The 72,089-nt window shown below is 37.8% G+C and overlaps 2 protein-coding genes and 2 long non-coding RNA genes across 4 annotated transcripts; 1 reads left to right on the top strand and 3 right to left on the bottom strand.

The window, feature by feature from the left end:
* Nucleotides 1–14,029: 14,029 nt before the first annotated feature.
* Nucleotides 14,030–39,555, bottom strand: LOC140148110 (development-specific protein LVN1.2-like). Its single transcript, XM_072169965.1, has 6 exons — nt 39,336–39,555; nt 22,906–23,090; nt 21,481–21,571; nt 20,076–20,252; nt 19,019–19,113; nt 14,030–16,053 (listed from the first exon to the last, which is right to left on the bottom strand). Exons 1-6 carry the CDS (start codon nt 39,469–39,471, stop codon nt 15,970–15,972), a joined length of 768 nt encoding a protein of 255 aa, XP_072026066.1. The 5' UTR covers nt 39,472–39,555; the 3' UTR covers nt 14,030–15,969.
* A 2,662-nt stretch (nt 39,556–42,217) lies between these two features.
* LOC140148109 (uncharacterized) lies at nt 42,218–45,430 on the top strand. Its single transcript, XR_011858445.1, has 2 exons — nt 42,218–42,447; nt 44,139–45,430. It is a non-coding gene; the product is annotated as an uncharacterized lncRNA (long non-coding RNA).
* Nucleotides 45,431–46,414: 984 nt separating this feature from the next.
* LOC140148108 (uncharacterized) lies at nt 46,415–49,876 on the bottom strand. The gene is made up of 3 exons (XR_011858444.1): nt 49,533–49,876; nt 48,433–48,551; nt 46,415–47,026 (listed from the first exon to the last, which is right to left on the bottom strand). It is a non-coding gene; the product is annotated as an uncharacterized lncRNA (long non-coding RNA).
* Nucleotides 49,877–58,136: 8,260 nt separating this feature from the next.
* Nucleotides 58,137–66,872, bottom strand: LOC140147809 (development-specific protein LVN1.2-like). The gene is made up of 6 exons (XM_072169556.1): nt 66,830–66,872; nt 63,853–64,037; nt 60,699–60,789; nt 59,689–59,877; nt 58,697–58,788; nt 58,137–58,211 (listed from the first exon to the last, which is right to left on the bottom strand). The coding sequence occupies exons 1-6, from the start codon at nt 66,870–66,872 to the stop codon at nt 58,137–58,139; spliced, it is 675 nt and encodes a 224-aa protein (XP_072025657.1).
* Nucleotides 66,873–72,089: the final 5,217 nt, after the last annotated feature.

Here is a 72,089-nt window from a genome sequence, read left to right as displayed (position 1 = left end):
ATTTGCATAATTAATTACTTTTTGTGTATTTTTTGTTATCAATTGAAAGAACTTTGTATACATATGTGTGCAAAAAAACCCGCACCTTTATATCATGTACGGTTTTCTATTGGCATCAATTTTGCATATTAATTAGCTGAACTTAGTCATTTTTTGAGATTTAATTTGTCTGCAGATTGGCCGAAATTGCTAAAATAGTATATTTGGTTAATTTGTTATAATTATTCAATGATAGATTTCTTAATTTTGTTTTCTTTAACGAAGTCAGGAAAGATAGGCATTTAACATGTGATATTTAAATTAACGCTGCTTTTTCAAGCAAGCGTCCAAATAAACCTTCAAAATCTCGAAATGTGCCAATTTTGTCATTACAGCCATTTGTGGCAGGATTTCATTCCATCTACGAGCATCTTTAAATTGACACTACATCACAATGCATTGACCGATTTCAATTCTGTTTTTTGATTTTTGATGCTTTAATAAATTTCAATAATGTAGGAACATTAAAAAACGTGTTTCTGCTGCGATTATTTTTGAGGTGATATACCTAATATGAATGAATATTTTATTCCTTGGATTATTTTTGTTGGGACAAAATAATGATATAATTTGACGCTTTGAAATACAGTTATGTTAACCATAATAAAGTTACAAAATTAAAAAATAATATCGAAATATTGTAAAATCAAACTTTTCCCCTCATAAGTTGTATCAAAACAACATATTGAGGAAATTGATATGACAGATTTTTAAACTTTGATATCGAAAGATACCCCAGAAAATGTTTTAAATAACTATTATCTACAAAAGTTTTATAACAATGTTTTATATAAAATGTTAACATAAAATGTCTTCTGTTATGATGTGAAGGGTTAATATAAAAACAGGGAAAATCTGTTCCAAATGACCAGCAAAGAACAAAGGATAAGCAATAGATAAGATTAAAATCAGGGAAAATATGACACAACCTCCAATGGGGGAATAACAAACGTATAAACGTATAAAATTAAAAACTCTTTTAACTTTGTTTATACATTACGTTTTGTGTTATTCCCCATTGGAAATCGATGTTGTGTCATATTTTCCCTGTTTTTAATTGTGAACTTGACTTACTCATTCTTTCATTTCTCTTGACAATTTTTCATTTGCCCGCCCTATTCCTTTTAAAGGAATTTTTATTCACATTTCCGCCAGGGCTCCTCCAAGTCCACAGTCTGCGAGGGTGCTGCTGACAAAACTCTTCCAAACTGTCTTCACGATCGTTTCTTTCTCCTAATCCAAACTTTCCAATTAACCTTGATTTGATGTCACACTTGCCAACTTTTGCATTCCAGTCTCCCAAGATGATTGATAAGCATATCTTTGCTTGGAATCTTATCCAGGACATCTTGGAGCTGACCATAAAAGTTTTCCATCGCTTCATCAGATGCAGTGGATGTTGGTGCATAACCTGGATGATTCTGTCGCTGATTGGGTTGAAGCCCAGGAAGGATCTTGCTGTATTCCTGTCCAAGATGAAACCAACTCCAAACCAAAACCAACTTGCAAAAATTACAACATTTTTTTTTAAAACTCAGACTCTAGACTGGGAATCAAATTCAATTGCGAGCGCACGACTTTACATAGTGGCCTGCACTAACATGTCAAATCTGGTAGACAGCATTTAGGTGTCATTAAATCCCAGAATGATGTGTAGGCCTAAACTAGGTCGTCTTACCACTCCGACCAGAATGAATGAAGTATAGCTATCTGCTGCTGATAAGGGTATTCGTATTACTGAAGTAGTTATCCACTGCTGATTATGATATCAGTAGTAGGCTACCGGGTGGCAGATGAAGCCGCTACTGCAGTTGGGTATGAAGTAGCTATCTAAACACAGAGGTTGTTTAAATGTAAGCCCAGAATACATTGCAGCCACTGACAGCATGTTCAGAAAACATCACACTGGGCTCCTGCTGTGCATGGTCAAGGTTGTTATATAACAAGATAAGCTATATGCGTCTGCATCAAGGGGGTGACACTAAATTCACGGTTGTTCTATTAGCAACGCAAAATCTATGAAAAATTCAGCTGGTTTACTAGCGAGAAAGTGAGGCCAGTTATCGATCCGTTATAGCTCGTTATGAATAATTCATGTTCGACCCCTTGGATCATGTTAATTGAGTTTGGCAAATAACAACGTTGTTAGTTTTGCGAACTTTACCTGTTCAATGAGAGTATAGCGCGCCCCCAATACATCTGGGCACAAACCAGGCGAAAACGATCCAGTTTAATGGAAGGGCGGACGGGTATTCCCATCAGGCACCAGTGATATGTTTTTTCAAAGAAAGTCTACTAATTTGATATGAAATGACATTTTGCAATAGCAAAGTCAAAATTAGGACTTGCTGTCAATAATATGAAGGAAATATGTGACAGAGGCAAGGTGGGAAATACAAGTAGTATTTAAGTTATAATAACCTTTGATACCCGACCTGACCTTCCAGCATGGCGCCTTATTCGTCTTATGTATTTCTATTATGCTCTCAAGTAAAATAAAATACCAATCTGCACTGAGCAGACAATGTTACTTGGCTCCCAGCATGAATTATTGATTTTATACAGAGGTAAAGAAATGCACAGTGTATGTGCATGATGTGCAAGCATACTCCAAATATTTACGGTAAATCTGAATAGTGGTCACATGTTGACATATCATGTGTTCGGGAAATCACGTGGCAACATTTTAAGATTTCAGGCTTGTTTACTAGTTAATTGCTATTTGTACTCTTTATTATTTATCTTTCTCGTTCACCCTCGGGATACTGGCCACCCTGGCCCTGATATTCAAGATTTATAGGCATTTTTGTTCACTTTTTAACCCATTTTGACACTTTTCGTCAAATGTTCCCCCCCCCCCAACTTGAAGGTTGCCTTCCTTCTTTCCCCGGGTCCCCCTCCCCTCTGAAAAAATGTCCTGGCTATGCCACTGTTGATACATGTTTATATCGCGCGCATATCAATAAACAAGGTGTTCAAGGAGCAATACAAAATATGAAACCAAATTACAAACGAAAAATAATAAGGAAGGCCTATACATGCATCCCGACATGCATACTGAAAACAAATACCATGAATACAGTCATGATTATATACAACTTTAACTGCCCAAAACACTATAGTTATTTGGTATGATACCTTTTGTGTTTGTCACTAAAACACCATTTGAATGCTATTTCAGAGTTACGTAGCGGCCATCTTGAGTATCTCGGATTGCCCAAGGGTGACGATTTTACATCCCACAGAATATTTCTCTACACCACTCAAACAAACTTTAACTGCCACAGAGCGTCATCATCCCTATATCTTCGTGTCAAAAATTGCCGTGATAGTACGGCCAATCCTCGCGTTTTTCAATAGCTACGCATGGCGATTTTGTTTGAGATAGGCCGAGCGACTCAGGCTAAGCATACCATTTACACCATATACGACTATCATATGAGATACCACCAAGTTTCTATTCTATACATTATTACGATTTGCGCATGCTCTAGTACCCCATATGATGTTGCTATTACAAGAAAATTCGATTTGTTTTCAGGTAAAACCCAGATTTTGTTTTTAATACACTAACTTGAAATGCAATACACTAATTAGCGGCCATTGCTGTTTGCTCTGGATATATTTTAGTGCTTTTTATGCGTAACGATTTTTAAATCGTAAATCAAAATTGTGATATATTTAATTTTGAGAATTACAATTATATAAAGGAACACATTTAGCCCATTCACCTAAGATCCAGGTGCTTGTATAGAATATTCAATCACAATTAGTCTATAACACAATGCATATGTAAACTTCCTTTATCTGTGTCAATAATAGAATATTGATTTCGATAGAATTGAATACATTTTGAGTTTGTACTTAACCACTGAGCGATCAAGCGATCGATTTATAGCCAATCAGATAGGACTCCTTTTCTTGCGTTCGGTGAAATACCAATCGCCCGTCGCTCACCAATGGAGTATGGAGCTGTATGGAAAAAATATTTATAATATAGGGTGTTGACACTGTGTGCCAAAATCATCTAATCCCCAAAATATGGTGTTTGCAGGCGGACTATGTTCAGCTATAGCCAAAACACATCAATTGAGTGTATAGGTAGTACACATCAGGGCTGGTGTAACCTTTTCAAAAGCATCAACAATTGTGGGGGAATATATTGATTTGCTCATCAGGAACTGAATTTTAGATTTCGAAATAAAATGTCTGGATTTTGGTTCATAGAGTGATCGCGAATTACGTGCTGGATTCTAAATTTTTTGAGGGTCTATGTTTTCATTCATTATACATACATTGTTGTGCGTTATACATTTATAATAATTAAAATGAAAAGTATTTATCTAAACGTGATTTAGAAATGCTGGCATGGTACATGCATAGACTCGTTGGAGCAAAATGCCCCTAATGGTTTTCGTCATTCCGCCCTCTATCGTTTTCAAGTTTAGTCGCTTACGACGCTTTCTATTATTCACCTGACCACCTGGCCGTTTGTGCAAAGGTGTACATGAATAATGCTTGTTACAGAGATTAATACAAACTTTTAATCAGAACCTTCGAGAGATGGCGCAATCCAAGAGTCATCGTCGACGTCGGTCGGTCAAGGAGGAACCGGGCCAAGATATCATATTTTTTTTTTAATAAATCACAAAATTTTCACAAATAATAAACTTGAGGTAACTTGCCGTATGTTTATGAAGCAATATTTTGTCATAATTATTTAACAGTCCTCGAAGTAAACTTTCTAAATCCAATGATTATTATGTAGGCCTTAATTCATATTGAAGATATGGACTTTTTTTTATAAAAAAGAAATATTTTAAGTTGTTTACTTCAAGGTGGAGCGCGTACGCGTAAGTGACAGCGCGTATCGCGGAAATATTGCACACGTAACCAAGCGTAATGCTGTGCGTAGAATGTGTTACGGCGCTTGACCCATTATTGCAGAATAATGGGCTCTCATGTGACGTATTTTAACAAATTACAGTGCGCGATTTTGAATAATGGGTCGTGGAGGTAATAGAATAATAAACAAAGTACAAATAACTTAATGATTTACATCATCATAGAATTGATAGATTGTGTTAAAAATATACACTTTTAGCATTATTTTTGAAAATAGGTAAGGTCCTAGATTTTTGATTCTATTACCCCCACGACCCATTATTCAAAATCGCGCACTGTGATTTGTTGAAACGCGTCACGTGACAGACCATTAATTAGCGATAAAGTGTCAAGGGCAACGAACTTTATGTTCTTCTATCATCACAGCGCACAGCAAAGCGTACAGCACACCTGCTTATGTAGGGGAGAATGGAATGCCAGGGGTGTGTTATTGTATGTGCAAAGCTGCTTATAGGGGAGAATGGAATGTTAGGTTGTGTCAGTTGTGTTATTGGAATGTGCATACGCTTTGGATACGCGTAGGCGCTCCACCTTGAGGTAAACAGCTTGAAATATTTGGGCAAAAAATGTGATATTTTCTCTTTAAATCGCACTATTTTGTGGTAATAGAATAGAAATAAAGGGTGCAGCATTATCCGGCAGTATAAACGTTTAAATAATGGGTGAGGCTGCGCCTCACCCATTATTTACGTTTTTACTGCCTCGAACATTATTTTCGTAAAGGATCATGCATTACCCTTTATTTCTTAATTCTATTACCCCACGACCCATTATTCAAAATCGCGCACTGTGATTTGTTGAAACGCGTCACGTGACAGACCATTAATTAGCGATAAAGTGTCAAGGGCAACGAACTTTATGTTCTATCATCACAGCGCACAGCAAAGCGCACAGCACACCTGCTTATGTAGGGGAGAATGGAATGCCAGGTGTGTGTTATTGTATGTGCATACCTGCTTATAGGGGAGAATGGAATGTTAGGTTGTGTTATTGGAATGTGCATACGCTTTGGATACGCGTAGGCGCTCCACCTTGAGGTAAACAACTTGAAATATTTGGGCAAAAATGTGATATTTTCTCTTTAAATCGCACTATTTTGTGGTAATAGAATAGAAATAAAGGGTGCAGCATTATCCTTTACACGCAAATAATGTGTCCTCGGCAGTAAAATCGTTTAAATAATGGGTTCGGCTGCGCCTCACCCATTATTTACGTTTTTACTGCCTCGGACACATTATTTTCGTGTAAAGGATCATGCATTACCCTTTATTTCTTAAGTATATAGGCCTATACCACAAACCGAAAACGAGTCGAAAACTTTCCAATAAATTAAGTGAGGCGGCGCAGAGCGGTGAGATAGTATTAGGCCTACTTTACAAAGGTGTTGTCCTGCACAGGTTCAATTCTTTTCGGCTAAATGACATTCCCGTTGGTTTGATTAGCCTTATATAACCGTTTTAATCGCCGCTTTTACAATGTTTGTGCAGAAAACAATGATAGCATCATTTTGTGACGTAATGTTTAATAATCGAGATTTGTTACATCATAATGTGGTACAACAACAAAGTGGACTTGCACTAAACTACTAATGATAAAGGTCACTAGGGCCAATATGCTTATACTCTACACACGGCCAAATGGGCCAAGGATCAGGGGTTACGGGGGTTATGGGTTAGGGTTAGGGTTAGGGTTAGGGTAAGGGTAAGGGTATAGGGTTAGCAACCCCTGACCCTAATTAGCATATCGTGATGGTCTTTCTAGACATTTACCAGAAAGTTACTTGTAAACCCGGCGTGGCCTTGACTTTTGAAAATTGCAGGCTAGCCTTTCAGTGTGACGGGGAAAAACCAAATTGTCGTCCCCATTTATCAATTTGAGGTCCCGTTTTCAGCCATTTTATGATACTTTACTCTTTCCCCATTTACATCCCTAAAATTTTCGGTGGGGCAGTTCGTCCCCCCCCCCTCCTCATGCCGCGGGAGAGGGTATTTCAATGTGAAATGGATATATAGGTGTATAGGGCTGACACTTTCAGAGCAAAGGGCATGCGGTGAGAGCAATAAATATTAAAAAAATATGGGTTCATTGGATGAGAGCATGATTTTTGGGTAGATGTGGCATTTAAGACATGCAGAGACAGCACCATAAGCTATAGGGTTAGGATTTAGAGGTTATGGTTAGGGTTAGAGTCAGGGTTAGGGTTAAGGGTTTTGGGTCATTTGTCTTAAATGCTACATTTACCGATTTTGGCATTCAGTGAGAACAGAATGTAACAAATTATGGAGTTTTTGGGTGAGCGATGGACCGTTTGGACATATCTATACTACTAAAATAATAGCCGTTGTGTGTCTGTGTGTCCGGCTATGCGTTCCGCCGCGCTTCGACGCATCGTTCCGATATTTCACACATAGATGGGTATCGGGCGTGCGCTGTTTACCGGGTAGTTTTGAAGGTCATCGGAGGTCAAGGTCAAAGGTCAAAATTTCAAACTTTGTCCGATCGGGCCCAAACTTGGTGGGTGGGATCCTTGATACGAGGGGAATATATGCCCAAAATAAAATCGAGGTCAACCGAGGTCAAAGGTCATTACGGAGGGGTCAAATTTCAAACTTTGTCCGATCGGGCTCAAACTTGGTGGGTGGGATCCTTGATGGGAGTGGAATATATGCCCGAAATAAAATCGAGGTCAACCGAGGTCAAAGGTCATTACGGAGGGGTCAAATTTCAAACTTTGTCCGATCGGGCTCAAACTTGGTGGGTGGGATCCTTGATGGGAGGGGAATATATGCCCGAAATAAAATCGAGGTCAACCGAGGTCAAAGGTCATTACGGAGGGGGTCAAATTTCAAACTTTGTCCAATCAGGCTCAAACTTGGTGGGTCGAAACCTTCGTATGAGGGGAGCATGAAAAACATTATATGGAGGTCATCCGAGGTCAAAGGTCAAAGGTCATGGATTTCAAACTTTGTCCTATCGGGCTCATAATAGGTGGGTGGAATCCTTGATGCGAGGGGAATATATGCGCAAAATAAAATTGAGGTCAACCAAGGTCAAAGGTCATGTAGGGGCTAAATTTAAACTTTGCCCTATTGGGCTTAAACTTGATAGGTGGAATCCTTTGTATGAGGGGGCATGAAAAAAATTACACCAAGGTCATCTGGGGTCAAACAGAAATGCTATCATGCCAGTGCTCTCACAGCATCAGGGCTCTCACAGCTGCAGGTGCACTAGTTTATATTGTATATTATAGCGGGCATTGGGTGAGAGATGGACCGTCTGGACCTATATTTATAGAGGCATTGGGTAAGAACATGACCTATATTTAAAATGAGATCTTTGGGTGAGAGCAAAAACGATCCCATGAAGCCTCGAACATTTAATTTTTAGTTCTAAATGGCTTCAACTTATATGGCTTCAACTTATAATGATGTATATTCAACTTGTTTTAAAATAAGTAACAAATTCAGTGATATAAAATTAAAGTTGCTGTTCAAATGGAAAAATAAGGACCTTTGAGTGACATTTTACATCATTCTCCTTCGGACTTTAATACAAGGAGAGCTTTTAGCCATCAGATCAGAAGGCCGCTCATCATGGAAAGATTTACAAAAGGCCCACCTTTTCGCTTGGAGACGCAAAAAAAATGGCTTTTTAGTGCAGTAAGGGATGAAATCAAAACTCGACCGGCGATTGACCGTTGGTTCCTCCGCCCGGTTCCATCCGATTTCCATTGTTTAGAACAAAACAAACCATACGGAACCAGCGGTCAACTTTTCATTTCACCCTATGTAGGCTGTGGATAGGCTCCTAGTGATCATGGTGATATTATTATTAACATGATTAAGGAGTATTAGGCAAATAACATGGCAGGTAAATTACTTTCGCACACAAAATCTATTAAAAAAAATAGCAACACTAGGGCCTATACTTTGATCAGCTCGTAATCGACGGGCCTTATAAACATCGCGGATTAATATCAAAATATTTAATTTTGAGAATTGTCTTTTGACATCTTGCCATGCAGAAGCATCACAGATTATTAATTATTATCATCTAATAGCACTCTGATGAACGTGGGTCTACTTTTCGGCGTAGTGGTAAAATCCAAACATTTTCCGCCTATTACGAACTGATCAAACTATAAAAAATTCCTTTTCTATAATATATAGCCTATAAACTAATAAATAGAAATATTCTTCCAATGTTTTGGGTTATGTGAAAAAGGGGGGAAAGGATACAATGGGGTTTTGTATTGCACATCCATGTAATAGGTGCATGTTATAGATTAAATAGCTTTAGCTTTTGGCGATTTTCGCTTTGCCATCATGTTTGTGCACAACGGACTGCATTGTCCATTGTTCTATTGTGTCTTATTAGAGCGCTGACATATTGGAAAATGTTGCCAATCAATATTCATGAGAGTGTACATTCAACGTCCAGTTTTTGAAATTGGGTGACTTGTGCTTGGCAGGTGCGAAATACATCTGACTGGGCTCTTTAATTACGTAACGCACAACGGCATTGATGTCATCGAATGGCTGCTTAGTGCTGTTATGTGTTTAAGTTTCTATAATAATTATTATTACATTAATTTTCCTTTCTTTTCTTTATCTGTACTTATTCTTTACTAGGCCTACACTAACTCTCTCTTCCCTTCTGTCATTCCAATAATATGTCCTTATCTTTCTATTATGTTATTTCTTTCTCTTCATTTTCCTCTTTCTCCCTTCCTGTAGACCCCCCCCCGTTCTCCATACCTCCTACCCTCTTCCTCCCTCATCCCCTTTCAAGACTTCTCACCGGGAGAAGCTGCCGGCCCCTACCCCACCCCCTTTGGGTACGCCGATATTTCTATGCCAATCTCCTTCTTAAAATAAAATTAAATGGACATGTGAAAAAAACCTTTATAGACCTATACTTATATTTACACGTATACGCAGCGATTACCATTATAGAGTACTATAGAAATGTGGACCCGGCAGCCTTCACATTCTGATGTATAATCGATCAGCTGGAGCATTCAATTTATTTAAATGAAGCGCATGAAGTCATGTGCATACTGCAGTTACTGTCCGTTTTCCTATACACAATACACAGTGCTCTCACATTCTGATGTATAATCGATCAGCTGGAGCATTCAATTTATTTAAATGAAGCGCATGAAGTCATGTGCATACTGCAGTTACTGTCCGTTTTCCTATACACAATTCAGCATCGAAGTGGTTACGTAATTCTCTTGGTTACCGGATCACGCTATTTTGATATCCTTCGAGTACCATATACTTTGTGTGGTGATTGTTTCGATCATAGTTCATTACTCTGGCACGTGATCCCGTTGGCATAGTAACATTACGTAACTTCGATACTGAATACACAGTGCTCTCACCATTGACGCGTGACCCCTACAAATGATCTACGTTGGAAGAATGGGCACTTGCCTAGTTAACATCACTGTGTGAAAAATAACCAGCCAATATGTTAGCTATTCTCCAAACTTCTAGCAAATATATTTCTCTAACATGACCTAAAATTACAGCTAGGTTAGATGTTCAGAAATAGTCGCACTTTTGTAAAATATGAGTGAGGGCAAGGCATAGCTAGCCAACTCCCCGTGTTAATTGAATGGAGATTTGACCGAAAATATTGGTATCGGACCGCTCACTTCTGAAGGATGCCACAAAAAAACGGTACAAGCTACATTTTAACTATTCTCTGGCAATCATCATGATGAGTTTCTTATATAATATGCCGAAATTGGGTACTGTAGGTGATTGACAAATGGTCGCACTTTTCTGATAAATAAGTGACAGTGAACATGAAATATCAGCGCCCATAAACCCAAGTTAGTAGCTAGTTAGTGGAGGCCGTCACGGACGGGACTGATTATTGATTATTGAAGTGCCTTATTAATAGATACGCACGATTTAGGGCAAGAAAAACAAACCGGGACACTTTTGGAGACATCATCATCATCATCATCATCATCATCATCATCATCATCATCATCATCATCATCATCATCATCATCATCGACATCATCATCATCATCACTTTCTACATTTTTTCTAAACAACATAGGGCCTACCGTTTTAATAAGATTTTTTTCTTGAAATGCATGTAGGCCTAACTATAATTATTGTTTAGAGCGTGATGAAATAAAACATCACGATTTTCATCACAAAACAAATATAATGCATAAGAAATCGTTTGTTTTAGAGCGTGATGATGAAATAAAACATCACGATTTTCATCCCGAAACAAAGTAATACATAAGAAATCAATTTTTCGTGAGTGATGAAATAAAACATCAAAATTGTCATCACGAAACAAAGTAATACATGAGAAATCGTTTGTTTTAAAGCGTGATGAAATAAAACATCACAATTTTCATCACAAAACAAAGTAATAGGCCTACAAAAGAAATACATTTTTCAAGAGTGATTGAATAAAACATCACGATTTTCATCACGGAACAAAGTAATACATAAGACATCGTTTGTTTGATTGCAATCAACCGCGACAGTTCGTCTCACACACATAACAATGCACTGCGATCAAATAGGTTGATGACAACATTTGATTGAATGGACTGCACTGCGCCATGATTACGTGCACCGGTTCAAATCCTTTGTTTGGAGCCAATCAATAATTTCACGTACAGCCTCTATGCAAATTAGAGTTTACACACGCTGCAGCTGGGGTAATCGACCGAAGCTTGTTGCCGTTAGTGATCGAATGCATTGCTTTACTGAATCGATTTACTGGATTAATTTCCTGTTAACTGGGTTTAATGCCACAAAGGTCGAATCGCCTTTGCCATGGACCATGACTGCATCATGGGGTGATAAAAAAGATTATATCGACAACTTAAGCCTCCTTTATAGACATCAGGTCCGCACAAGCGCACATTTGGGATACGTGAGTACAATGGTACCACTTTACACATGACTGCCCTTACACATGACTGTATTGTGGTCACTTATTGATACTCGCCTGCTGTGTATAGCGTTAATATGATGCCGGATCAGTGACCAATTTAATGGCGGAACCCCTTTGTTTGAAACAATGGTACCACTTTTATGAATAGCCTGTCGCAACTTCTAATCGGCATCAAACGAACAAAAGATTATATAATCTATTGCGACTCTATTTCTATTTAAAAGCTCTTTGTTTGTGCAGGTGACCTATTTTTAAGTTGTGTGATCTGATAATTCTGTCATTATACATTCTTGTATATCTTTGTGGTTACCGTATCTATATTGTTTAGCCATTGTACATATTATTGTCTTCGCTATTACGTAAATGTTTGTAATAGAAGCTAAACAATATACGTATCAAATTCCTAAACATGTTCAATATAAACATCCAGTACCATCAATGCTCTATGTTTATTACTTTATACCTGCAAGAATATGGGTAGAAAAGACAGCGTTAAAATAGGGCCTACTTAACACTGTTTTTGCTGCGTACACTCCTTAAAAGTTTTGGTCTATGTGGAAAGGGATCCCTTTCTGGTTGAAGGTAGGCCTATATGGGGATGTACCCCGGTTTTGGGGTACCTTTTCAGCGATTTCGGTATATGATATCAATGGATGGGTTTTCAGGGGAGACCAATGCGACCAATTGAGCGCGTTTTGTTAAAAGTGTATGGATGCATGGCGGATACCTTCTAAAGACGCCTAAGATTATACGCCTATTATTGCATGGACGTCCAAGATGCAATCATAGACGTTCAAGATGCAATCATATAGACGTCCAAGATGCAATCTTAGACGCCCAAGATGCAATCATAGACGTCCAAGATGCAATCATAGACGTCCAAGATGCAATCATAGACGTCCAAGATGCAATCATAGACGTCCAAGATGCAATCATAGACGTTCAATATGCAATCATATAGACGTCCAAGATGCAATCATAGACGTCCAAGATGCAATCATAGACATCCAAGATGCAATCATAGACGTCCAAAATATTAATCTTAGACGTCCAAGATGCAATCTTAGACGCCCAAGATGCAATCATAGACGTCCAAGATGCAATCATAGATGTCCATGATGCAATCATAGACGTCCAATATGCGATCTTAGACGTCCAAATGTCAAGTGTAACATTTTAAATTTTGCAAATTCAGTTCGGGCCTTTTAGTTTTTGTTTAAGGCAATAATAGTGTAAAAATGATGCACTAAAAAACAATTTTCCAATTTTTTCCAAGTAAAATGGCTTCAATTTGGTCTTCATTTTCACACATTTTAAAACTAATTTTTTACACAATAGGCCTAATAATGTAAAAACCGTCCCCATGCAAATGGCTTTAATTGGACCTTCATTTTTGCTTCTGCTTTGGACATCCACGCGATATTTTAAAACAATCGTTTATATACAATAATGGTGAAAACTTTTAAATGGCTTCAATTAGGCTTTCGTTTCACCAATTTGCGGCTTTTTCAAACTAAAATAGTATCCAATAAACAGTGCTAACATTGATCCACAAATAGCTTCAATTGGGCCTTCATTGTCCAAGGTTTCTCACCTCTATTGCCCCCCGGACGCTGGTTGCCCTGATATGTAAGATTTGTAACCCTTTTTGTACTTTTTAGCCCATTTTCGACTATTTTCCCCCGGGTTTTCCCCCTTAAAAGTTGTCTTTTCCCACTTTGTCCACCCTCTGAAAAAGTGCTAATTGCTACGCCATCCCCACTGCCTCTGAGGGTCCTCAAACCCACTCAAACACACGCTCTCCCCAAACTTTTCTGATAGGGTCGACGTCCCTGCTGCCCCCCCCCCCTGCTGGTGCCACATGGGACGGATTCGCCGGTCATTTATCACACGTTGAACGATCGGATATAAGACGCCTGCAGGATTATTAGCGGCCACAACGCATAGAGAGACGAACGGGAATCGGACCCCAAATCCCACCGAATCTTCTGCCGGACTGGTGATTTTTCCACCGAATAAAATATTTTTGTATACGGTGATGTTCGTTGACCCAGTCCGTCGTAGTGTGACAGAGCCATAACACATTAAACTCCGTAACACAATACTCTAACATTATAGTAATACTATTTGAGCAACGCTTTTTTAACACTTTATTAACGCTTTAACGTGTTCACATGTTACAACTTTAACACTTTCGGAACCCTCATCTTACTGAGGCATATTTTAGTATCACGTCTAACAGTAACAAAAGGGTATAGTTCATGGGCGTAATTAGCTTTCTTGACGACGGGGAGGGGGGATTTCGGGGGAAAAGACGAACACAAATTTTCCGGTTGCCTCCTTTTGACCCGGTATCATTCGAACAATTACGTGCACATGGAAACGTTTGACAGTTATGGTTAGTTTGAAAAAGTTAACGGAAAATGTGTACAATTTTAACGAAGGGGGAAAAAGTAGATACCTCCGGATTTTTTTTTCAGTCAGATTGGTTGGACGCGATTTAGCATGTTTTGTGATGTTGTCTTTGTAAGACGAGGGTTACGTAAAAGGTAAACTCATATTTTGGTCAATTTTTTGTTTTTATTTTAATTTTTATTCTACACTACTGTTCTCTAAACGGACGAGTATTAATGAACTTTGACCTTCGGGTCAACAAAAGGGTTTTGGTTGTCCTCCACTGCCCGCACCAAATTTGAAAATTTATAATAAACTGTACTAACGATACCTTCCTTGATTTTTAACAATTCTGATTTTATTCTCAGAATTTTCAAATATCCATAGTTTAAAAAGAATCCACGTATAAAAAAACTGGGATATTCGTTATGAATTCGGCAGAGTGACGAATCGAGAATTTGAGCAAATTGAGTTTTTGTATGCTTATGATTATATTTCAGGTGATCTTTTATTTCCACCAAAAATTAATGGTAAATCTTACTTCCCGGCGTAGATATTGAAATTTTGATTTGGACGAATCGCGCCTAGGTGCGATAAATGAATTCGGCAAAGAGACGAATCGTATAGCCTATGCTGTACAAATCAGGTTGATCTATAGTATTGTATAGCTGGAAACCCCTAATTTTCTATATTAAATGTCCTATTCTGATATATTTGATACTAACGTATAGCTGTATGTATCTTCTATCCAGTGATACCAACATAAGTACAAGCATTCCCCCACATGATATCGCTATGGCTTGATAATGTGAGTGCGCCCCCGTGAAATTAGAAAATCCCAGAAAATCGTTCGTTAAGTTTTTGCTATTACAGGGATGACTACTTATACCAAGTTAAGTCTACATAGTCTTAAGACAACGAGTGATTTCTACACAAAAACCCCAAATCAAGGCTGAGTGAGTGGTTTAGTATTTGAATGCGTATTCGACCCCGAATGCGCAATGGAAGAGACATTTTGGATACAGCATAAAGCCGAATAGCTGTTAAAAGCGTTTTGAGGAATATATCGATTGTTTCAGAACATGCAAGTATTGCAAATAATTCGTGTAGGCCTACACTCACTTCTATAATATACACTTCAAATGAGTGCTCACGAATGTTCTAAATTTTTAGAAGGACCAATGGAATGGTACCAAGATTTTCAAACGCCGTTTACTCAGAACAGCAATTTTGCGTATTCGGCACTCTGCAGTGTTCATAACGATATAAAACATGAATGAAGGGATTTATTGAAATTGTTAAAATAAATGTTCTGCGTGATAAAATCATCTTCGGAAATCTTGGCCATAGGTTTCTTCAAGAATCATCTTCAGAATTCTGGCCATATAGGCTTCAAGATAATATAGTCTTACAAGTCTCGAAATATCAAAGAGGTAGGCCTATCTCAAGATCCACTGAACCAACGCTGGTTCCAAGTATGATTCCAAGTATTTGGTCATGAAAATGTAAAATTCTAACTTTTTTTTAAATTTAAACAAAATTTTGAGCTTGTCGTCGGCCATTGTCTGCAGTTGGATCCCGTTTTTCGCTGCTAAGTTCGGTTCTTACTATATATATTTCTTTACAACAAATTCCCCCGCTTTTCCCAGAAAAGTTGCGGAGGACAACCAATAATAAATTTGTTTTCTTGGCCTAATCAGTTTTCCTTCCTTTGCTTGGTCGTTCTCCATCTGGCCGTCCCCCTGGCCGTCCCGATCCGCCATTCTTGCGTGGTTTCTGTAAGGTAAAGAGTATTATGAATAAATAAATCAGATCAATGAATCAATAAATGAATGAATGAATCATCAATTGATTAATCAACCAATGAATGGGTGAATCAATCGATGAATGAATGAATGAATGAATGAATGAATGCAGGAATCAATTAATCAGTCAATAAATCAACCAATAAATCAATCATTAAAAGACGGACAAAAACTCGTAGAATGAAAAAGGCACGAAACAAACATACAAATAATATTAATTAATCCACTGTGCAGCTCCAACGCAATAACCAATCAACTTCAAACTTGGGCAGATAAAATATTGAATTATTCCTGTTTCAATTTGACATGTGAATACTGACAATATTGACTGAATTGGTGTGAATACTGACAACATTGATTACACTAGTGGAAGTTATGGATGAGAAAACGGACATTTTGATGAGAAACGGCCAAAATGGTGAGAATTTAAATTTTCTCATTCTTTTGGATGAGAAACTTCCTGGTGTGTGTGTCAATCATTATTGTCTTATTAAAACTGGTGAGAATTGCTAATCTCCGCTGAGCTCAAAATAAACATTATCATCCAAAAGAATGAAAAAATTCAATTCTCACCATTTTGGCCGTTTCTCATCAAAATGTCCGTTTTCTCATGCAAAACTTCCTCTAGTGTTATCACATGTTAAACCCTATCCAAATGAATGAAACAACTAGAATAAAATACGCGGTTCGTAATTAAGGTGCATGCTCCACACAAAGGTGTGTAAATAACAAAGGTTTGTATAATACAAATAATATGCAATATGCAAATAAGCTCATTAATATTAATAAATATGGAAATAATAATGACACAAAACTATACAGAACATCAGCCTGTCTCAGAAACAATTGTGCAAGTGAAAATCGTTTGTGACATGATGCTTACTGGTACATCAACGTCAAGGGCATAGTCTTAGCTCTCAAATGCCGTTTGTTCTGTTAAATTTGCTTGTTTTAATCTCGAACAGAACAAACGGCATTTGAGAGCTAAGACTATGCCCTTGACGTTGATGTAAGCATCATGTCACAACGGCAACTTCTAATTGCCAAAGAGGGCGCTTTTCACTTGCACAATTTTTTGGAGACCGGCTGTACTATCACAATACCAAGTTTGAAGTTGATCAGTTATTGCGTATAAGCTGCAGAGTGGATTAATGAAAATGTAGGCAAAATATGCAAATAAGCTCATTAATATTCATAAATGTGCAAATAACATGACACAAAACTATACAGCAGAGCAGGCCACCATATCCAATCGCCATACCAAGTTTGAAGTTGATTGGTTATTGCGTTGGAACTGCACAGTGGATTAATTTGCTTCCGCCCGGACAGCCAAACACAAAGAAAGAACCGGACAGCCAAACAAACAACCAGGCAACCATTTGGATGATAACATAAGCCCCACATAATTATGTGCGGGCCCAAAAGAATGATCAAATGTAAGCCGAACAGATTTCTTTAAGGTTATTAACTATTTCAAACTGTTGCGATTTGGTAGTTCACAGCATCTTGCGAATGGTAGTGAGCTTTGGCAAAAACTGGCTCATTTCATAACGAGTGTGTAGAAGAATTCAAATATCACAGATATACTTTTGTAGGTCCTGTGGTTGCAAAAAGGGCTGCAACAACAACACTTTTGAAAAACGTTCATCATTCATTAACAACAATAAATTAAGCAAGTTTGCAAAGTATAGGATTTGTAACATGCACTTTTGCAAAACTTCAAGGTGTTATTTTTCAATAATATATTGATCTAGATAATGAAAATTGATTTTTTTTTTGGTTGCTTCGACCAACAATATGTCGTGTACCCTTAAATGGATACTGACAAGGCAATAGGATTTCTTCCGTTAAGGGATGGGAGCAATAAGGTAGAGTTCTCCGAAAAGTTTTTCGATAAATTCATTAATTTCTCAAAAAGTTAAAATCACAGTTTAACAAATAACGGTTAAAATGAAAGCTATTATTGGGGGCAAAATTATCGTATCATTATAATAGGTCTATTATCATTTACCGGCGTGGTGGCCTAGTGGTTAGAGCGTCCGCCTCACGATCGGGAGGTCGCGGGTTCGAATCCCGGCCGGACCACTAGGCTTTTAAATGGTACCTACTGCCTTCTTGCCAGGCGTTTGGCATTGAAAGAATGGAGTAGGGAAAGTTAAACACATGGCTACCAGTGGACTATAAACCCCCTGCTGTAGCTTTTCTGCTTGCAGACATGTGGCCTAGGGTTATGAAACGGAGATAGGTGCCGCCCAATGGGCCGAAAGGCTTGGGAAGGATTTAACTTTTTAACTTTTATAATAGGTCTGACACAAATTAAAACAGGTGTTGTGATGTCCCAAGTTCATAATCATTTATGCTCACGCTCTTTTTTACAGATGGCCTTGAATTCTATAACTAGTTTTGTCCGATTGCCTGAAATTAATGATATAATAACTGCATCACTCGCGTATTTAATAATTACATACTAGTAATTAGTAACATCGATGGCCTTTACGAAAATCCAAATGGAACCAGTATGCCCATATAAAACAATTGCCACGACCATCGGATGCACACGATCTATGAGGTTGATGGACTACGTCATACCTTCTGGAAATGGCGGGAAGAAGGGAAAATGGGCTCTTGCGGGGTGCGGGGTACGCATCCCGATAGCAGAACGTGTCTCCCACAACAGCGGTGAACATAACTCCAGACAAAACTGGTAGGCCTACTTTAAGTGTTTTTGCTGGCTGAATTTAATACAGGAGGTCGCAGGAGGATTTCAGAAACCGGTTGTGAAGGAGACTATGAGAACATCAGAACAATGCTTTTCAATCAACATCAAAACTGATTGGTAGGCCCTTCACTGTATGTGTAGGCCTACCAATCCTTTTGATACAAACTGTATGGCTAATGATAAAAAGATCAATAATTAATTAATCTTTGCATGTTACCTCTGCACAGTAGTCAGGCACAGCAAAGTATTCCTCATGATCATCGGTGAGTCCTTCTTCATAGTTGTAAAATACTGTAGAAGTCACGAGGTGCTCTGTTCAAAAAATAAATTCAAACATAATCATTGGTCGCAAGAGAGAATCTCTTAAACAGTGGCGTAAATTTAGACTTTTGACATTGGGGGATGGGGTTTGAAAAAATGTCTTGTAAAGTCAGCCCCTTTTGGAGACAGAATAAGTTTATTATGGCACATGCAGTGCGAGCAAACATTGAAGCTAAAATGGTGAAATATGGTGCAAAAGTCATAGGCTTAGGAGCCGGGGGAGGTTTGGGGAGCTCAGCCCCCTCAATAATTTTGGTGCGGGGCTGGAATACCTTTAAGCCCCCCCCCCCCTCCCGAATAATCCTAGATGAAGTTAAAAAATTGTGATAAAATAGAGGGAAAACGGGTGTTTCTGACCTATATTTTGCAAACTTGTCTGACTCCCAAGGGGGAAACCCCCCTCTGGCACCCTCAGCTGAAAATTTTCAATTTTCAATTTTCAGCTCCCCCATGTTGAAAATCGTCCTAAGCCAATGAAAATTTTCGCGAAGAGCGCAAAAATGTGCACTTTTTCGACTGTATTCCATTTTACACCATATGTCACCACTTTAGCTTCATATGGCAAACTTTTTCACGCTCTTCTTCTATCCTAAGAGCCAGGGTGGCAATCATGTTGCCGTGCCAATGCAGGGGCCACAAAAAGGTATAGGCCCCTACGTAAATTCGGCCATATAAAAGCAAAATTTATTTCTCGACACCCCTCCCCTGTGGAGACTAGTGGGGGTGTAAGTGGGTGGGGGGTGGGGGGAGTGGGTGTGGAGGCACCCACCCTCCTCCCCACTGGCTTGGAACGCCACTGCTGAACACTCTATAATTTGAACTAATTATGATCTTATTTGTTCATGTTGTGCACCCGGGTTGTGCAGCGCTTTTGTCTTGCCAGGTTGTTGAAAGGACCATTATCTTTCCAAACTTTTTTCCATGGTAATAAACAAACAAACAAACAAACTTACGCTTCACATCCCATCCAACGGATACTCCGGCAAACGACGAGCTAAGCGGAAGACATGAGTCTCGCCCAACAGTAATCGAATGATACCCATTGGTATATTTCTCAGGAATATATAATTGCCAAGAATCCACGGAGAGGGCTTCGTCGATAGTAGCATTTCCTGCATATTCCGCGTGTTCTGTGTAAATGAGAGCAGAGATTATCAGTTAGCGATAAACAGTGATTAAAGGGGCATTTTGTGATTTTAACATCCTCTTAAAATTTTGTATCAAAATGGTTCAATATTAGATCAAAGTATTCTAGCCGATGTCCACAAAGAAAGTTCCAAAATTTCATTTGATTCGGACATTTGAATGTGCGAGTTATACCCATATACCTTATTGTACTATGATTAGGCCTGTAACAGTTCTATACAGGGTTCAAAAGAAATAACGTCCCCCTAAAATTACAAAACATTTCTTTGCATAACTTGACATAAATTTTGTCAATTTGAAAAATTTAAAAATTTGTTATCCTCTCAATTGTGTCTCATTTCCACAAACAATTATTGTTTGGGTCAAAAATAATCATTTTTTTCCAAAAATGCCGCTTTCAAAATTCGCAGGTTTTTACTTTTCCAAATCGACAAAATATAATGCGAAGAAAATGTTTATATAGGCGGGCCGACAGCCAGAAAATCCAAACTGGACAATGTCAAACGACTGAATTTGCAAGATAGGCATGCACACACACATTAGGCCTATTATAGCCCTAGGTTTCTGATGGTATAAAATTCTCACCTTTTTTTGGAGTAAGCTGGGGGGATGAGGCTGTGGATCACAAAGTGCCCCTTAAAGGTCTTTAACTTGGGCGCAAAAGGTTTCGAGTCAAAAATCATTAAACAGTTGACCATGTTGATAGGCTTTACCACTCTCTTTCCATTTGTAGTTAAGAAATAAACATAAAAGAGTACCCCATCCTTTACACCCAAATAATATGTCTGTAAATAATGGGTGAGGCGCAGCCGAAGACATCATTTAAACGTCTTTACTGCCGAGGACATATTATTTGGGTGTAAAGGATAAGGCAGCAACCTTTATTTCTATTCTTTTATCGCAAATATAGAGAAAGTATCCTTTTTTGCCCACAAAAGGTAAAGCGTGTACACGCGTATAATCCACTGCGCAAGTGATAATCTGGTCATAACGATTCAGAAAAAGTATAGGGCTACTTTGACCTATATCTGCAATATATAGTTTTCGAGTTATGAGCAAAATGGTCAAAGGTTACATTTTGGGGCACCACAAGGGTCATCAAAATCAGATTTTCATTAAAACATGTCTGAAATTGTTCGTCTTGCAAAAACAATTCAAATCGTTGTTTCCTTACTGCATATAAATTTATTTGTCATCATGTTGTTCTCTTACCTGATATACAGCGTTCAGCACGGTATGGATAGTCAGCAGATTTCCCCTTCGTACACTTCTCCTCATAGGGGTAGATGATATAAAGAGTCTCCTGTTTGGGAGTGATTTGTAAAAAAAAAGAAGCAGGCTGTAACCATGGTAACAACATATACACTGTTAAAATACCGTAAATATTCGCCTAATAGCGCACATGGCCTCCTTTGCCTTACGGGTAAATATCACGTACAATATAAGCTCCCTCCTCTGAATGATAATTAACTGATGGGATTTTTACACGAGGGCACTTTTAGTTTGTGCCTGAAATTCCAGTTATGTCAATTGCGCCATAGGCAAATCTTTATAGTTCTTCTGTAAAAAACGGTAAGAACTTCTGAGTTTCTCACATAAGTTTATTTTTTCTGGCATAAACTCAGTACGGTATTTCCGAAATACTGAACATATAGCGTCGGTATCAGATAATCCAGGCTAGGTTTTGCTTTTCATCATCATAATATTTTGCCCTCCCCCCCATTTTATTTATTTATTTATTTATAATAAAAAAAAATTCTATTATTTTAAATATATTTTTCCTCCACTTTATTATTTTAGTTTTTATTTCCTATTTACATCTATCATTTTGTAATTTTGTTCATGTAGTTGTCATTCATTTTCATATTTCTATTCAGCCCATTGTCTTCATTCATATCCTTATCCCTCTTACTTCCATTCATGACATCCCACTTCCTGCCCCTATTGATATTTCCCAAAGAAACACTTATGTCTTCTATTTGTCTTGCTAATTTCCTTTTCCTTTATGTCCATGTCCCTATATATATGCATGTTGTGTGTTGTCTTGTCACTCTGCCTTTGATAAAGATCCTGCTAGGATCGAAAGCTCAGGCCCCTAAAACTTTGAAATTTTACTTAAAGGCTACTTTCAAACTGAAAAAAACGAAGTTTTTTTCTCAGATAAACATAGTTTTCAAGTATACGGTAGTTCTAAGTAAAAATATATCCCTATAGCGGAACCAGATTTCTATAAAAACATACCCCTATTCGGCTAAATGGGACTAGTTTTCGCCAGAAGTTTCGGTGACCTCCCCCCCCCCCGTAAGACCAAGCGCACATAATCGACAATTATTATACAAGAAATGACTATTGAAAGTCCAAAAGTCATATTTTGATTTATTTTTATCAAAATTCCAAAAATAAAAATTCTTGGGCATGGAATCAGATAATTTGATACCCCTTTGGAGACTAGAATAGGTGAATTTGATATCCCTAGCTGGACTAAAAGACAATGAATTTGATACCCCTTATGCGAGTCCCGAGACTATAGTGCTAGTCTCCCTTTTTTTCGGATCGAGCATGGGTACCCGGCCAGAATTCAAGCCCCCCCCCCCTCTCCCCTGGGGGTGCGGGATGCGACTGAAAACCTAGACTAACCTCTTCCAGATCTTCTACAATTCGGATGTGTTGTTCGGGGTAACCGTTGATGAATCGTCTGATTATGTCGGCAGCAACACGGCTATTATTATAGTCGTGAAACTCATGTGACTCTTCCAGAATGGCGAGCGGAGAATGTCGGAATTGCCTCGGGCCATCTAGACGGACTGTCCCTGACGTAGTAGCTGAAATATTTCAGGGTGAGGGGATAAAAAAACCAAATATCTTAGTCTTTAGCCTGTAAATATTATAGGCTATTTATTGCACATAAATATATTAAATTGAAAAGTAAATGAATATTAAAGAGGCATGGTCCGATATTTCATGTTCTGTTTTCTATCTTAGAATAACGCCTATCATTAAAACAATATGTTTCCAAATTTTTAGTTGTAGGCCTATTGCTCCAGCGGTCTTGCTATGAGAAGCAAAAACGTGTATAATAATGCCCCATAGGATAGTACCTACACTTCCGGTGCGGTAACCACAAATCACTACCGTACGTTTTTGTTCACACCATTTAAACGAAAAATATTTCGGGCTTTAAATTTGACTGGAATAATGAGGAAAAATATGAGCTTTCTTCTGATACCAAAATCTCAATTTTGATGAAGAAAAATGGGGATAGGCATATAGGCCTAGCTGTCGATCGGGTAAATTCAATGTCTCAGAGCGAACCCTAACCCCTAGCCCTAACCCTAACCCTATAAACATATATAACCCTAACCCTAACCCCTAACCTCTAACCACTAACCCTAATTAGCATATATCGTGATGTTCTGTCTTAAATGAGACATCTAGGCCTATGCAGAATGGTCGACTGCAGATCCATCGGATAACGCTTTTCAATTGGAAATGAGGTTAGGATTATAGGGTTAGGGTTTGATTTGATTGAAAAGCGTGTTCCGACGGATCTGCACTCGACCGGCCTCTACACAGTCTAAACGCAGGACAACCGTTCTTTTGTTCTGCTTAGTCGCGCTAAAAGTCGATCGATACATGTTAAAATCAGCACAATTCCGAGATACACCTTTTTGCTATGAAATTTATTTTCTCGGTCAAATATAAAGCAAAATTTTTTTTTTCTTCAGTAATGTCATATAAAAACATAGTGCTTGGATGAACATTTTTTTTTAAAATCCTGGTGTTAAAATTAAGCATCAAATTGTGTCTTTTAGTGTGATATTTTTGATTTTTATAGGCCTTTAGTTCGCCCGTGAGCTTTTTACAGAATTAATTTTTTAGCGTCTCAAACTAATATAGTTTGCTAAAGAAAGATATTTCCCACCTCTGTAAAGCACATCGTGTGGGTCTATATATTATAGTTTTGTCAGAATTTCCGTTTTTATTTTACCCTTTTTCTCTTCATGCTCCGAAATGTCAAACTCAGTACTCTATTTCGAGAGCAACCAGCAGAAATAATCGATATTTCAATTGTTGTCAACCAGGTCCCTTTTCCATTGAAAACCAGGATTGCCTGACCAGCGATTTGGTAGCCCAAATCCCCAATTCTGGTAAATGAGGTGAATTTTGGAAATTTGCTCCCGTGATAGCCTGCAATTTCAATTTATAGGGGCTATGGATTCCATGATTATGAAAACCATTTTGTCTGTTTCTTTATTTGTTTGTTTGTTTATTTACCTAGGATGAGGTCCATGGGAAAATCCAAACCTAGCAAAATTCGCGTGTTATTAGAGGGGATTTTAATTTTATGTCCCTCCTATCTCCAGGTGAATTTTGAATGACCCCCCATCGCGGGTTGGCATTTTCATTACACCCTTCAGACTTGCGTTCGGGTTTGTGTAGGCCTATTTGTCATAATTTAGCGCTATAGGACCTACTTTCTAAATGTATAGCTATAGCCGTGCACATAAGGTACCGGTATGTAATATTATGTAGGCCTATGGGGGTGGGGTGGGTACTCAACACATTTGAACCATGACTTACAATGCAAGGCTCATTGTTGCCATAAATGATTTTTCCTTTAGGTCATTATAATAGGTTGTTATAAACTTCCATGTTTAACCTTGTATTGTTTTGGCTGCTTCATTATGACTTTCGGTGGCCAGCAATCACAAACAAAAGGCACTATACCCAGTCACCTTCATGACAATTGAAACACTAGGTAATTTCTTTGCTATATTGAAGTTCTGGCAACACTGTATCCAGGCCGGGCACCCAGAGATATCGATCCACAATGCTAGTATTTCACGCGTGGATTTGAAAATTTTTCAGCTCGTAGTCAAAAATTATGGAATCAAAACGGAAATTCTGACAAAACTATGATATATCGCTCACGGTGATGTGCGTTAGAAAGTTGGGAAAAATCCTTCTTTAGCGAACTATATTACTTTGAAAAGCTAAAAGGTTGATCCAAAAAGGGCTCGCGGGCAGAGTTGAAGCCTATCAAAATCGAAAATCTTACACTAAATGACTGAATTTCACGACTAAGTTTAACACTAAGATTTGAAAAAAATACAGTATCAAAGCATTACAGTTTTTCCTGACATTTACTGAAAAAATGAAAACTATTGCTTTTCATTTGGCCGAGAAAAAAAATTTTACACTAAAAAGGTGTAACTCAAAATTTTGTTCATTTGAATACCAAATTCGATCGTTTGTATTGCCTTATTAAATGACTGAGTGAGCCTTGCAGAACAATAACAATCGGTTGTCCTGCGTTTAGACGTGTACATGTCATGATACGCGGCGCGTTGGTGCTGTGGTGCAAAATGCTAAAACCAGGCGAAACTTTTTTTATAATGTCGCCCTCAGTCTGTCGTTTTCAAGTTTCGTCGCGTACGATAATTGCTATTAGTACGGTGTACCATGAGGGACATGCAAACTTAAAATAATTTTTTACAAACTCAAATATTTTTTTACAAACTCAAATAATTTTTTACAAACTCAAATAATTTTTTACAAACTCAAATAATTTTTGCAAACTCTAATAATTTTTGCAAACTCAAATAATTTTTACAAACTCTAATAATTTTTACAAACTCAAATAATTTTTGCAAACTCTAATAATTTACAAACTCAAATAATTTTTGCAAACTCTAATAATTTTTACAAACTCAAATAATTTTTGCAAACTTAAATTAATTTCTGCAAACTCAAATAATTTTTGCAAACTCTAATAATTTTTTGCAAACTCAAATAATTTTTTACAAACTTAAATAACTTTTTACAAACTCAAATAATTTTTGCAAACTCTAATAATTTTTTGCAAACCCAAATAATTTTGTTAGTGTCAGATCCCCATTTTGCTTGTTAGCCCTAGTGCAATGAGCCTTGCTTGGTACATCGATGGCATTGCGCCTTGATTAGTGATCGATCGCTTATCGATGCATCGTTCCTTCGGTGATGCCTAGATTTCAGCCAAGATGCCGGGAGGTCATACGAGTTTTTAACCTTCAAAAAACACTTCAAATAGCTTCATATAGAGTAAGTTATGGTGACATTAAAGATGTTTATGGAACCAGAAGCGTGTATTCTCAAGATTTCCTGGTCGTTGCTGAGTGAGTGTATGATTTAGAAAGGTTTGAACTCTTGAAGTTCGTCAAGAAATAGAAAAGCTTAGAAACCATCACATGTTCACCAATGTGGTATTAGAAACTACAAATTTAGTAAGAAAAGCACTAAAAATGTCCCGTCTGTCACGTCCCGTCTGTCACGTCCCGTCTGTCACGTCCCGTCTGTCACGTCCTGTGTCACAATTTTGAATAGCACACATTTGTGTATTATAATAGGGGCCTACATATGCACTGGGGATATTCATTAATAGTGTAATATCAGCTTTGACAGTTGACACCTCTACTGGCACTGCAATCCAGGATACAAATAAAACCCAGAAGAAATATTATGAATGTATGCTTTCATTTTCCACTATGGGTGTTAAAATTGTCCGTCTGTCACGGAAAAACACCAAAAAGTTGTTTGTCCCGTCAGTCACGTTTATGTCCCGTCAGTCACGTTTATGTCCCGTCAGTCACGTTTATCCCGTCAGTCACGTGTGAACTGACGGGACATAAACGTGACTGACGGGACATAAAAATTTTTACAAACTTAAATAATTTTTACAAACTCAAATAATTTTTGCAAACTCTAATAATTTTTGCAAACTCTAATAATTTTTGCAAACTCAAATACGTTTATGTCCCGTCAGTCACGTTTATGTCCCGTCAGTCACATTTATGTCCCGTCAGTCACGTGACTGACGGGACATAAACATGACTGACGGACATAAACGTGACTGACAGGACATAAAGAGAATTTTTTACAAACTTAAATAATTTTTACAAACTCAAATAATTTTTGCAAACTCTAATAATTTTTGCAAACTCTAATAATTTTTTTCAAACTCAAATACGTTTATGTCCCGTCAGTCACGTTTATGTCCCGTCAGTCACGTGACTGACGGGACATAAACGTGACTGACGGGACATAAAAGAGAATTTTTTACAAACTTAAATAATTTTTTACAAACTCAAATAATTTTTCTAAATCATACACTCACTCAGCAACGACCAGGAAATCTTGAGAATACACGCTTCTGGTTCCATAAACATCTTTAATGTCACCATAACTTACTCTATATGAAGCTATTTGAAGTGTTTTTTGAAGGTTAAAAACTCGTATGACCTCCCGGCATCTTGGCTGAAATCTAGGCATCACCGAAGGAACGATGCATCGATAAGCGATCGATCACTAATCAAGGCGCAATGCCATCGATGCACCAAGCAAGGCTCATTGCACTAGGGCGAACAAGCAAAATGGGGATCTGACACTAACAAAATTATTTGGGTTTGCAAAAAATTATTAGAGTTTGCAAAAATTATTTGAGTTTGTAAAAAATTATTAGAGTTTGCAAAAATTATTAGAGTTTGCAAAAATTATTAGAGTTTGCAAAAATTATTTGAGTTTGCAGAAATTAATTTAAGTTTGCAAAAATTATTTGAGTTTGTAAAAAATTATTAGAGTTTGCAAAAATTATTTGAGTTTGTAAAAAATTATTAGAGTTTGCAAAAATTATTTGAGTTTGTAAAAAATTATTAGAGTTTGTAAAAAATTATTTGAGTTTGCAAAAATTATTAGAGTTTGCAAAAATTATTTGAGTTTGTAAAAAAATATTAGAGTTTGCAAAAATTATTTGAGTTTGTAAAAAAATATTTGAGTTTGCAAAAATTATTTGAGTTTGTAAAAATTATTTGAGTTTGTAAAAAATTATTTGAGTTTGTAAAAAATTATTTGAGTTTGTAAAAAAATATTTGAGTTTGTAAAAAATTATTTTAAGTTTGCATGTCCCTCATGGTACACCGTATATTAGAGAGATTGCGATGTTCCAAACGCAGCATGTGGAACGTACGTTTTCACGTACGTTTTTACGTACGTTAATACGGTGTTAAATATTGGTATTGCTAGTCTCGGTTCCAAACTGGATTGTGCTCATTCGTCACGAAGGAGAACAAGTCAGCTGGAATGAAGGCTATAATATTTGATCTAATCTAATCTAGGTCGATAGAGGGCATAGTGATTGAAAAATAACAGTAGGCTAAGCTGAGTCTCTGCCTAATTCAAACAGGCCGCTTTTGATTTTGACTAAAATTTTGACCTACATGCTGATTAAACTTAATTGTTTTTTGTGCTCCCCAAATATTATAGTTGCCCCAAAACATATATTTTAGTAGATTAAAGATCACTATACATCCATACATCATGACTTACTTTCAAAATGAGACTTTTTTGCCCTGAAAACTGGGCGCGTTGCATGGACTTAGACATGAGTTAAAATCAGCATATTTCAACGTAGCATCTGCGTTTTATTCTACGTTGGAATTCAAAATGGGAAATCGCAATGTCATTTTTTGAACGCAAAGTATCTCACACATCTCAATGGGCAATCTCTGCGTATGAATATTGCGTTTAAATTTAGTCCATTTTTAACACATTGCTGTACCTTTATTTTTACAAACAAAAAGGATCATAATAACAATATTAGACTTTCCTTCGTTCAGTATCTTTGACTGTCTTTAACATATTGTGAAATGGACAAATTTTGTGCATTTTCAACGATGTATCTACGTCGATTTCGCACGTGGAATATCTTCAAAAATAGCTAAATACGTGACATGACCTCGCTTCGATACAGGAGAGTGGTTTTGAATAGATCAACGTTCGTCCGATGCATCATGCAGTTATTGTTAACTACATGTATGCACACAACACAGGGGCACTCACATAGGTAATTGACCCGTACTCGTAGCGCTGTGCTGTGGGTATACCGGTATGAGATGAACTAGTTAGCGTCATATATCAAAAAGTATAAAAGCTCTGATTTTAGTACTTGCTCTATGTTTCAATTATTTATTCTTTTCAAAAATCTGAATTTTTAATCCGGTACAAGCTTTAATAACGGGGAGCATGCATTTGTATGAGAAAGGAAATCTACCATCTTATCCAAACTCCCGTGTTAATCCAATGCACATTTTGCTTCACCGGGCCGCCCTGACTTGGTCGCGTTTGGAAGAGGAGTGCCACCAAACCGTATTAGCAGTAGCGTAGCCAGCGGGGGGGCACTCTCGATAAGCAATATCGAGAGTGCCCCCTGACAAAAATGATAGAAAAAGTGCCCCTCTGACAAAAAATGAAAGAGAAAATCAGGAGGGCAAAGGAAAGGGCAAGAGCCCCTTTTCTAGCAAAATTCAGGGCCAAAATAGTGTAAAATACAACATTTTCCGCGCTACGCGCGCACATTGTAACAATAAAGCCCATTTTTAGCCGGAAAATGGGCGAAAATAGTGTAAAATACCATTTTTTTCGCGCTACGCGCGCACATCATCCCAATAAGGCCCTTTTCGGGAAGCTCGAAGACATACAGTCTCTATGTATTGTATGATGCAACTGCAATTTTTTCGTCTGTGCCCCAAAATTTTATTTTGCCCCCCCCCCTCCCGACCAAGAAAGCTGGCTACGCCCCTGCGTATTAGGTACAAATTTAGTACTTTCTGTCAATCAAGTATGGTTTATTTTCTACATGTCAATCTTTAAATTATTAGCATAGTCCTTATAATAACGGTGGAGCGCCTTGATGAGTAAATGATAGCAAACCAGTGAAAAATCCCCAAAACTCAGTCAGTGGGGCTCCACCCGTACATGTCAATAGCGTCATTATCGATTGGATTAGTCGACCGTAGCGGACAATTCGATCGCTCATTGGATTAATATTATCACGTGGTAAGAAATGTGCATTGGACAATCGATTACTACAATGGTTTAGTACTGCATATTTCGGTTTAATCTTCACTAAGCGGGTTTATGGCTGAAAAGGTCACGGTGAATTTGCCGTGGACAAAACTGCACTATGGTCTACGTTTGGAAATCGCAATGTCTCTATTATTTACTTGTCTCGGTCCCAGCCAGTTTGTGTTCCTCCGTCACTAAACAAACCGTCTGGCGACAACCCCGAAATGACGATCGCTGATGAGTTTCCAAATAAATAAAAATTCCTTTAAAAAGGAATGTGGCGCCCAATGTGAGCTGGACGGGATATGGTGAATTCCATGGTGATTAGAGTTGGTATTATAATGATTTTTTTAGGGAAGAGTAGAAGATGATCAAATACGAGAGAAATGCTTTAGGCCAATAGTATTAGCTATAACCCTAACATTTCTCATAACAAGCTGATTTTTTCAGGATAGGTCCAGGAATATGTGTAGAATCAAATTCCAAAAGTCCCCGAAAATCCCCCTTGTGCTTCCTTCAAAATCCAAGATGGCGTCCAAAATGGCCGCCCTTTTCAGTTTTTATCATAACTCTGCCCCCAGACATGTTAAAATCACAAACAAATCATCTAAATATATGTTTTGAGGTACAAGGAATGTTTTAAAAACATTTGCAAGAGGTTTCAATAATCCTATGTAGCCAAAATCCAAGATGGCATCCAAAATGGCCGCCATTTTCAGTTTTTATCATAACTTTGCTCCCAGACATGTTAAAATCATAAACAAAGCATCTAAATATATATTTTGAGGGACAAGGAATGTTTTAAAAACATTTGCAAGAGGTTTCAATGATCCTAAGTAGCCAAATTCCAATATGGTGGACAAAATGGCCGCCTTTTTAGTAAGTAAAATTAGTTTTCAACCAGCCATGTGTTTAAGATGTGTTAATTGGCATTGGAGAAAGTTCAAAACTCATGATTTGTAAGCAGACTTATAATGCACATCATCCAAATTCACTACCATTATTACCATCATTATTTTACAATATTGATTCAGTGCTTTTATCATGTGTACAATACAATAGTTACCATTATTTTCTATTTGCCTCCAAAAGAGCTAAGCTCATGCCTAGATGGCTTAAGTTAAGCCTATGTTCACATCGGTATCCCCGTGATGTAATGCAATCAAATGGTACACCTTAAACTTAATCAACTTGCACTGTGTCTTCGGCATTATGTTCTTCAATGCTGGTTCGGTCTCCTCCTCATTGTCCCCAACTAGTACAGGTGCTGCAAGACGGACCACAGCATTTGCTGCACATCAATGTACAGAAGAGTCTCAAGTTTTTTGCAGCTGCATGTCATGTTGTTGCAGCCATCTTGTTTGCATCCACATGATATCATGTTGAGCAATGTGTCTGGTGCAACAGCGAGTTCTGTTTCTACTGGAACAAGAATTCCATCTTGTGATCTCCATCCCCAGTCAGTTGGACTTGGGTTGTTCCCCATCCATTCTTGAACCGTGAGAAAAGTGCCATATCCAGCAAATACAACAATCGGGTGTGCTCCATAATGCTTTAGCATGTGTGATGTGTAATTCTGACATATGCCTGCATAGGTGGAGGGATGTGGCCAAATGGCATGTCGAAGTAGGTAACCACCATCTACTACAAAGAGACAATTCTCGGCAGCTTGGAATGCTCAGTGAACGATTTCAACAGAAGGCCCAGGGAACTCTTTGGCGGTTTACGCATAAGTTAATCTTCAAAGAGAGAAGGTGGCTGAGGACCTAGTTCGTACGTAAAGAATGACGCTATCTCAGAGCTGTTGTTCAGTACACATGTGATTCTATTAAATAATAGAGTCGGATTCACTTCTACTTGTTGTCCCCTAACTCGCACCATCTTGTCCTTTGCTCCAATCATAGTAACCTTATAAAAACAGGGAAAATCTGTTCCAACTGACCAGCAGGGAACCAAAGGATGGATCCAAAAGGATACAACAGTGTCACACTAGCAATGGATAAAATTAAAAACAGGGAAAATATGACACAACATCCAATGGGGGAGTAACTCTGTTTATATATTTTGTGTTACTCCCCCATTGGATGTTGTGTCATATTTTCCCTGTTTTCATAGTAACCTTGTCATTTCGGCGTAAGGCAATGTTTGTAAACTTCGTACCCGTTATTTCTATTGCTGACTTTGTGCCAACTTCCACCGCTCTATCACAGTTAGCGGATGAATCTGCTACAGTCCCAGTTGATACAGATACCAGACGATCCGGTCCATACCCAGTAAAGGGGGGGATGTGCCTTCAACCAACCAATGGTTTACAACCAAAAACTTTACGATCCTTTATGTTCCCGTATGAACACACATGAACTGCTATAAAGCATCACAATCTGGGGCACATCGAGAAAGTGCGTGGACCCACTTGGTTAATGTACTGTCTGTGATGCCGCAACCAGGTGTCATTCCCCCTGATGTCTTCAAAGTCCACAACAAAAACTGCTCAATGGTTTGGTGAAATATCCCTTGTCTGTGAACAGTTGGTACTCATCTGCGGGCATGTTTTTCCCCAAAGACTCCATCTGTTGTAAATACAACCTTGCAGATTTGGCATAGTGGAGATGGAAGCTCTATAGTCCGACGGTTCTTTATTCCGACGGTTCTTTAGTCCGAAGGTTCTTTAATCCGACGGTTCTTTATTACGAAGGTTCTTTATTCCGACGGTTCTTTATTTCGAAGGTTCTATAGTCCGAATTTAAAAAAAGGTTCCCTAATCCGAATATTAAAAGAGGTTCTTTAATCCGAATTTTAAAAAACGGTTCTCTAGTCCGAATATGAAAATAGGCTCTATAGTCCGAATTTAAAAAAAGGGTCCCTAGTCCGAATATAAAAAATAGGTCCTCTAATCCGAATTTGAAAAAAGGTTCTCTAGTCCGAAATTGCAAAACGGTTCTATAGTCCGAAACGGATACCGTGTTCTTTAGTCCGAATTGGTAAACAGGTTCTATAATCCGAATTTTATTTTTATCATTTGTTTCAGTGTCAAATTATTGTTAAATACAAATCTGTGCTGTTCAACATGGTTGGTTTCTCTGGATATTTTCCGTAGCGTACATTGACGTTCACCTTCATTTTTATCCTTTTTCATTCCATTATAATATTATATACTAGTAATACTCTATGATGTATTCGGGCATTGTCAAGTTCAAATTTTCATAGCGCCATCCAGCCATGTAAATGCTGCGGCTTTTTCATTTACACAAATTTTAGTCATTTAAACAAACTAGTTTACAGAATACTTTTATCTTGCGATTTGTGGGAGGGGGGTGCCCGGGGTGTGAAATGTTTCAATGTACGGGAAATTGTGATTAAATCATCATCATTTTCGACCCGTTCTCTACCCTGAAAACCCGTTTCTGCAACTTTTTTGGGCGATCTGAGGTTCATGTGTAAGTCTCAAATATTTATTTAAGCTATAACATGGCTCTCTTTTTTTCACAGAAAGGCCAAAATATCTCTAAAAAGATTTTTGTTTTTACTGGAATCCATCTACATTACATCATGATTTGGTGGTGTACGCCCTTTTAGCAGTAGAGTCATCTCGTTTACCATAAACTCTGCTTTAGTCTTATTTAGGAAGAGGTTATGTTAATGTTTTAAAAATTCGGACTATAGAACCTTTTTACTGATTCGGACTAAAGAACACGGTATCCGTTTCGGCTTATAGAACCGTTTTGCAATTTCGGACTAGAGAACCCTTTTTTGAATTCGGATTATAGAGCCTATTTCTATATTCGGACTATTGAACCCTTTTTAAAATTAGGACTATAGAGCCTATTTCTATATTCGGACTATAGAACCCTTTTTTAAATTCGGACTATAGAGACTATTTTCATATTCGGACTAGAGAACCGTTTTTAAAATTCGGACTATAGAACGTTCGAAATAAAGAACCGTCGGAATAAAGAACCTCTTTTCAATTTTTTTTCGGACTAGAGAACCTCTTTTAAAATTCGGACTAGCGAATGCTATGAACACGTGTTCGGACTAGCGAACCTTCGGACTAAAGGACTTTCGGATTACAGAACCTTCGGATTATAGAGCAGTCCCCGTGGAGATGCCCTGCAGCGTGGAAGTGAGGCATCATCTCTCTTATGCAGTAGAGGTGGAGCTTCCAATTCCCTGCTCTTTCAGCTCTAATGAAATGCCGAATAAGGGCCACCTGTCTGATGTATTGCGCCCACAGCTTCCCAATTCTGCTTTCATCTGCTTTGATGTCTCTTCACACTATTACAGGCTGTGACACAGTCTCAGCCATTTATCGTCGAGGAAAGCGCAAACCCTGAACAAGAAACATGAATATGACTTATTAGATACCTTTACAAATGCCAGCAGCACGCATGATGAGGTACAGAGAGCAGGGGAGAGCTTCATCCTGAAGATGTATGGGGTTAGCAACGGTTCATTGAATGAATACCGCCACACTGTATACAAACGGGCAATTGGTCGCAGTTCCCTTAGCTCTTCATTTGAGCTCGCGAGTTTACCCCCAACTTGTGCTGCTGCAAAACAGCACTCATTCCGCACTTTCCTCACGGTTCAAGAATGGATGGGGAACAACCTAAGTCCAACTGACTGGGGATGGAGATCACAAGATGGTATTCTTGTTCAAGTAGAAACAGAACTCGCTGTTGCACCAGACACATTGCTCAACATGGTATCACGTGGATGCAAACAAGATGCAACAACACGACATGCAGCTGCAAGAAACTTGAGACTCTTCTGTACATTGATGTGCAGCAAATGCTGTGGTCAGTCTTGCAGCAACACAGCACCTGTACTAGTTGGGGACAATGAGGAGGAGACCGAACCAACATTGAAGAACATTAATGCAAAAGACACAGTGCAAGTTGATTAAGTTTAAGGTATACCATTTGATTGCATTACATCACATCGATACCGATGTGAAGATAGGCTTAAGTCATCTTGGCATGAGCTCAGCTTTTTTGGAGGCAAATAGAAAATAATGGTAACTATTGTATTGTACACATGGTAAAAGCACTGAATCAATATTGTAAAATAATGATGGTAATAATGGTAGTGAATTTGGATGATGTGCATTATAAGTCTGCTTACAAATCATGAGTTTTGAACTTTCTCCAATGCCAATGATATCTTAAACACTTCTTAGGCGGTCATTTTGGACGCCATCTTGTATTTTGGCTTTATATCTAGGTATTGAAATCCTTCGAGTACATTTTGAATATATCCATTGTACCTCAAACCTATGTGAGATATTTTGTATATGTATTTAACAAGTCTGGTTGAAAACTAATTTTACTTTCTAAAATGGCAACCATTTTGGTCGCCATATTGGAATTTGGCTACTTAGGATCATTGAAACCTCTTGCAAATGTTTTTAAAACATTCCTTGTATCTCAAAATATATATTTAGATGCTTTGTTTGTGATTTTAACATATCTGGGTGCAAAGTTATGATAAAAACTGAAAATGGCGGCCATTTTGGACGCCATCTTGGATTTTGGCTACTTAGGATCATTGAAACCTCTTGCAAATGTTTTTAAAACATTCCGTGTACCTCAAAACATATATTTAGATGCTTTGTTTGTGATTTTAACATGTCTGGGGGCAAAATTATGATAAAATCTGAAAATGGCGGCCATTTTGGACGCCATCTTGGATTTTGAAGGAAGCACAAGGGGGATTCTCGGGGACTTTTGGAATTTGATTCAAACATATTCCTGGATCTATCCTGAAAAAATCAGCTTGTTATGAGAAATGTTAACCTTTTTATGATATATGAGCTAATACTATTGGCCTACTTCATGGAATGAAGCTTTCGTGTCAATTTGCGATTATGTGGGGAAAGGTCTTCAATTGGCGGCTATAGCTGATGAATTAAGGCGTGACTTGTGTAAGTGACACAAACATCGTAGGCCTACTGTGTAGATGCCGCAAACGCAAAATGTACGCTAGCTAGCAGCCACTGAGGCGCCAATCGTCTGATATCGCCTTTTTGGGGCGCCCTCTACGGAGGCGGCCCACAATATAGGCATGAGTTTGTGAGAAGCTTCTAATTTCACTCTTACTAGATTTACTCCGCAATTGTTTTGCTAAAACTATGCCCTTGCTCAGAAATAAAACCACAATATGCTTGGATTTTATTTTATTATTGTTTTCTGTTATGCACAGGATAAAATGGTGTGCGTATATTCTTTGTTTAAAAGACAAAATTAATGGATTTGTAAAAACACCAAATAAATCGAGACCTTCGACCTTCGTAACCACTTTGACCTTTGTAACCAGTTTACCGCCTCTTAGAACCCGATAGACGGTGACCAACACTATGGACTACAATAGCCTAATCTGAATGGCATAGTCCAATAACCTCAAATAAACAATCATAGTGCAAAATTTGACCTAACTTGCAGAGTATGAGTTTTTGTACCCAAAGTTTCAAAGTCAGGCATCTTATCAAGATCAAGATAGTGATAGTGACATAACAATTAACATGCTTATCTTACCAAGGTCTTATCTATCTGCATGGGGTAATTGGAAATTATGGTGTAGCCTATTTGTTTTAAGGATGAAGCAACTGGCTCCTTTTGCATAGAAATTAGAACAAATTACTATACAAGCTGTATCAAAAAGTTTGGTACCCAGCAGTTTTGATAGTAATTGAAAAGCCTGGTTCTTCCAAATGCAATATCGGGTCCCCCTTAAAATGATAAGACCATAAATCTTTTGTGACTGTTTATGACATTAATCAACAAATTATGCGGATCCTAGATGTGTCGAGGATGTTATGTTTATGAACAAAACGTTACGTTTGTATTTTCAACATTGTTAATCATTGCTACGTGTATGTTAACAAATGAAAGTTCTGTAATTTTTTTTAATTCTTCAATGCTAAGTTAGTAAGTATTCTTTTGGATATCATCAAATTGTAAATCTCTAGTCAGATTTTCAGTGTGTTAACAACTATGTATCAAAGATGTTACGTTCATGTACAAAACATTAACGTTCTTATCTTGTAAACATTGTATACCCATATAGCTACTTTTATGAAGAATGAATGTTCTGTAATTGTTTTTTATCCTTCATCTCTATTAGATTGTCAGTGTATTAGCAAGTAGATGATGTAGGCTATATGTATCACAGACGTTATGATGTATATGTGACGTTATACATTCATAAAAACTTTTCTTTTGGTCAACATAGATATTTTGCCAGGGGGAGCTTACTTATTTGTGTCTTCTATACTATCCATCATATACCCCCTGCATAACGAAATTCAACAATATTCAATATCCAAAGCAATATCATCACTACAATATGCCCCAAAATTGAACTCCCCCACCCCACATAATCGCAAATTGACACGACAGCTTCATTCCAATTCAATTTATTTTATCCGAAACGGTCCTGTGATACACCTTCCCCAATCAAACACATTTCTCTTGCATTTGATCATCTTCTACTCTTCCCTAGAAAAAATCATTATGATACCAAATCCCCGGGACCAAATCTAAACACCATGCCATGGAATTCACCATATCACGTCCAAGCTCACATTGGGCGCCCCATTCCTTTTTTAAAGGAATTTTTATTGGAATAGATTCATCAGGATTGTATAAAGTCATAAAGTTCGGGAGTGTAGGCGGATCATCGCATTACTGAAGACGAAACTGTCTAACCGTGAGTAGAAAATTGGATTTGTCTACATAATTAACGAACTTTATGATGGTGATATAGATCGATGTCCAAAGTACGCTGCTGAGCAGTGGTGCGCCTGAAAAAATAAGCGGAAAATCCCAAAATCCAATCCAATCCAATCCAATGGCAGAGTGGTTTTGAATACATAATCCTCTTGCCCAATGCTGAAAACAACCCTTTTTACTTGTTTTTGAACACAAGCATGGTGTCCACCTTGAAATACAAGTACCCCCTCCCCCCGGGCGCCGACTAAGTTTTCATTAGTCTCTGTAACAAGCATGTAACAAGCATGTCATAATCTTGTTTACTGCTTTGCACTAACGGGCTGCTGCATGGTCTGGTAAATAATTAGTCTCGGTCCCAGCCGATTTGTGCTCCTTCGTCACTAAACAAAACGTAGTCCTGATCATGCCGATTGGCTGAATTCATTTCGCAAACTCTATTGTGTTGATTAATACGGGGATTTATATCACCGCATGGCTGTCCATTAATTGCCTTATTTGGCAACACAATAATTTTCGGAGTTAATTCAGCCAATCAGCATGATCAGGACTACGTTTTGTTTAGTGACGAAGGAGCACAAATCGGCTGGGACCGAGACTAATTATTTACCAGTAAACAAGATTATGACATGCTTGTTACAGAGACTAATGAAAACTTAGTCGGCGCCCGGGGGGAGGGGTACTTGTATTTCAAGGTGGACACCATGCTTGTGTTCAAAAACAAGTAAAAAGGGTTGTTTTCAGCATTGGGCAAGTACAGCGCTGTAGGCCTACCTGTTTAGGGTGTCAAAAACGCCAAAAATCAGGAAAAAGGGTATACTTTTTCAAGCAAAATACTTGCTTAGGGTATCAAAGTTTAATGGCAAAATAAAAAAGGGTGAAACAGGCTATGTTTGGCATGATCAGAACACATCGTAGGGTAAAATATTAAGAAACATCAAACTACAAATATTAAACAAGAACCTGAACTGACATGAATGTTTACTTCGAGTTGGTCTTTTGGTCTGTAATAAATCTTAAAGGGGAATTTTGTGATCCCCTCATCCCCCAAAAAATTTTTATAGCAAAAAAATTTGAGATTTTTATACCACTGGAAACCTCTGCCTGAATAATGTTTGTGTGCAAAATATTTCTTGCAGGTTCATTCGCTTACCAAAAATATCGCCAACTTTACAATGTTCTGTTAACATAACGAAATTACAACACAGTGACACGGAGCAATGTAACTTACACATGAATCATTCATAACTAGCTCATGCAAAATTAGAATCAACTGAAATATTATATATGAATTGAGCCTTTTTTCGTTGATATCTACTGAAACATATCATAAAAAGAGATTGTCAGAATCACGAAATACTCCTTTTATCTATAAACTCTATCATAATACTCTAAATTAGATTGAAACAAACAAAAAATCTTACAGATCGAAAAAAGTGAAAGAAAACAGTGTGTTCTTACATTTGCGGATGGTAAACTGACTTGCAGGGAAGCAACATCTCTCGGGTGCAGTGGTGTTACTCTGGTGCCAATGTTGGGCAATTATGGCAGGTAGCAATGCCATAAGGCATGTCAACATAGCAACACGGTGATCCATTATGGCTTAATTGTAGGCCCTACACCTATAATTTAGTTGAGCTGACACCTGAGCAAATCAAGCTATGTATTTGGCTATCGGAGTTGACGACTGCAATGAGTAGCAGCTAGGACTGGTGTATATGACATATCGCCTAGACAGGTAGCTACAGGTAGCGTAGGAGTTGTCCCGTTCTAGTCTAATTGTATGGGCTATTCCAGTTGAAATAATACACCCCTCTGATTTCAAATAGAGTCATCCATTCATGTGACGGAACTTGAAATTCACTCTCCATGTCATGTATGTGGAAGTTTAAGGTTATTAATTATTTTAAACTGTTGTGATTTAGTTGACAGCATCTTACGAATGGTAGTGAGCTTTGGCAAAAACTGCATTGCTCAATTCATAGCGAGCGTGCATGTAGAAGATTAAAATATCACAGATATACTTTATAGGTGCTGCGGTTCTTGAGTTACCGGTACGTTGTAAAGAGGGCTGAAGCAACAACACTTTTGTAAAACGTACATAACTCATTAACAACAATAAATTAAGCAAGTTTGCAAAGTATACGATTTGTAGAATGAACTTTTGCAAAACATCAAGGTGTTAATGTTCAATAATATATTGATCTAGATAATGAAAATCGATTTTTAGGTTGCTTCGACCAACAATACCTCGTCTACCCTTAAGGTCATGTCTTTCAGCTTAAACTTTTTTCCCTATTAATCGCTGCACCTTTTTTACTCCCAATGATTAACCCATTCTCTGTGAATAGTTATTGACTTACCAAATTTTTTTTACCAAAAACAAAAATTATAATAAATGGAATTTAATCTTTTATAATTAACACTTCGCCAAAATGAATGCGATCCTGCTGCATGAACTTAATTCCAAGTATAAAAGTGTGGTTAAGATTAAAATAGTAATTGTAGAACATTTTTGAGACTTTAACGTGTGAACATTTAAATGGCATCGAAGTGTTAAAAAGAATGAATAGTATTAATATTTCTATAGGAACTTGGATGAGATATCACGTCAGGTTTAGGATATTATTGTACAGAGAACAATATACCAACGCCTTCACGTGGGTTTGAATTCAGACGTGCATGACGTCAAAACTTAGTTTAGAACAACAAAAAATAAAAGACGAACTTTCTTTCATTATTGCGTCACCCTCATAACCAAAGTGCGTATAAAATCACTATTACATGTTTCTCATTTGCAGTCTTGATTTTCTGAGTAATAAACCCATAATTCATCAAATTTCAGCCGCATTCTTCATTAACTTGTGGAGTATCTCTTTTGATGTATTCCACAAGTTAATGAAGAATGCGGCTGGAAATTTTTTATTAATTATGGGTTCATTACTCAGAAAATCAAAATTGCAAATGAGAAACATGTAATAGTGACTTATAGGCACTTTGGTTATGAGCAATATGTACCCGATCAATGTACAAATAAATCATTGCTGAAAGTCAAAGCATCTCGGAGCCTGCTCGCGGACAAGATTTAGCGATCTTCCTTTTATTTTAGATATATTATTATTATAAATGTATTTATGGGTCTGTATACAGCAGGTAGGTGTGAAGCATATGTGACGAATGCGTCGGACTTAGGGGAAAGTGGGGTAATGCCGGACTGTGGGGAATCCCGGACACATCTATTGCAACTAAACGGAGAAGGGTGGCACTATTATACTACCTTAGGGTATTAGCTACCTCAAGGTGTACCTCACGTGTACTACTACCAGCGCTTTGGGTCTCGTCTTTCTTTGTGAAAATTACGAAAAAACAGAAATTGTCATTTTTGACTTTTATCTGAAAAGTGATTTATTACCTGGGTAACAGTTAATGCGACAAGGGACACACATGAAGTATGGATGAAAATTATGTTTGATACTTGAATGTTAGCTGGATGTATGAATTTTGGTATCTTAAAAATGGATTAGTAGAACAAGCACTGAAAAATTAAATCGGGACCTTGAGGGGTAATCCCGGACACACATGCGTCTCTATACAGATGGGGTAATGCCGGACACTTGTTATTTCGAAAATATAGACAACAACAACAGCCTCCATAGTTGTATGCTTGAGGTAACAGAAGTATCTAATACATTCTAGAGGATTATCATCCTAATCCACTTTCCCTCTTAGCAACAATAATGTGTCCGGGATTACCCCGTGTCCGGCATTACCCCATCATTTTTTACCATTTTGGTTTTTAATTATAACTTATTAACCATAGATGTTGAGTTATTAAAAACTAGTTACTAGTTAGAACATTACTCCTACTTTGCATTGATATGATTTTTACTGATGAACTTTATTTAATCTTGTACCTGTGTAGCCTAAACGAAAGGTGCCCGGGGTTACCCCACTTTCCCCTACAGGTTAGATATAATACAAGGCCCTTGCATGTAACTTGGAATATAACTTGGTCCAAAACGGCACCAAATGACAAAAGTTACGCAAAATATTGTACAAAATATTGTACAAATTCAACTCTGCGCAAATTTGATGCAACTCTATACGCAATAGTTTATGTGCACTTTTTATCAACTAAAAAGGTTGACATCGGGTTATGAGATGAAACGTTTTAATAACATTTTAAAAAACATTTTAAAGGTGTTATAATATTACATTACTCGTATTTATATTATTTTGAACTATTAATTATTGGTGTTATCTGCAAGCCTCGCGGCTTTGACTTTGTACCCTACAAGACTTCTCAAGAAGTAAAGCGCGATGGTGAAGTACCGTAGCCCACACCACCACATTGGGTTCGTATATTTTAATGCACTCGGTGTTTCTACCGTCCCGACTCAAACGATTCTAGAAGTTTTTCTCACAAGCCCCGCCTACTTTCCCTGCCTTCTCGGCAACCCGGAAGTAACTTTTTCCATTGGTTTGTGTGGTGCAAAATGAGGAAAATACCAATATTTGGCAACGAATTACAGGAATTCCAGTCATAGATCTCGACTAAAAATGGATACATTAGGTAAGTAACACTTTCATTTATGTCATATCAAAAAATTGTAGGAGATCTATGACCAGTTTGGTAGATAATCGAGTTGAAATGTGGGCATGTTTTTGGCATGGTCTAGGTGGGAATAACAGGTTCGTACATGTAAACTCAATGGGAATCTCTTACGACTAGGCTAAAATACAACAATATTTTGTAAATTTTCCTCGTAAAGAAAAGATCGGTCAAGGAAACCTATATGAATATGTTGTCAATACTTCACTTGACCCAAATATATGATTTATTTTTGTAATGAGAGAATCGCACATGGAATTTTAGAGGATTTTGATAGCAGTTCCCGCACCGTAGAAAAGCTGCTCTGTCATGAGCCGGAAATTCCATCATGAGCCTAGATCCTGATTTGTTTTGCCAATTGAAGCTTCTAATGTTGGCTGAATGTTTTTGATGATATCATGAAAGTCAATCTGTGACAAGATGTAATTTTGCTACGGAAAGTGCTATGACAAAACGATTTTCAGTTTTGGCTTTCTTAAATCAAGGAGTTTAATTTGATATAAAATGATGCAGTGTTTGATGGCAAAATTTGACTGAATTCACCTTTCAGGGGGATGTAATTTTCTTCGGCAGGGGGTCATGAATATGTCGGTGACTGAAGTCAATTTTTATGACCCCCTCCATCATGATCGCGGGCTAAAATTTTTACGACCCCCCTATCGTGGGTCAAAAAATTTTAGGACCCCCCCTTCTGTCAAAATTTTAGAGCGGAGTACACGAAACGCGTTAAAATTTTTGACCATAAGCGTAAAGAAGGCGCACGGAGAGCGCAAAAATCTTGCATTGTATAAAGATTGTGTGCACATTTTGTTCAAAAAAGTGTAAGAAAAGTTACACCAGTCGCCAGCCCTTAATAATTCTATAACCCCCCTATTTTGATTGTTACAAAAATTATAACCCCCCTATTTTTGGTCTTAAAATTCTATGACCCCCCCAGTATATTCATGACCCCCCCCTTCTGAAGAAAATGATAGCCCCCTTATACCTATAAGGGGCTCAGCTGTGCAATAATTATGAGCCCTGGAAGGAGGGTAAAATTGGGGGCAAGCAATTTTTATGATCCGAGGGGGGGGCAAGCAATTTTGGCACACATTCATGGGGTGCCTTTTAAATAAAATGCTCTAAAAAGACTTAGGAAAACAGTATGGAAACGCTGAAATATGCAAATTTTCATGCTCGCTGTGCTCGCAACATATCTAGACCTTTTAAGGTTTACAAATTGGGATCCCAAAAATTTGGCATGTGTAGGGGGCAAAGATTTTTGGCAGGCCAAAAGAGGGAGGAAAGCGATTATTTTGCAGGCTGAGAGGGGGGGCAAGCTATTTTTGGTGGGTCGTTCGGACATTTTATTCCCCCCGATAATTATTGCACAGCCCCTAATATGGCACATAAATGAACCCTGTGGTGTGCAACCGATGGTGGAGGGGGATTGGGGCACCAGTGGCAAAACTACACTTTCATTGCAATCAAGGGAACAGCTAGCTGGGGGTAAATCTGCCACCACCGCCAAGGGGGATGCATGTGCTCATTTGGGGAAGTGGGTGGGCAAGGATTTCAAACCAAGCCGCTGTAACAGCCCCATGCTGGGGGATTGTGCCACTGTCCCAGCTTTACCCTGACAAATTTTCTAAAATCCTCTTTTTCTTTTTCAGGCCTACTAAAAGGTCAGAGCTACACTGTACAAGTAACAACCAACTGCCAGACACCATTAACCAATGCCACTGTGAGCCATTTCATGTCACATTTTGCAGCGGAGGCAGATGGAAGTCATGGAACAAATGAAATATTAAAAAGGACTGAAATAATGACCGGATTCAGAAACGCACTTCAATCTCACTAATTGAAGAACAATACTTGTGTTGAAAGTCGGGACTCATAAATTAGGTGTAACAGAATGTGTGAAAATTTATTAAGATCTATTAGAAATATTCAATCCAATAGATTAGAATTCAATCTAATTCAATTTTAATATATGGGATTAAAATTATAGATTGATTTTTAACCCCTTAGATTAAAATCAAATTAGATGTATTCAAATTAGATTTTTAAAAATCCATCCAAATGTTTTTTAGATTAAAAATCAAATAAGATTGAATTCTAGATTGAATATTTCTAATAGATTAGATCCAATTTTGGATTTGTCCCAGATCACAATCACTTAGAGGGAATATGCTGAATTGTATTATAAAAATAAAGACTGCACAAAAAATAACGCAGCTGTTATAAACATGCTTGTAGCGTTTGAACTAATAATTGTGTTCACAATATTTCAACATAGAAAGAAGGATGATTTATTTACGCGCATTTTGATACCCCATTAGTCCAATCTCGTTCAATAATAACAACACAGCAGTGTTTTTAAAGAAAAATACCTGAATTGAAAGTTGCGGTTATTTGTGTTGATATGAAGTCATTGATTGAAACCATTGATTGCTGTAAATGGCAACTTTTAAATTTGTGGTTTTTCTTTAAAAGCACTATGTACTGTGTTATCAGTATTGAACGACATTTCACAAATGGGGTATCAAAATGAGCGTAAATAAATCATCCTTCTTTCTATGTAGAAATATTGTGGAAACGATTACTAGTTCTGAACTTATAGGCATATTTCAGCTGTGTTACTTTTTGTGCAGACTTTTATTGGATATCTTCCATCACACAATAGAGGATACATGTAGTAAAAAAATCCCCATCATTTATTATCTATTAAGTAGGTGTGTTCAACTGTTTTGGTTTGTTGGACTTCCTTCTTCATACTTTTTTAATGAAAAAATAGTGCTTTTATTTTTTCACTTCCTTACAGATCTCAAAATAAATTAAAACAATGATCAAAGCTACATATTCACCATGCATTTTTGTTTATTTCATGAACTCTTGTCTTTCTAATAATTATGTACCAGAGAAATAGGTGTAAAAATACATTTAGTAATGAAGTATGAGATAATGAGTGCAAAAAGACCATTTATTTACAGTCTATTGGCAGCCACTAGTCTTTTGAGAAGGCTTTTGTTCAGACCTTCATTTGGGGGGACCCTTTGTCAAGGCCATTTGGCACCACTTGTCAAGAGGAATGAAGAACACCTTGAAGTTAACAAAGATCAGGGGCACAAAGGCCAAAACTGAAAAACTGCAGGCAATGGCCCTGACTGAGATTCGAGTCCAGCTTGTGTGTTAATATGGTGCCTTCACAAAAGACTACATTGTAGCATTGACTGACATCGGCTAGTCTTTCCTGAAGGCTTTGGGTGTGAATGCATTGATGCACAGCCACAGCTTTCATGAAAGAAACAGTGTCTGCCAATAATAAACTATGAACACTTACACTCCTTTAAAAGCATTTATAAGTCAAGGGTTTACATGTAGGGCCTTCTTTTATTTTAGTTTTATGTTAAGGGTTTACATGTAGGGTCTTCTTTTATTTATTTAATAAATAACAGACATTAACGAGGCCTTATCTGCAATAGCTGCCAAGTGTCATATTTTAGATAAATTATCAAAATGTCTATGGGGCAGCTATTGCAGTTAGGCCTTCTGGTCCTAAACCCTTGATTAGTGGACTGGATACTCATCATATTTACGGGATGAAGGTAAACCAGTAGCAGCTACTAAACAATTTGGTCTACAATTACTCTATCCTGCATCCGCTAATCCTAAGGTGCGCTAGTCATAAATGTCACTAGTCCAAGAAAAAAATGGTCGCTAGTCCTAATGGCTGCAGATTTTCCATTGCTAAGGTCTTGTAAACCTTATTTATTTTTGGACTTGTGAACCATTTCCTATTTTTTCGGACTAGCGATCCGTATTTTTGGACTAGGGAACCTTGGCTATACATTGGTTCCCCTCAAGTTCAGTAGTGACGTAGGTGCATATTTTAGTGGGCGCCCGTATTGAATCGTGCGTATAGTTAATTGTGTAGCAAAAAGGGTGTTTCGTGTGGCGCAGCCATGAAAAGACATTGACGTCACTGCTGAATTTGAGGCAAACCAAAGAAAAGTGCCTAGAACATTTCCAATAATTCCATGCAACTTTTACAGCCTGTAAGGAACTATGCATTACGATTACATCACATGATGTCAGAGTCATTTGTTGAGGTCCTTATTATTTTAATAATTGGAGCAAACATTTACTAGTTAGTTTATGCACCACATAAATTACTATGCAAGTATTTAAGTTCTCATCAAATGTTCACCCTCCAGAAAAGATTTTCTTCAAAAAATTTAATTGTTGACATAATGTTGGGAAAGTTTTCAATGCATGCGAGTGATAGCCCTACTACGGCCTTTTGACTGTGGTGGTCCAAAACCATGCTATATCGTAAAACCTGGCTATATCCAGAGAACTGCTAAACCCAGACTGCTAATTCCCCCTTTTGGGTGGAGCGGTTAGTGGGTTTTCGCAGTTCTCGGATATAGTGTGTTTAAAAAGCCCTATAGTACGGCTAGCGAGTGATGCGACAGATAACAGATGCCAGCTGTTGACTTCCAAACCATCATCCTCTTTGTCTTTCACGAAACCAGTATCCTCAGTAGTACTGCTGCACCTGGAAATTGGAATAAAATAAAATAATAGCCAATGATTAATTATTACACATTATTATCAGGATTATGGTATCTAGGCTGTTTGTGTGCCTTAAGGGGTACTACACCCCTGCCCAATTTTGTGCCTATTTGTGCATTTTTCTCAAAAATTATAGGGCATTGGGGACAAGTAAGATATGTATATTATAGGGGCAAGGACTACAACTACTGCACTGGAAATTTTATATCAGCACAGACAACAGTTGTGGAGTTACAGTCAAAAATGAGGGAAAACCAATATTTGATCAAAAAATCAATAACTACTTGCTTTGAGTTGCTGAATTTTCAGTACAGTAGTTGGGAGTCCTTGCCCCTATACATATCTTACTTGTCACCAATGTGCTATAATTTTTGCGAAAAATGCAAAAAATAAGCACAAAATTGGCCAGGGGTGTAGTACTCCTTAAAGCCTTAACCCTAACACCAGTAAAAACCACAAAATACCACGATGAAAAATTCATAACATGCATGCATCCCAGGGTCTCGATGACGCAATCAACCGAAGTGTGATATGCTCACGGAATTGCTGGCCGGGCAGCAATAACCCGAGCAGCTACCGGTCCGCGATCGCTCGCTTGGCATGCGAGGGGTCAAAGGTTCGAATCTCAAAAGCCAAGTCAAAATTCTTCTTCTTCTTGAAAAATTCGGATCTTCTCTGACTTCCGATACCAAAAAGCATGGGTCAGTGTTAGGGTTAAAAAAGATGTATTTTTCCAGATTAGAGTGTCCTCTACTGTACTATCTTTTTAAATTTTTAGATTTTCCTTCCAAAATGATAAATTATTGTAGCAGAGTCATGATATGCTATTTCAATAGGTGTGAGGTCAAAGGTCATAAAGTCAAAAGTAGTCACTTGCAATCATTTTGCAATTTTAAATTTTTTTATGAACTGTGAGAGCGGAGACAGATTTAAAGCACTAATCTGTAATTTACTAAGTCTACTGGTCGTGCATAGTTTCATGGGCATAGCCATCTTTTTTAGTAAGGAGGGCAAAATAAAACTTAGGTGGTAGACAAAAAACTCTGCATTGCAAAAAAAGTTGCATCATACAATTATACATAGAGATGTTGTATGTCTTTGAGCTTCTAAAAAGGCTTTATTGGGACGTAGTACGCAAAAAATTTTGTATTTTACACTATTTTCGGTCATGATCAGGTTAATTTCGGTAGAAAAGGGTTCCTTGTCCCTTTTCTTTTCTTTTTGCCCTTCTGATTTTCTCTTTTATTTTTTTGTCAGAGGGGCACTTTCATTTCATATATACCTGTCGTGCCTGAGAATTAAATATAGGAACACATAGGAATAAGGTATTGGCATTTTGTGTGGTGTGCTGCGCCCCTTGGCTACAACTTTGTAAATGAAATTACTTACATCCTCCTCAATAAGGAAAGCTGTGCTGTTCGGTTGCAGGTGCTTTGCTTCAGCGTGTGTTTATAGTTCAGATTTTTGGAAGATATGCCTTGCAGAATGGACCTTTCGTGTGCCAGTTTCTGGAAAGACAATACAGTATGACATTGTAATTAAAGCCATTGTAACATATTTGCTAAGGGGAAAGCCCTGAATATTTTTCAAAATTCTGTTTTTACACGATTGCTTTGTAAACATATAGTAGGCCTACATACTCTGCAAAAATCAAGACTTTATGTTTGCTCACTTGCTGTGGGTTGCGATTGAGACTGAAGATGAAGTCAAAATCATATTTTCCTATAGACGAATCAAATTTCACGCATTCCTGCACCTCAATGGCGGCCATAGCCGCGACGGGGACCAAACTATCTCACCTAAAATGTGAAATGATGCGGCCTTGAAGGATATTTTAAACTGCATTCTACCACCCGTGTTACACGCAGACAAAAGAATGATGACAGTTTACAACACAAAAGAATCTCACATCAAATTTTAAGCGGTTTAATCCACCCAATTGGGCACTCACAACACCTGTTTGGTGCATGCAGGGACCCTAATAAGGCCAAATAAAAAATAAACATGTTTCACGTCCCTCCCGCTTCCTTTTTGAGGTTTCTTCAAATATATTTTTATTTTTTGAAATTCGGTTATAACTTTTCAAAATATATGTCTAGGAAGTTAGGATGCTTTCTATAGCCTTGTTAAGATACAAGAAACACGTTAGGAAGGTTTTGTGGGGGTGTAACTCTCCTCCTTTTTCCAGGCATTATTGTATACGCTAGCCTAAAACACTGAGCTCTATAAAGTATGGCTATTTACACCAATTTTGTGATAAAAAATAGAAAATAAAAAGACCCCTCTTCCTCCTTTTTTTCGAAAACCCGGACGTGAAACATGTTTTTTATTTTACTTGGCCTAATGGCCGACCAAATCCTGACCATGACTTGGCTCGTTGGATTCGCTCTATACTATAGCTTAATCCTCACTGCCAGTTAAAATTAATGTTGTGTCGTTTAGTTTTACTTGTGCATTAAAAAATTAATGAGTTATAAAAAGAAACTCACCTTGCAGAGTCGAGGTACAAACAACACACCCAACATACTCAGCCAGGAGAACGGTATACACATACACGACATACACTGTATTGCAATGATCATGAATGTACAGTCATGACAGTGCATGAACAACAGGTCTGTGTGATGCAGTGGTGAATGGGACAAATCTCGTCATGTTTTCGTGGTATATTCGATGTCCGTGGCCTTAAACTGTCCTTATCCATCATGTCATTTGCTTCTCTAAATATTCAGTGAATTGAATACTAATATTACTATTGCAAACTAGTCCAAGCACGTCGCTAAAATGAGGCAAATAATTCGATTTTCGCAACTGTTAACTGGATACTTCTGTCAGTGTTATGACTGTCGCAAAAACAGCTGATCGAGGTCAGAGGTGAAATCTGTCAATCAAACTACTTTCGCGCATGCGCAAATGGCACACCTGAACTTAGGGAAATATTTTGCCGAAGGCATTGAGGTGGTGTGACCGTAGCCTATTATAGTATAGACCTGCGCTTACGTCTACGGTAGATCTGTGCAATGATGAAGTAGTACGTAGCCTGCATTATAGGCTGAGTTCACATAGGAGTATATTGTATACGGTATTCGCTATTATGATATATGCTCTTTCGATATAGGCTGAGTTCACATAGTGTACTCCTATGTGAACTCAGTAATCGAATGAGCGTATATCGTATAGCGAATACCGTATACAGTATACTCCTATATGTGAACTCAGTGTTATTTCATTGCTTATATTATAACATACCGTAATTGTGATCTGTTTGTAGGCCTAGCCCTACATATGGTTTGATGTGTTTCGCTACTTTGTGTTGCCTGGATAAGGAAGCACCTAGATAGCTTAATGTCTTGCAAAAAAGACAAATAATTTGAGATAATTTGTATCAAAATCAGGGGTCGGGATTGATTTCACTTAAACTTGGAGCACATGTTTTCAACCATGATGCAATGTATCAGAAAGTGCATTAAAAGGTACTGACCCATTCCATGTCAACTCCAGGGATGTGCACCGCAGCACCTCTTCAATTTTTTTCTTTTTCTGTGTGATGGTAGATATTGATGAGAAAGTAAAATCCCGAAAATTTGAGCTTCATACTCCATTTCGTTTTCCCGTGGCATCAATTTGAAATTTAGGGGGGTCAGCGTAAAAAATGTGTCGCAATGCGAAAGTTGACGTTTGAGGTCCATAAATGTATAAAGAGAACCCTTTACAACTTTGAAAAGTATGTATCCTGGGGAACTTATTTGTGTAGAATTCAAATCTGGCATCAGAAAACTTGTAAATCCTTTACTTTAAAAGATATAGGGCCCTCAAAATGCAACTTTGTCCATCCAGGACCAAATTTGGGGGGGTCAGAACTCCAAAAGTAAAAATAATTTATTGTCCATTTTTTTGCCAGTCAGAGCCCTTTGGTAGGACAATACTCTTACCCAATATTGAGCCCATTAGAATACTTTCAGCTGAGATATTACCCATGCAAAACCCCAATTGTACATTTTTTGTACATTTTGACCCCCCTGAAAACCAATGTCAGACATTTTGATCCCCCATCAACTTCAGGTATGTTGAAAATATGTCCTTGGACAACATTTCTGAGAGATATTGGCTTGGGGTCTCGATGGCTTCAACACATCAGTTAGGTTTGCATTCTCCATAGAGTTGTACATAAGTCATTATACATGCGAAATCAAAAATATCTACCACCACACAGAAAAATAAAATAAAAATTGCTTTAAAAAAGGAATGGGCGCCCAACTGTTTGGATACTTTTTTTTTTTCTTTAAAACAATAATGTAATATTAGCATAGAAAGAAGTCCATTAATTTTGTATTTTAAACAAAGAATATACGCACAACATTTTATCCCGAACATATCAGAAAACAATAATAAAATAAAATCCAAGCAAATTGTGGTTTTATTTCTAAGCTGGGCATACTTTTAAGCAAAACAGTTGCGATCTAGCAAGACCGAAATTTGACGCTCTTTGCAAAGTCAAGCCAAACAAGAGAAATGTGTCTGATTGGGGAAGGTGTTCTGACAATCCAAATATAAACTTAGTCCACCTCAAATGACCTGTAACAATTTGTGATTGACATTACTTAATTCATCTCGGATGACTTTGATGTGACATTCAACTTTTTCGTTCTTACACCAATCATATCCATAACAATTTAACTTTTACAACTTCCTGTCAACTCTCTAATTTAAAACTCTAAATTTCTCTGTTTGCCTTTTCTGTCTACAGTTTGTTACAATTATTATGATAAGCAAACATTGCTGGGTAGATAACAGGATTTAGTTATTTACTTAATCCAATCATGGAGGTAGTATAGCTACAACCTTGGCGAAAAATGTTGCCACACCTGAGTGTTAATTGGCCAACATCCTTCCCCGCTCCCCTATTGCAATGTTGATTTGGACAAAATCGTCATCATTTCTACATTACAGTCTCCCAACATTGGAAAATGGGGGGGGGAAGGGCAAGTGTAATCTGAATGTGCATTTGCAACTATTATACAAATACGGAACTATCCCATATTTAGCTTCGATTGCGTGCTTTTAACACCAGAACGTGCTGGTGTGGCCCTGGTGTGGCAACGAATTTCCGCCAGAGTTGTAGTAGGCTTACTATACCTCCATGATCCAATCATGGCAATAACGTCAATTTTGGTCTTCAGTGTTTTAAAATACAACAATGTAGAACATGTATAATTAATATGCCGTGTTGTTTGCATACAGTTTTCCGCCCAATTGTGCCACCATATTGCAACTTTGGCAATAACCGCTATATAGATTCTATGGTAATTAGCAAACAAAAGCCATCAGTAGAGTCCTCGTTAATTGATCTAATCACTATGGACCACAATAGTCTCATCCCAATGGCATAGTCCAATAACCTCAATTACATAATCATAGTGCAAAATTTGACCTCAAGTTGCAGAGTATGAGTTTGTGTACCCAAATTTTCAAAGGATGAAAGTAGGCCTACAAATGTATTAGGGCTTAAGAACTGTTCCCATGATAGATGAGCATGTTGTGGATCCTAGTGTATGGTCAAATGTCACCGTCTATCGGGTTTCTAAGGCACACGGTAAACTGGTTGAACCCATACAAAGGTCAGGATTTAGTTGGTGTTTTTATAAATCCTAATTTTGTATTTTAAACAAAGAATATACGCTCACCATTTTATCCTGTGCATATCAGAAAACAATAATAAAATAAAATCCAAGCAAATTGTAGTTTTATTTCTGAGCTGGGCATAATTTTAGCAAAACAATTGCGAAGTCAATCTAGCAAGAGTGAAATTAGAAGCTTTTCACAAAGAATCACAAAGTCATGCCTATATTTTGGCGCCTCCGTAGAGGGCGCCAAAAATTGAAGAGGTGCTGCGGTGCACATCCCTGGAGTTGACATGGAATGGGTCTACTTCAAGCCAACTGGTATATATTATAATATAATCTACACCTGGAATTATTAAGGGACAAAATACAAATCAGAAATTTCAGGGCTTCCACAAATACACCTCTCTGAGATTCGCATCTAAGCCTATGGTTTTTCTGAATCCTTATTGCCAAAGAATCTTATTAACCAATAACATTAAAATTTGACCAACCAAGCTTTAATATTTCCATTGTTATATTTCAACCCTGAACTTATGATTTCAGAAGGTTCACTATTCAGAAACCCCGTCACCCAGAAGGTCCGCTATTCAGCATTCTGAATAGCGGGCTTGTTTTCATTTAAAATGACCCGCTAACCATGAAGACCCGCTAATCAGAAAACCGTTAATCAGACGGCCCGCTACTCAGAAAATATTTTCTGAGTAGCGGGCCTTCTGATTAACGGGCCCTTTGGAGAATCACACCCACTATTCAGACAACTCGCCACTCAGAAAACCCAGTTCTCAGGGTTAGGGTTATATAGGGTTAGGGTTAGGGCTAGACTTAGGGTTAGGGTTAGGGCTAGGGTTAGGGCTAGGGTTGGGGCTAGGGTTGGGGCTAGGGTTAACTCAGTTCTTTCAAATGATTAAAACATCCCACTAGTCAGAATTATGAATAGTAACGGATACAGAACGCTAGCCAGAAAACCCGCTAGTCAGAAAAGCACTCTACCAAAAAATGTAGCCTAACAGTTCGAGAGGCATGCACGAGAGGTCCAAAATTTACATGCAATTTTAATCATTTAATGTTATTGGTATGCCTATTATGTTTTAGAAGTATAAGTTGGATTATTTGTTGAATATCAATTAAAAGCAAAGTTGACGTCATTCGTCGAAATGGGAACGGACGAAAATCAACTATAGATGTTACTAAAATGAGTGTTTTTATTCAAATGGGACAACTCTGGTTTGCTGTGAGCAATATACAAAGCCCTTTCCCATGTCATTTTCATTTACAGCTGGTTCCTTATAGATCTGTAGCTACAGCCCATAAAACATATATAGTTTACTTCTTTTTTAATCAGCTTGTACTTGTAAATGTGTTCTGTAACATTTAACACATTAAACTGAGTATAATCATGATAATATAACATATAACACTTAACACATTTAGTAACACTATTTGAGCAACCCTTTTTAAACACTTTTAAGTGTTAAAAGGTGTTAAAACACCTTTATTAACATATACACTTCTAGTGCCCGTTTCTATTCATCATTATGTATTCTTCTCCCGTGCATTATTTTCGCGAACTACCCTTCATAGCCCAAATTATATAAACCTGCACGCTAAACAATGCATTATCTAAAACCCGCACGCTAAACAATAGATTCTAGATAATACGTGCACGCTCAAATACTAGAAATACTACTTTCACATAACTATATAGTAGAGTTAGGTGGCGCTTTCGACACAGAGGTCACATAACCAGGGCTGTGACACTCGTATTCAATCCCTGTATAAAAAGTGAAGTCACTTCACGGCAGTTTGATTGACATTGATTGACGGTTACTATGCCGGTTGCTATGCAATCCAGTGCGCAGCCTAAAACTTACGTACTTGTGAACGGCTATGATGCGCGTTTGGTCAAAAGGACTTATCCTGTATTTGATTGACAGTTGCTAGGGCATTTGAGTGCGCAAAATTTGATTGGTTAATCGTCAGGTTAAAATCTCCTCAATCTTGAACGACTGTCGAGGAAGTCTATTTCGAGCTATTTTTCCAAGATGGCGCCCATCGACTGCCAATTATTCGGACCCTTTCCGGCAATAAAACAGCTTATTTAGCCAGTCTCGTCATGGGGTCCTCGGTTATAATATTTTCCTACCATATTGAGCTAACTCCTCAGCTATTTGGTTTTTCACGATATGATAGTAATGGAAAGATTCGACCAAATGTTCGCCGTTTTCGCCATTTAGTTTTTTTTGAAACGATGACGTAAACATGCATCAACTCTTCCACAGAAAATACACTCCTACACAGCCATGCCATCACATGCATTATCGCGCATAGGCTGAATGACTGACTTCATTTGCGCAAACGAGTGGCTTATCCTATAGTATATTAGTACTCGAGAATCCTTGACATAACTATATAATTGTCTGTTCGATATATATACCATCAAAAAAGTACGAATATACATTCTGTGGTGTTAAAATGGTATAGTTACAAACGGTGTTCTATTTTGCAAATATCATTGTCATAAATTATGATTAATGACCTCAAATAAATCAAACATCAAATGAGAATAATTGAGCTTCTATTAATTAAAAAGGGCCAAAAACAGGTGGATCATAATTATACAAGATGACACCATTGCAAAATATTCAGCATTTTACAAATGAAATACATGTAGGCCTATATCTAAAATAACATGGCCGGGCCGCTTAATTTCTTTCTGCAACCATAATGGGCCGCAATATACAACTAACCGCATAGTCCGAGGGAAGTTCCATTATTGTTAGGGTTAGGGTCTTAGGGTTAGGGTCTTAGGGTTAGGGTCTTAGGGTTAGGATCTGAGGGTTAGGGTTAGGATTAGGGTTTATGGTTAGGGTTAGGGTTTAAGGTTAGGGGTTAGGGTTAGGTTTAGGATTAGGGTTAGGGTTTAGGGTTAGGGTTTAGGGTTAGGGTTGGGGTTAGGGTTAGGATTAGGAGATGATATACGTATTTATAGCACTAATATACTAGTAATAGTATATTGTGTGTATGCACTTTATTCCATAATCAATAAGTATCATAAACAAACACCTTTCTGGCACAACGACCCATGATAGCACAGTTGTGTATAGCATTAGAATTCGAATACATAGAGTGTGGGTTCGAACCCCATGAAAACCGTTGTAGAATTTTAATTCTAGTAGGCCTAAATTTCTTTTTATTTTATTAAGTAAGAGGAAATAATAATGGCAATACACTCGTGTTGTATATGGTCTCATACTTACATGTATGTTGGCCTACTATGTGTTATCGTATTGCGGCCCATTATGGTTGCAGAAAAAAATAACGCGGCCGGGCCCGGGAAACACACACTTGCGCATAATATCATGATCATGTTTTATAATACTGAACAAATGGTAAAATCCCAATGTCGTGTGTTTTAATATAGGCCTAAGTAGATTTTAAATTTCAAATTATTGAGCTATAAAGTCCAGTTGATATTGATATGTTTCTCTCTCATCTCAATTCACCGTAGTACTAGTTGGACATCTAAATCGATCGTTTCCAGGTGAACTGGTTCAGTGCTCTCTGTGTTCGAAACCACGATATTAAGGGGGTACTACACCCCTGGCCAATTTTTTGCCTATTTTTGCATTTTTCTCAAAAATTATAGCGCATTGGTGGTAAGTAAGATATGTATATTATTGGGGCAATGACTACAACTACTGCACTGAAAATTCAGCAACTCAAGGCAAGTAGTTATTGATTTATTGAACAAATATTGGTTTTCCTCGTTTTTGACTGTAACTCCACAACTGTTGTTTGTGCTGAAATAAAATTTCCAGTGCAGTAGTTGCAGTCCTTGCCCTATAATATACACATCTTACTTGTCACCAATGCGCTATAATTTTTGAGAAAAAAAAAAAATAGGCACAAAATTTGACAGGGGTGTAGTACCCCCTTAAATGATCACAACATAAAGTCAATTGGTTACAAACCATGCGTGAATAAAGTATGACGTATGGCGCAATCGATACCATTGATAGCTAACTTATACAGGGATTGATTTTCTTTACCAAGTAAATGCTACCTACCAGGTCAATGACCTGACGGTGTTTTTAAAATGTAAGATATTTTCCCTAATATTAAAACTAATATAATGAATGCAGCGATTAATATTGCCTATTGTTTTAATACACTCAAAGTGTATGACGGATAATGTACTCGTGCAAATGCATTCGTCAAGATAATTGCACTTGCCATGGAGTTATTGCATTTAGCTCTCGAGCCTATCGGCTCTCGAGCTAAATGCAATAACTCCACGGCGCGTGCGATTATCTTGACGAATGCATTGCACTCAGTTCATTATCCTTATCATAATTCTGTTATTTTTGTAATATTTAACACTTTATTAACGCTTTGACGTGTTCACATGTTACAAATTTAACACTTTCGGTAACCCTCATCGTACTTATGCATATTTTTATATATAGGCGTCTAACATTAACAAAAACAATCACGTCTAACAGTAAAAGAGTGTATAGTTCAGGGGCGTAACCAGCTTTCCTGAAGGGGGCATTTGGGGAGGGGGGAAGACGAACAAAACTTTTCCGGTTGCCTCGTTTTGACCAGGTTATACAAACTATTGCGCTATAAAATGAGCGCAATGGGCGGACAATACGTGCAAATTTCAATCCTAGTCTTAAGGGGCGGGGGGGGGTAGATGCCTCCGGAATTTTTCTGTCAGATTGGTTGGACACAAGGGTAAAAGATAAACTCATATTTTGGCCCAGTGGCGTAGATTTCTTTTTGACATTGGGGGGATGGAGTTGGAAAAAAATTCTTCAAGTATAGTCAATTCAGCACCTTTTGGCGACAGAATAAGTTTGTTTTGTTTTTTACTATTTTGAAGCTAAACTGATGAAATATGGTGTAAAAGTAGAATAAATACGCGCGAAGCCCGCGAAAATTTAAACGTTTGCGGCTAAAATGGGCAACAAAAAAAATGGGGTTAATTTGGTCAGAAACCCATTATCAGGCGTCAACATTTGGGGGATGATTGTATGGACCATCCCCCTGGCAAAATATTGGGGGGATAAATCCCCGGGATCTACGCCTATGTTTTGGCCATTCTTTTGTTTTTAATTGATTTTTATTCTACACTAGGGCCTTCTAAACGGACGAGTATTAATGAACTTTGACCTTCTGGTCAACATAAGGCTGTTGGTTGACCTCCACCGCCCGCATCATATAAACTCTAGGCCCTGCTATACGTACCTTCCCTGGTTTTTAACAATTCTGGTGGGTTTTTTTCAGAATATTCATTTATATAGGCTTATAAAGAATCAACGTAAAATTGGTATATAATTTTATAAATATAATATAAAACATGACTGAAGGGATATATATAAATGCCCCTCCCCCGGCTTACTATATATTTCTTTACAATAAATCCCCCGCTCACACCTTTCATGAAAATTAGTGTTCCTGGCCTAATCAAGTTCTCCGTCCTTTGCTTGGTCGATCGGGCCGTCCTGGCCGTCCCGCGCCGCCGCCATTCTTGCGTGGTTTCTGTAAGATAGAGTATTAGGAATAAATAAATCAGATCAATGAAGAATCAATCAATCAATCAATCAATTAAGACCCGGTAAGGTTATTAACTATTTCAAACTGTTGCGATTTGGTAGTTCACAGCATCTTGAGAATGGTAGTGAGCTTTGGCAAAAACTACATTGCTCATTTCATAGCGAGCGTGTAGAAGAATTCAAATATCACAGATATAATTTTGTAGGTCTTGTGGTTCTTGAGGTATGTTGTAAAGAGGGTTGAAACAACAACACTTTTGTAAAACTTACATAACTCAATAACAACAATAAATTAAGTATAAGTTTGCAAATTATAGTATTTGTAGAATTAACTTTTGCAAAACATCAAGGTGTTATTTGTCAATAATATATTGATCTTGAAAATGAATTTTTTTTTTTTTAGTTGCTTCGACCATCAACACCTCGTCTACCCTTAAACTGAATGACCAATAATGAATTAATCTTTCATACCTCTTCGCAGTAATCTGGCAAACCAAAGTATGCGTCGGGTTCATCGATACCTTCTTCATAGTTGTAATATCCCGAATTACTCACAAGATGCTCTGTTCAAAAAATAAGCCAAAACGAAATCATTGGCAGCTTTTTAACATTGAAATCAAATCGAATCCAGCCCCTTTGTGCGACTTTAAAAGCGAAAGTGGTGAAATACCGTAAAACCTCGTCTACAAGCATATAGAGTGCTTCTGATGAAAGCTAAATTAATCCAGGCGGTGCCATTATGGAGTTTGAGCAAATAAATTACAGATCCATTTTGTTAATTGGACTTTGCGTTCTCATTTAACACCCTGTTCGTGAAAATTAAACAAGAATTGATCAAGATATGCGCCTCCAAACCGCCAAACTCCAAAATCAAAAGTTGCAATATCAACCATTTTCAATGAACGCACACAAGCACCACGTGCCAATCAATAAAGCACACAATGTAACATTAACAGGCATAATAATTGAATCGTAAAATTGCAACTTTTGATTTTTGGGTTACAGGCGCATATCGTGGTCAATTCTCGCTCGATTTTAACGAACAGGGTGTCAAATGAGAGAGCAAAGTCCAATTAACAAGGGGCGGCGGAAGAAGAAGGGGCGGCAAAAAGAATTAGTAAAGAAAAAAGGGCGGACAAAATTTGAAAAAGTATAAAAAATTTTGAAAAACGGTACTTTTAGGGCGCTAGCGCCTATAATCCTTTTTTTTTTTTGTTTTTTTTGTTTTTTTTGCTCTTCACTTTTTCAAACTACCGAAAAAAATTGGGTCAACCTTTTCGGGCTGTTGAGGAAGGGGCAGCAAAATTGAATTTTCTTCAGCCCTACGGGGTTGGGGCGGCCACGGTACGCCACTGTTGTGCCTGGTGTAAACTGAATAGAGAGACCATTAATGTTGACTTTCGTCTTGCTATGTTGTTGATCAGACCATTATCTTTACCAAACTTTTTTCCATACAAACTTACGCTTCACATCCCATCCTTCGGATACTCCGGCAAACAACGTGCCATGTGGAATACACGAGTCATTCCCATAAGTAATCGAATAATACGCATTATAAGGATACTCCTCGCTGCCAGGAATAAACACTCCCCATGTATCCGTATAGACGGCTTTGTCATCGACATAAGAAGCTCCCAAATATTCCGCGTATTCTGTGTCAAATGAGAGCAGAGATTGTCAGTAAGAATAACAGTGGATAATTAAATTAACATGATTAAGGGGCATTTTGTGATTTTAGCATCCTCTCTCTAGTTAAAATTTTGCATAAAAAGGGTTCAATATTAGATATCCATGAAGGGAGCTCCAAAATTTCATTGGATTCGGACATTGAATGCGCGCGCATGCGCGTTACATAGTACCTAATTGTATTATGATTACAGTGCTGTAGGCCTATGGCGGACCGACAGCCAAAAATACAAGCTGGACGATAACTTTGACAATCGACGGAATTTGCAAGATGTATGTATGCACACAAGCATGATGTAGCCCTAGGTTTTTGATCGTATAAAATCTCGATTAATTAGACTTTAGTTAGCTTGGGGATGAGGCTGTGGATCACGACGTGCCCCTTAGGCCCTGTATCCATAGGCTGTTCCCTTGTGACGTGTGCCCTTGTTCCGTGTTCACTTGTTCCCATGTGACCTGCCACACAGACAAGGAACCTTTGTTTTGCTTAGTGGCCGTATCCATAGGTTGTCTGTGTGGCAGGTCACATGGGAACAAGTAAACACGGAACAAGGGCACACGCCACAAGGGAACAGCCTATGGATACAGGGCCTTAAAGGTCTTTAACTTTGGCGCAAAAAGGTTTCGAGACAAAGATTATTAAACAGCACATAGGGTGAAAATACAAAACATTTGTGGGATTAAATAGTCTAGCTGAATTTGAAAATTTTCGCTCAAGAAGTGTCAGTTAAACCTAAACAAAATATGCTCGTTCCCCCGACCCCGACCCCCCCCCCCGTTCTCTCACCTGATACACAGCGATCAGGATGGAATGGATAGTCGGCAGCTTTCCCCTTCACACATTTCTGCTCATAGGGGTAGATGATCCATACAATTTCCTGTTTCGGAGTGATTTGTAAACAGAAAAAATTCAAAGGCAGGCTTTTAACCTCTGTTAAGGGGTGGGGTATGAACGTTTGGACAGTATTTATTGTGGGACATTAGAGCACATCAGACATATCGATTGCATTCTGAATACGAAGAATGTCCTTCTGATATCAAATAATTTTGATTTTTGAAATTCGCAATGTAATACACATTTTATGGTAAATGATTAAAATTGATATTTTAAATATTTAACAGTAGGCCTACTCGAAGTAAACTTTATAAATCTGACAATATGTACTTAAAGTGTATGTAGGTGGGATGAAAAGTCGATGATCAAATGAAAATTTTGAACTTTTGTATTGAAGATATGGATTTGTTTTCCCAAAACACCAAAAAAAATTAGGCCTTTTTGGGAAAAAAATCCATATCTTCAATATGAAAGGTCAAAATTTCCTCCCAGCTACATACACTTTAAGACTGATATATCATTAGATTGATAAAATTTACTTCGAGGACTGTTATATATCAAAAATGTAAAAAATATCAAATTTCAATAATTTGTCATAAAATTTGTATTATATCGCCAATTTCAAAAATGAAAATTATTTGATATCAGAAAGACATTCTTCGTATTCAGAATGCAATTCGATATGTCTGATGTGCTCTCATGTCCCACAAAAAATACTGTCGAAACGCTCAGAACGCTCATTCCAGATCCCTTAACAACAACTGTGGCCCACAGTAATTTTCGAAACATGCTGTTGTTGTGATAATTCAACAGCTGATGACTGGCTGGAAGTTATGTTACTTCCGTTAGCGATGTTAGTCGCAAAAGCATCTAATATAATATTACTCGGATTTAAGTGTTAAAAATATTTTTCCAAAAATATTTGTCACAAAGTATCTTGCAATAACATTTGACAACATTTTGGAAATGTGATTATTTAAGGGGGTACTACACCCCTTGATAAATTTTTGTCTATTTTTGCATTTTTCTCAAAAACTAAGGGGCAAGGAATCCAAATACTACACTGGAATTTCAGTGACCCAAGACAAGCGGTTTGTTATATACGGATACGAAATAAGGTACCGCTAGGATGTACCTCATTTTCTATCATAATACATGTATATTGAACCGCTTGTTTTGAGTCACTGAAATTTCAGTGTAGTAGGCCTACTTGGATTCCTTGCCCCAATAATATATGTAACTTTTGTTACCAGTGTGTTATTATTTTTTGAGAAAAATGGAAAAATAGTCACACATTTAGCACAGGGGTGTAGTACCCCCTTAATATAGAGAATATTTTAAAAACGTTTTCATGACCATTATATAAGGACCTGCAAATAATAGCCTACAGATTTTGTTATTGTTATTGTTATTATTTTTTTAATAACATTCGGCCGAAGCCAAGCAAAACCCAAGTAGTGGCTCAGGGGCCACTTAAGGGTGGTCTTAACCCTGGAATTATGGAAACGTTGGGGTCTCATAACTTCTAGATTGTTGGTCTAAAGTACATAAAAGTTTATATGGAAATGACTTGATGAATCCATCTGTGCGGTCAAATTTGGGCCAAAATGCTCATTTTTTTAGAAAATCACAAAACAACGGGGTTTTCCCCCCAATTTTTCCAGTCAACGTAACAAAAAAAATTGTTAATTTTTAAAAGATAGATAAAAATATCTAGGAACCGTTTTTTATTTTTATTTTTAAATCTTGACCAGCTTTGTGAAATTTGTACCAAAAATGGTAAAAAAAAATGCTCAATTTAATAAAAAAAGTTTTTGAAAATTAATTTTAAAAAACTTGGGCCCAAAAATGTTTTTGATATGATGACCTGTTACGAGTCGTACTTGACTCAAGGCCAAAATCACCTTTTACCCAAATTCACACGAATGCACAACACAAATACACTGTTTGATTAAGCTAACAAAATCTAAGTCTTTAATTGAAAACAGAGTATGATTGGTACATATATATAATAACAATATCGCATATACAATAAAATCACACAATGACAGTTTTACTATATCAGTACTTAACCAGCTGTCTTCTTGTTGGTGATCCTAGAGTTCTTGTAATGTTCTGGACGACTGATGTAATATATCCTTATTCACTTGTCCTGCGAAAATCAGCAAAATCCAGTGTACACTTGCGTAACTTAATATCCTTGCGTAAGAAATCCTCACACAAAAATGGCGTTGCTTTCTCCAAACCGTTATCTCCTTGCGCTGCTTTCTCCCAACTTAACTCCTTGCGCTGCTATGGTGCTACTTCCACCTTTCACACAATATCTTCAGGAAGCAGGACTGCGATGCAGTTGTCCCCACTTATATTGACAGTTGCGTTGAATCAAAAACCCAGACTTCAGCAAGTCGACAGAAGAATATATTCCTTTCTTGGAAGAAGTACGTTCTTTGACGTATTCTAGATCTTCTCCGACAACACTGGCAGACAGTAGTGCATTGACTACATAAAATAATTCTGGTTTGCAATTTCCTTTCTTTGAAGGAATTGAACTGTAAGCATATTAGCTAGCTAGCCCAGATCAACACTATAAACTGTGAATAATTGTGTTTACATTTTCTTATACATCAAGCACTGGGAAATCCCAAATATTAATAGCCAAATGTGATCTTGGAAATTCCCAAGCCTTAATTATAACATCAACCTTTCACATTTCATCACTTCCTGAGGGGAATCCCCTGACATCACTTCCTGAGGGGAATCCCGTGACATCATCTTTACTTTACAATCTCTAGGGGTATTCCCATATGATCCAAAATTAGAAATGATTCAATTTGTTTTGCTCAATTTGAGAGGGGAATCCCCGAAAATGTCATCACTCATGTAACTTTGTAAAAAAAAGATAAATCATCAAATTAAATTACTCAGGGCACATCACAGACCGAAAAATATACTTTATATTCAACAATTTAGCAGTTATGAGGCCCAAAAGTTTCCATAATTCCAGGGTTGGATTACGACCGGGTTAAGACCACCCTTATTTAAAGGGAATATTTAACTTTTACAAACATGAGTGCGGGCAGGCAGCAACTGTAAGACTAAAACTGACCTTTTCAAGATCTTCTACTATTCGGAGATGTTGTTCGGGGTAACCATTGAGGAATCGCCTAATCATGTAGGAAGCAATACGGCCATTGTCATAGTCGTAGGCCTCGTAGGCCTCTTCCAGGATGGCAAGGGGTTGATGCCGCCCTCGCAACGGTCCATCTATACGGACTGTCCCTGATGAAGTAGCTGAAGGGGGAAAGGGAGACAAAACAATTTTATTTGTAAGATTGAAAATATAATCATATTATTGCACACAAATATATTAAATTGAAAAGTAAATAAATATGTATACTCATTCGTGCAAAATGCTAAAACAGACAAGAATTTTTTTAAATGTCCCCCTCCGTCGTTTTCAGGTTTTGTCGCTTACGATAAGGCCTTAAAATGGTTTGATTGGCGTAACCTGACCTACCTTAAAAATGGTCCCGACCCTGACTTTTTTTATTTATTTGTTACGCAAATCAAGCCATTTGTTAGGCCTAATTGACTATCACAGCGCGGCGCAGCATCAGAGGCGTAGCCAGCGGTGGGGATCAGCCCGGGGTGGAGGTTTGGAGGTGGTTCTCCCTCTCGTCCGAGCAGTTTTCTCCCAAAAAAGGGAGGAAGAGGGGCTAGAAAGAGAAGGAAAGAAGCACCCAAAACTTGCCCAATGAAGACCTATAATAGAGTGCCTCGTCGTTCGTTCCACACCAAAATTCATCTTGATCATGCACCAAAATAGTGAAAAATCCCAAATTTGGGTACGCAGTAACATTTTCCCAATGATAACAAGAATACGAAGAAGACTTGGACAATCTTTCTCAAATGAAGCCCCGACCCATATAATGTGGCACCTTTAATACAGCGTGATGCCCATCGCCAAGGTTTTCTTTCCTTCCATTACAAAACAAACAAAATCGGGACGAAACTATCTGATTTGCCCCCGCGACCCTAATAACACTGACCCCAGGCCCATACGCAGGAGGGGGGGGGGCAGTGTTATTAGGGTCGCGGGGGGCAAATTTGGAAAAATATACAAACAGTCCCAAAATTTCAGAATTTGCGAGCGTAGCGATCCAAAAAATCAGGTTTTTTACGCTTTTTTATTGAGCTTTTTTATATGAGGGGTCAAGATATCCCACAGGTGACAGCTCCCCCCGGCTCCCCCCCCCCCCCCTTATATCCATTCCCCTTGGGTACGACACTAACATAGGCCCTACAAATTTTCAAAACCCACACCCGCCGCCAACGAAGTGTTTTCCATTCAACACACACGTACACAGCAAACTTTCCCAGCTCCGGATGTACGCACAAAATATATCTACATTAAAATCGTAAATGTGGGTTTGCCGTACAGTGGTCAAATCTAAACTTCGTCTTTCTTAAAGGATCACTGTGTCAAATCTTAACGTGATCTTTAACAAATCTTAAAGGGGCACTGTGTCCAATCTTAACGTGATCTTTAACAAATCTTAAAGGGGCACTGTGTCAAATCTAAACTCGGTCTTTAACAAATCTTAAAGGGGCACTGTGTCGAATCTAAACGTGATCTTTAACAAATCTAAAAGGGCATTTTGTCAAATCTAAACATGGTCTTTAACAAATCTAAAAGGGCACTGTGTCGTGATCTTTAACAAATCTAAAAGGGACATTTTGTCAAATCTAAACTTAGTCTTTAACAAAGCTTAAAGGAGCACTGTATCAATTCTAAACGTGATCTTTAACAAATCTTAAAGGAGCACTGTATCAAATATAAACGTGATCTTTAACAAATCTTAAAGGGGCACTGTGTCAAATATAAACTTGGTCTTTAACAAATCTTAAAGGGCATTTTGTCAAATCTAAACGTGGACTTTAACAAATCTTAAAGGGGAATGTCAAATCTAAACTTGGTCTTTAACAATTACTAGAGTATCTTAAAGGAGCACTGTGTCAAATCTAAACGTTGTCTTTAACAAATCTTAAAGGAGCACTGTGTCAAATCTAAACGTGATCTTTAACAAATCTTAAAGGGCATTTTGTCAAATCTAAACTTGATCTTTAACAAATCTAAAAGAAGCGGTGTGTCAAATCTAAACGTGGACTTTAACAAATCTTAAAGGAGCACTGTGTCAAATCTAAAGGTGGACTTTAACAAATCTTAAAGGAGCACTGTGTCAAATCTAAACTTGATCTTTAACAAATCTTAAAGGAGCACTGTGTCAAATCTAAACGTGGTCTTTAACAAATCTTAAAGGAGCACTGTGTCAAATCTAAACGTGATCTTTAACAAATCTTAAAGGGCATTTTGTCAAATCTAAACTTGATCTTTAACAAATCTAAAAGAAGCGCTGTGTCAAATCTAAACGTGGACTTTAACAAATCTTAAAGGAGCACTGTGCCAAATCTAAAGGTGGACTTTAACAAATCTTAAAGGAGCACTGTGTCAAATCTAAACTTGATCTTTAACAAATCTTAAAGGAGCACTGTGTCAAATCTAAACGTGATCTTTAACTAATCTTAAAGGTTTTTTTTTTGTTAAATCTAAACTTGGGTCTTTAACAAATCTTAAAGGGGCATTTTGTCAAATCTACATTCAAATCGTGAATGTGGGTTGTGGTCAAATCTAAACTTGGTCTTAAACAAATCTTAAAGGGGCATATTGTGATCCCTTCTGCACTTTTTTTTTCAAAAAAGTTGAGATTTTTATACCACCGGGAACGTCCACCGGCATAATATTTCTTGCAGATGCATTCGTTTACCAAAAATAAATTATAACACACTGTAACTTACACATTATCAATCATGCATAACTCGCTCACGCAAAATTGGAATCAATTTTAAGTTAGGAATTGAGCTTTTTTTTCGTCACAGTGATACAGGTATCTACTGAACCATAGCAATGTCAGAATCACAAAATACTCCATTTATCTTAAAATCAACTACGTAATCTAAATATTAGGCCTACTGAACAAAAAAATCTTACAGGTCGAAAAGTGCAAGTAACAGTGGATACTTACATTTGCTGATGGTAAACTGACTTGCAGGGAAGCAACATCTCATCTTAGCCCCGAATGCATACATACCCACCCGAAAACCAATAAAACACGCCAGTCTAAATAATCCTTGTTTTGTTCATTAAAGTTACACATGTTTTAATCATGGTATATAGGTGCGGCCACACACGCAAGCTATCTCGCGCTCTACATCATATAATATCTAATATACAATACAATTATTATTATAATTAACTTATTCTTATTATTAACGTTGACATTATGCATTATCATTGACATTGTTGAAATTCTGGCGCATAAACTGTTAAATAATGTACTCACTAATTAACAAATCCTTTTGCCTGACATAATTGCTGCAAGTGCGCATATTAAAACATTAATGAATGAATTAAACAAATCGTGAGTTTTTGATATTCAAAATATTAAATACTTTCCACTTTCCACTGCTGATTCATATTCAAACGAAAACCGTCATGGTTTTTGATCATTTCGTGATCGAATAAATGCGATTCAACGCATATCAACTGACACTGAAGTGGAACTGTCCAAGGACATAAAACACGAAACAGGTTATATTAACCACGAGTTTATCATGAAGATAATGACCTTAATCTACCATTAACTACACAAATAAATAATAACTTTATCACATAAACATTGGAAATCAATAAATGGCTGACTTCGTGATCCAAGAGTGTCCTTTTGACAAATGTATACACTTAGAAGTATAGGAACGAGAAAAATGACTGAAAAGAACAATAGCCGAAATTGGTGGAATGAAATATTCAGATATGCAATCATCAAAAGTTGCGAATGATAATGGCATCATAATACATGCAATGAAACCAATGGCAAAACTCAAACGACCTTGGGATAGGCGAAAACAGAGAGAAAACCTGAACAAATCAGGGAAAATACTCTGGAATTCCTATCCGGCCCCCGATGGCGACCAAGCGGTAACAGAACGACAAAATTTTTTTGGAATGCTCCAAGGTCAATCACTAATTTAGAAAATTCAATATTTTTGACAATAACGAGCGAAATATATCTCCTAATCTAATTATTACAAATTATGAACTGCATGATAAACATGCAAATATATATATTATAGGACCCCGCCCCGGGAAAAAAATGAATCGTGTGGCGTGGTGACCGCGAATGACTGATACACCCAAATTACCCCAACACAAAAACTTCTCGCATCACTACCCCATTTGCATAACACTAACTGATCGATCTCACACTTACGAAGAGATAACAATTCCCTTCTAAACACGTAACGAAGTGAATTTATCAATCTTTAGGCCCAGCACTATGTTGAACAAAGGAGAAGTCGTGCGCTTTCTTTGTTAAAAGCAATTTCTCAATTGATTTCATTGCATTGGAAGGCAAAGATTGAAATAAAACATGTTTCCATTTTTTTAAAGACCGTTTAGTCCCTAAAATCCAAGATGGCCGCCGTGATTGAAAATTTGCCATATTTTACTCATAAATTGCGCTTTAGTAGGGTACAGAATGGAAGTTCCCTTCTCGGGTTGAGTACAAGAACTCTTGAAGGTGTTTCTTTATAGATTTGAGGACGCTGAATAAAATGAGAGAAGTCTGCACCATCGAAAAGTGTGGGAATTCTTGGTAGAGGGCGTTTTTCAAGATGGCCGCCAAAATCCCTTAAAATCACCATAACTTGGTCAGAGAAGCACCCAGCAGCACGATTCTGATGTCTATACCCATGTTTTCAGGGTCAAGGAATCCAATAGAGTAATTTACAACAGCCTAGAGCCTATCATTCCAAGATGGCTGCCAAAATTTCAAAATGGCCGCCAGTGAAAATTAATTTGGCTATATCTCGGGTGCAAAAAGTCCTAGAGGTATGATGTCTATACCCATGTTTACAGGGTCTAGAAATCCATTGGAATAATCTAAAACAGCACAGGACCTTACATCCCAAGATGGCTGCCAAAATTTAAAAATAACCACCACTAAAATGCAGAATTTTGCTTATATTATTATCTTATCGGTGGTTTATACGGCCTTATACGGGGTTTACGATCCTTACCTGGGGCTAAGATACCTTAACCTTAGCATAACGCAGTCTAAACCCCAGATAAGGTATCTATCCGTAACCCCAGATTAAGGGACGTAGACTCCAGATAAAGCAGTCCAAACCCCAAATAAGGTGCCTTAACCCTAAATAAGGAACATAAACCACAGATAAGGCATCTAAACCCCACGTAAGGTGCCTTAACTCTAGATAAGGATCGTTAACCCCAGATAAGGGTCGTAAACCCTAGATAAGGCATCTAAACCCCAGATAGGGCACCTTAATCCCAGATAAGGCGCCTTAACACCAGATAAGGAACGTAAACAACAGATAAGGCATCTTAATCCCAGATAAGGCGCCTTAACTTCAGATAAGGATCGTTAACCCCAGATAAGGGTCGTAAACCCCAGATAAGGCATCTAAACCCTAGATAGGGCGCCTTAACCCCAGATAAGAGACATAAACCCCCGATAAGGCAGTTTAAAAACCCCACTAAGGCACCTTAAACCCAAGATAAGGAACACAAACCCTATATATAGGGTGATTCGGACAAGTATGGACTAGGCAGAGATCAGTTATGCTGCCCTCAGGTAGTTATCGTTAGCACTAAACATCTGGGTGTCAATGAATTTTCAAGACAACATATCAGCCTCCATTTAGAAACTTTCTCCATGAAATTGGGGCAATATTTTTTTATTTTCAGACCATTTTATGTAGGGTGAACAAATAACTTCTGGTTGCATCTTTGATTTAAAGGCAAAATAGTCATATATTTCCCTCATACTGGGACGAGATTTTTGGCCAAGAAACAGCCCTGATCTCAATCCAGTTGAAAATGTGTGGTCTATAATGGAAGAGAAAGTCTACTCTCCCCCATTTGCCACAAACAAGAACATGCTGGTCAAAATAATCAAGGATGCATGGGATTATGTGAAATTGGGAGGCCATACGATTCTTCCTAATCTTCTCGAGGGAGATCACGGGTGGAAGAATCGCTGCCGCACAGTGATAGAGAACCAGGGAGGGGAAAGTGTGTAAACATTCAGTTCTTCAGTTCATTAACTTCATATAAAAGTACAGATTTACCATAATTCATGTAAATATATTGTGTTTTATTCATTTAAACATACTTTATGATATAGGTGGTCCATTCTTATCCGAATCACCCTATACGAAGGTAGTCTAAATCCTGGATAAGGCATCTAAACCAAGATGATGCGCTCTAACCCCAGATAAGGGACCTGAATCTAGGATAATGCAGTCTAAACCCAAGATAAGGCGCCCAACCCCAGATAAGGGACGTGAATCTAGGATAATGCAGTCTAAACCCCAGATAAGGCGCCCTAACCCCAGATAAGGGACGTGAATCTAGGATAACGCTGTCTAAACCCCGAAACCCATTACATTGTTGTCAATGGGAAAATGGCTGATTTCGGGTGGAATGTTCTCAAATTCAGAACTCTCACAGTTAAATAAAGTTAAAGCCACCAATTTCAGGTGAAACTAGATGATTTAGATCCCAAATGATCAAAAACTCAACATAGGTTGAAATGAGACTTTTCGCAAACAAAATGGCATTGTGCCCTTGAAGCTGAAAGTTACAATTAATTAGATAGGGCGAATATAATGCTAAAAATTGTCATATAATGAGAAAAATATACCATTTCGAAGCATCAAAACCCAAAATGTACTTTTTTGGCTATATCACTTGGTCAATTACAGTGATTTTAAAGTCTTTTCAGATGCCACGCAAACAAATAGTTCATCATTTCCATGCATCGCCCAGGCCTATTAGTGGTGTATAACCATGTACTAGTGCCATGAGTAGGTACTGTATCTGATATGCCGTCCATCTTGGACCTGGCAAGGGGTCTGGTTATGTAAAACATTGTGCTTTTGGTTCAAAGACATAATTATACACTTGGAAACGTGATCATAAAAACAAACTCATATACATTTAAGCAGTATATAAGCAGCCTCACATTGATCCTTTACTGAGAAGCAACCAGTCTGGCTTTAGATCAGGTCGAAGCTGTGCTCAGCAAATACACATTTTGAGGAGGATCGTGGAAGGCTTCAAGGAGTACCAACTTCCCTTGACAGTCACTTTTGTGGACTTCAAAAAGCCTTTGACTCCATCAACAGGTCCGTCATGTTCTCAGTGCTGCGGCATTATGGAATACCAAAGGTTGTGGTCAATGCCATCCAGGTGCTCTACAAGGACTCCAATAGTGCCGTTATGATAGATGGAAGTATCTCAGAGCCTTTCCAAGTAACAACTGGAGTGCTTCAGGGTGATGTGTTGGCACCATTCCTGTTCATTATCCTGGTAGACTACCTCCTGAAAAAATCAACTTCTGGAATTGACGCTGGAATTGTTACCTACCCACGTCGGTCAAGCAGGTATCCTGCTAAGATGCTGAATGACCTGGATTTTGCTGATGATATTGCCCTGTTGGAATCTTTTATAGCCCGGGCCCAGTAGGACTGCAACAGCAGCAGCAGATCTAGGCCTTGTCATCAGCGCACCTAAGACAGAATATATGACTGCAAACTGTAACGCCCAGCCAGCACTTGAAGTCTATGGTAGTAGGCCTACCATCAACCATGTCACAGACTTCAAGTACATAGGTTCCAAGATGGGCTCTAGTGTTGGAGACCTAAAAAGAAGAAAAGCACTAGCCTGGGCCGCTTTCTGGAAACTGGAACGCCTTTGGAGAAGCCCATCCCTGCCAATCGGAACAAAAATCAAGCTGTTTGAGACAACTTGTGTCACTATCCTTCTGTACGGGTGCGAGTCATGGGTAATCACCAAGGACATGGAAAACAAGATCAATGCCTTTGCAACATCTTGCTACAGAGTCGTGTTAAACATCAAGCGTGTGGATCGGATCCCAAATGAAACCATCTACAATCTGACTAACACCACTCCACTGGTTGCCAGAGTCAAGATTCATCAACTCAAATTTCTCGGCCATATACTGCGTCTTGAAGATGACGAGCCTGTGAAAGAATATGCCCTTTATATTCCACCACATGGGAAGAGGAAACCGGGACGGCTAGAATATTAAATATATCTTCAAGTGCCTGACACAATGCTAGTTCCAGTGTTTGAAATTTAGATTTTGAGCATACTTTGAGAGAGATATGTGTCTTTTTTGCATGTGTCATCCAGTTGTACAAGATTTTGGCGGCCATCTTGGATTTTATACCACTTACCCC

This window comes from Amphiura filiformis, chromosome 3 (assembly GCF_039555335.1).
Source record: "Amphiura filiformis chromosome 3, Afil_fr2py, whole genome shotgun sequence".
Taxonomy (NCBI): Eukaryota; Metazoa; Echinodermata; class Ophiuroidea; order Amphilepidida; family Amphiuridae; genus Amphiura; species Amphiura filiformis.
This window is presented reverse-complemented; position numbering and strand designations above follow the sequence as displayed.

Coding starts and splice junctions, on each gene's coding strand:
- LOC140147809 (XM_072169556.1), bottom strand. CDS start 66,872: ATGAGATGTTGCTTCCCTGCAAGTCAGTTTACCATCAGCAAAT. Junction 60,790..63,852: donor TAGTAGAAGATCTTGAAAAG/GTCAGTTTTAGT, acceptor ACTCCGAAACAG/GAAATTGTATGGATCATCTA. Junction 58,789..59,688: donor CGAAGGATGGGATGTGAAGC/GTAAGTTTGTAT, acceptor TTTTTTGAACAG/AGCATCTTGTGAGTAATTCG.
- LOC140148110 (XM_072169965.1), bottom strand. CDS start 39,471: ATGGATCACCGTGTTGCTATGTTGACATGCCTTATGGCATTGCTACCT. Junction 21,572..22,905: donor TTGTAGAAGATCTGGAAGAG/GTTAGTCTAGGT, acceptor ACTCCCAAACAG/GAGACTCTTTATATCATCTA. Junction 20,253..21,480: donor TGCTGAACGCTGTATATCAG/GTAAGAGAACAA, acceptor TCATTTACACAG/AACACGCGGAATATGCAGGA.